The sequence below is a fragment of the Thamnophis elegans genome, chromosome 13 (assembly GCF_009769535.1).
Source record: "Thamnophis elegans isolate rThaEle1 chromosome 13, rThaEle1.pri, whole genome shotgun sequence".
Taxonomy (NCBI): domain Eukaryota; kingdom Metazoa; phylum Chordata; class Lepidosauria; order Squamata; family Colubridae; genus Thamnophis; species Thamnophis elegans.
This window is the reverse complement of record NC_045553.1, coordinates 18707291-18779379: the sequence shown is the minus strand read 5'-3', so window position 1 is coordinate 18779379 and position 72089 is coordinate 18707291. Positions and strand designations below refer to the sequence as shown.

Sequence of the window (72089 nt, the reverse complement as noted above, 5' to 3'; positions counted from 1 at the left end):
TGCAAAAAGTGCAGGTTTCTGAAAAATAGTGGACTTTGGGGTGTGAGACAAGTATACCCATTCAATAATTAATGAAAGCTAAGGGAGTGTTGTCCTGAAGACGATCCACCCAAATTTAAACAAGTGCCTCATTTACCTCTTTTAAAACTTGCTGATGTGTTTATACATTTTCTTTAGTGCCTTTGCATTTTGATGAAAATATTCATGACTTTCCCAAGGAGTTGCAAACCCAATAAAACCTTCCCTTGCGGCTTTATCTGCATTTGAATTATCTGAATACATTGTCTCTCTTTCTCCCCAAGTGTTAACAGTGCGGTGGGTTCTTTCCCACCCGCCAGCAGCGCAAACAATGGTTGTACTATTTAACATTCCTTAAGGCAAAACTTTCCATTGAAAGCGAGAAGCAGGTTTGGAATTGTTAAATTCTGGAACAGTAAAAGCAAACAGTTTGCGATCTTTTTCATGGAGTGGTATAGAAAAAAAAAAGGCATCTTTTAAATCAATGACCATGAGATCGCATTCTTGGGAAATCAAATTTGGATTGGGGAGGCTGCACTGCAGCGCTCCCATGGGCTGGAGAATTTTATTAACAGCCCTCAAATCATGCAAAAAATGCCATTTACCAGATTTCTTTTTTATAACAAACACAGGGGTGTTGTAAGGGCTGTGGGGTATCTCTTTCCTCTTCCTCTCTTCTCTCTCTGTTTCTCTCATCCTCTATCTCTTTGTTTCTGTTCACTTTCTTTTTCCCTCTTTTCCATTCTTCTGTCACTTTCTCCTTCTCTCTCCTCTTTGTCTCTTTCTGTCTCTTTGCAATAATTCACCCACTTCCCTAAATAGGCGCAATTCCCTCACCGGAGCCTTCGCTCACTCAAACACATACACACACACTCTCCCCACCTCTCCTGTTTCCCTCCAAAGAATGACTCAGGGGGAAAAGAGGGGGGGGGGAATTCACGCAGGCGATCACAAATCTTTAGATCTCTTTAGTTAACACTTTCTGGGGAATTGGGGACATATATATTCATACTACAATCATGCTTGATCTTTAAAGGAAAAAATCCTTAAGTTAACAACCAACTCAAAATGGATTAGCTCAGGGTTTAATGATAAGACATGTTTCTTTCTTGTCACAGCCAGAAAAATATTCTGCTTTTTCAACATTTCCTAGAATATTACATTTTTTGGGAGAGGGCTGGGTGTTAACTTTCTACAATCTCTCCTTTTTTCCACTCTGCATTCTCTCAACAAATTTGGAAATGATAGCACACATAAGCATACACACACATACCATTATAAAAGGAATTAAAGTACATGCATATCAACTTTTACCATTTGACATATACTTGCACTGCAATCAGACTGCTTGTGTAAATAAATTTCGCATGCAAAAATCCCATTTCATTCATTCTTCATGCAAGGCAATCATTACCATTATTTCAGCACTCATTCTTCATACAAAGCAATCATTACCATTATTTCAGGGAGCTGTACATAAGCCAATGAGCTCCATTTTCTATTATTAAAAGATCTCAACTTCCCTCCAGGTCTGAAAATGATTACACACACACATGCACACATAGCATGAAACAAAACTTTCAGGCCTGGGGGAGGTTCTGTCACTTTAAATCTTCAAATTTCTTTCCTTGGAGAACTTGTAGCTCATTCTCCAAGCAGCGGGGAAACTCAGAGCAGTTTAAATCCTAACTACTCTTCCCTTCCCCACGGCTTCAAGCCCAAGTTTATTTATTTACTTAGCTAGCTGATCAAACATCAATTCAATTCAATTCTACATGTTATTAGATGCACACCTAAGAATTTTTTTTAACAAACATTACATCAAAGTAATCAAGTCCAATTACCTAGGTCTTCCCATTCAGTCAGGCTTTACCTCATTACCTACTAAATTTCTTACTTTTGCTCGAAGTTATGCCCATTCTATCTCCTTAAGCACTAGATTGTTAATATCTGTCTCTCCCTGGGATGTTCCATTTCTATCTTGATCTCCCAGCAGCGCTGGCATAGTTTTAAAGGTCAAGATTTATAAAGACAATGTATAGAGATGTTTGTCCACATTGTTTGCATTGGCCAGGGTTAGGTCCAAACTCTTAGCTCTCCCAGCTGAACGCTGGCATAGTTTTAAAGAGCAAGATATATAGATATTTTATTAACATATCATTTGCATCTGGGTGGGGTTCGAGCTCTACTTTTCTTTTAAAAGACAACTATTAACAGCTTTTTAACATCTGAAAAACATGAAAACAAGATTCTCTCCCCCACAGAAAAGACATTGTTGGGGGATTAAGGGTAAGAGGGGAGGGTAGAAAGCTTGTAGGCAGAGTTAAAAAAGGGGTAAAATAATCAGTTACTAAACAGATCAATTGCTCTGTGAAACATCTGTGAAAAAAGATTCAGATACTCAGGCATGAAAATATCATCAAAGCAACAGAAGAGAAATCAGAAGAGTCAGTAAGAAAGGGAGTAGCAAGAACTCCTTGAGACATGAAATCACGATGAGGAAAAACTAAAAGTGGCATTATAAAGGGTAATGAAATAGAGGTAGCCGGAATCACCGGAAGAAAATAGGAAGAGCCAGGCAGATTCACTTGCCAAAAGATTGAAATAAGAAGGAAGATAAGAAGCAGTCCTTTTGTGTGGGGCTGGCTGAATGCCCCAGGCTTAGTTTCCCGACTGTGAGTCAGGTTGGAAAGCAGGCAAAAGCATCCTTTAAAGGAATGTAATGCTGAGGAGCTTCAAAGGCTGAGGGTGACAAAGGCATGCATACAAGGGAAGAGAAAGCCTTGGATTCAAAGTGTAAATTTAGTGAAAAGGTTTCCAAATCTGGCGGGGGGGTGTCTGGTCCCCCCACCATGGCTTTTAAATAAGAACCTATATCTGTCCATGTTTTAATATCCAATAACCCATATGGGGAATATGATGGACAGTTTTGCCAAATATATTTAATTTTGTGAGCTCCAACTATTTGTCTAATTTCCTTAAGGTGAGCGATCTGCTCTTTAGACAAAGGTCCAAATTCCTTAAGGCAAGCCACCTGCTCTTTAGACAAATCTGCCCTCATACTTACGAATTGGCCTGGGTAAGAGATGGGGGTTGTTGGGCACGCGATGAGCCCCGTCTGTCTCTCCGCGTCGCACCTCGACTGGTTCCTGGCGTTGTAAAATGAATCACGTCGGGGTCACCACTTGAAGAGACAACGTCTGCAGAAATGCAGAGGTCTCTCCAAACAGCGGACCAAATTCACAATTCCAATCCTAGACAGTTTTCCCAATAAGACACAAAGCAACGGTCTGGGTGAAAATGGCTGATTCTGTGTCCACAGAACGCTCTTTTTATTTAGAAAAACAAGTTAATTACAGCGTCATCAGAGAGAAGCGTATCACATGGTACAAGTAAAAAGATCACAGCATTCTACAAAATAAACCAATCATAAATCACTTCATAGCGAAAGGGTGAGCAAAAGGAGAACAAAGGATTACAAATTTTATGGCATTTAGAGGGGGGAGAGAGGAGGTTGAGGCATGTGTGTGTGGGAGAAGTTGGTTCGCATCTTGTTTGTTACACTAAGCTGCATTTATGACCATCAAGCCGTAAAGATGTTTCTTAGTGTGGAGATAAATCATTCCTGTGTATTTGTGTTCCAGATAACAGAAACTGCCTTTCACACAAAACGTCCGGAATGAATTCTAACACTTTCTTATCTTAGGAATGTTTCTTTTGCATGTCAGCTAACTGGCCTTGGTAAATTTTCACTAGGCTTTAATTCAGATTGCTTTTTTTCCTAGCTAACTCACCTAGCCAGTTATGGCGACATCTATTTCCTACAGCCGAGATGGCTAAAATATCGGCATATCTTAAAGATCACTCAAATGAGAGATATAAACGAGACTGGAAAAAATGGATTGACTATATACAAAATAAATACGGGACTAAGAAATTCCAGTTAGCCTATGCTTAAGGTTAGGAATGATTTAAATTGTTTAAAGTTAGCTTAGCAAGAAGAAGCTAAGATCAATGTAGAGATGTTATTAATTTTTTTATTTCCTTTTTTTTCTCAATATATTTTAGACTGTGTTTGTTAAAAATCTATACCGTGTACGGGTTCTGGGAAGTCGGGGGGGGGGGAGGAGGTGGGGGGTTGGGGGGGAGGGTGGGGGGAGGGAGGGATATATATTAGGTTTGACACGATGTGTTAGATTTCAATGCAATGTGACTTCACATGTATACTGTTTTTCTTTAATTTTTCTTTAAAATAGGATAAGCCAAGTACAGTAACATATAATGGAAATACACCAAGGGGAGGAGGAGTAGGAAAGAAGAAAGATGGGTAGAGAGGGATGGGAGAGAGGGTGGGCGGGAAGGCGAGAAGGAAGGGGGGGAGCGGATTTGGAGAGAGGAGTGGTAGAGGGGGAGGGGAAGTAGGGTAGAGGGGGATATTGGAGGGAAGATAGAAAATTGGAGGGTGGTGGAAGAAAGAGGTGTATGGAGAATGGAAGAGGTATTTTGGGCTTTTATTTTCTGGGGCATTGTTGACAAGAGGAATTGTTACAATTATTGTTTAATACTGTATGGTGTATACATGTGAGTGTATGAAAATGAAAATGAAAAAATAAAAACATATATAAGAATAAAAAACTCCTTGTCTCAATTGTCCTAACATCTATCCAATTTCGAAAAAGGAGCTGGTGTAGGCAATGCCCACAGGAAATGCCACTGGGCAGACTCCTTTAACAGAGAGCCTCCTGTGCTGATTTACTCATTGGCACCTCACTCCAGGTGTGTGATCCCTTGATCTGGTCAATCTCCAGTATCTGAAACAAAAGACTGCATTGAGGGGGCTAGTTCTGAGGGAAGGCAGTTCACATCGCACTGAGCAACGTGGAGGTCTGCACTGAAGCCCTGCTGTTCAGCCAGGGACTCTCCTCTCTAGAAGAAGGGAAAAACTTGGTTGGTGGAGGAATCCTTTCCCAAATCTTCCCCAATACCCCAATCCAATAAAGTAGAGTCAATCAGAGCTTTCGTCCCCAGCCCAGAAAGAAGAAATGATCATAGAAACCATCTCTTTTCAGAAACAGCAAAAGGCTAACCCTAACTCAACCTTAACTTCAAGCATGGAGAGATATACATTAGCTTACAGAGGCATTTCTTACAGAGGAGACAACTTGCTGCAAACTCTTCTCTTTGAAAACTGTAGAATCTGTTTAGAAAACAAAGTTTAGGAAGAAGCTTGTTGCCACTGCTTTGATGTACCCTTCTGTGGACCTGTCTTCTAGATATTATGAGTTCAGCTAAAACAAGGAAAAACAATCAAGTGCACACCTACAGCATAAGGGATTCCCAGGTTGGTAATCTGACTTCTAATTTCTAAATTAGAACTTATTTTTGAATGACAAGAAGTTATTTTTCTATGTTAATCTGGTTTGTACAGTCCCCATCTCAAGTAGCAGGTTCACCTCTGGGTATGATAATTTGAGGATAATCTATAGGCTAATTGGAGAAGTTTCAGGGAAAAGCAGTAAAGGGTATGCTGGGATGTCCAGTTACCATTTCCAGCCACCAAAGATGGATCCAACAGGAAATGGATATCCTATCCCACTTTTTACCTGTTTAACTTTACCTCAGTATTCCTTTGTACCACTCCAGCCCTCCATTTTCCTGATCAACCCGATTGGGTTACATAAATTCTATAAAATGAGTGAGCAGTGGGGGGGAGTGACTTTTGAAATGTTAAAGACTAGGAACCAGCTCCAGGTACAGATGGGGAAACTGGTCTGGTGGTGCTGGTTGGGATTCCTGACATGGTGTGCAGTTGGCAACCCATTCTGCGATCTCCCTGTCCATGTTAGGCCACCAGACATAACTCCTTGCCAATGTCTTCATCCTGACAATCACAGGATGCACCACGTGCAATACCTTTAACACCAGCATTCTCAAATTGGGAGGGACAACCACCTGGTCCCCCCATAGTAGACCCTTTGAGCTGATAGCTCATGCTGTTTCACAAAAAATGGTTTAAATTCTGCCCCAACCAGCCCCTTGGGCCACCCCCTCCATACCCAGTTTAAAACCTGGGCAAAGGTTCTGTCTTTGGCTGAAGTCCTTGTTATTTCGGCCGAGATAACTGGGCCGGAGTCCACGCAGTCTATTAGCAGGACTGGAGCTCTGGCAGTGGGCATGCCCCAGGGTCTTTCCAGGGTGGTGAATGAGCTGGTAGCTGTAGGCCACTAAGAATTTGGTCTATCAGGTCATTTGTGATTTACAGAAAATGGTCCCTAGCCAATAGGCCCAACAGTGGTTTATGGTCTGTGATGAGTTCAAAATCCTGACTATACAAATACTCATGAAACTGTTTGACCCCGGCCACTGCAGCCAGCGCTTCCCTGTTCAACTGGCTGTAGTTTGTCTCTGCTGCTGACAGCGTGCTGGAAGAAAATGCGACTGGGGCCTTGGTGCCGTTGGGCATTCGGTGGCTGTAAACTGCCGCTACACTGAACGGGGAGGCATAGCAAGTCAACACAATGAGCAGAGTTTCGTTGTAGTGGATCAATAGATTGTTTGTTGATAATAGTCTCTTTACTCTGGCAAAAGCAGCAGCTTCAGTTCAGTCCCAGGTCTACTTTACTTTTCCCCCCAGTAATCGGTGCAATGGTTTGGCTATCGTCTGCTGCAGAAAAATACTATAGAAATTTAGTAAACCTAGAAAGGCTTGCAGTTCAGTCTGATTGCAAAGTGTAGGGGCATCTTGGATTGCTTTGCTTTTGCTTTTAGTGGAGTGTATCCCAGAGCCATCAACCAAGTACCCCAGAAGCTCAACCTTAGGCACAGTGATTTGACATTTTCCCCTTTTTACTTGGAGGCTGCTGAGAACGACCCTCAAGTGGTTGAAGAGTTGCTTCTTCATAATTGCGGATACCAGGATATTGTCAAAATAGGACACCACCTGCGGGATGCTCTGCAATAATAATTGTAACCGGTGACATTTGAATGCACCTCTATGTGTCACAATGGTCTGGGCCTCCATGGTAGTGCCATCTACTGGCAATTGCTGGTAGGCCTGCGCCAGGTCATGTTTATCAAAGATCTTTCCCTTCCCCAGGGAGTGGAGCAAGTGCTGCACAATTGGCACTGGGAAGGCTTTGTAGGGCCTTATTTAGTGTGCACATAATTATAGTCTGCACAGTGGATAGAGCCATTGGAATTTAGGGCATTACTATTGGGGTATCCCACTTGGCATGGTCAGCTGGCTCCAGGATTCCCTGGCCAATTAGTTTATCCAATTCTTCATCAATTTTGGCCCAGACGACAAAGGGAACCCTCCGGGGTTTCATCCGAATTGGGGCAATTTTTGGTCCAAGGCTGAAGGATATGGTGTCCCCACATACTTGCCCAGGTCTCCACTGAAGACATCCCCGAACTCTCTAATAAACTTGTCTGTGGTGTCATCGATGATGGCGTTGATGGGACAGGGAGTCGAACCAGTCCAAGCTGAACAGGCTTGGCAGGACACCATGAATGTTAGTGGCCTGTCAACATTTTTGAATTGTACCCTGAAGGTTCCACACCCCAAGGCAGGGATACAGTTCCCCTGGTAGTTGCTGAGTTGTAGTCATTGGTATTTCAGGTGCTTCTTCTGGAGGCTTGGGATTGCTCTTTTTAGTGTAGCCCTGGAGACGATGGTTACTGATGACCCTGTGTCCACCTCCTTATTGCAAGGTGATCCTTCAATGTGGATGGTGACGTGCAGTTTCTTGGTCCAAGGGGTGCTGGCTTGCCCAATTTTCATCTGGTATATTTTTATTGATTCTGTTCATTTTTCTGCCAGGGCTTCCAGGGTCTCATCTGGATGAACTCTCGGGTCCCGTCTGGGCTGCTGGTTATTATGCATGATATGATGCTGGTTGGCTGGCATGGCAGACCCGTGCCAGGTGCCCCTTTCAATCGCACCTCTGGCATATTATGTTCCCCTGCAACCAGCCCGCTGGAGTTGTTGTTCCTCAGTCTTGGCATTCATTTTTTCCACTCTGAACATAGACAACACACTTCTTCCTCGCTGTCATCTGAGTCTTCGCATTTGGCGTTCTTGCGATGCACTATGACAGCTTGGTGTGAAACCAGCGGGCTGCCATTTTTTTTGAGGGCTGCCATGGACTTTTTAGATGATTCCATTGCTCTGGCCTCATCTAATGCAGTCTGCAGAATGAGGTTCAGCTTTGCTAACAACTGCCACTGTAGGTTAATGTCCCTCACTCTGCAGACAATCCTATTGAGCAATATTTTGTCCAGTTCCCTCAACTCGCAGTACGCTGCAGCCTTTCAAAGCGCAGTGACGTACTGAATGATGGTCTCCGCAGTCTTCTGGTTTTGTTGATTGAATTCATGCCGCCTCTGTCAGGCCTGCAGTTATATCCCTTTTAGGATCTTTGGCCTGCCACACTCTCTGTTATTTCATTATACTGTTTCATTAGATTAGTAGTTGGGAGGGGGAAAAGAAAGGAGTAGAATTGTAGAATGTGTTGTTGTCATTCTTTTCTAGAAGTCCAAGGTCATCTTTTGTCTCCGTACCTCTGCACCTGACCAGAAGCAGCTGGGTGGAGATGCCAGCGTGGGTGAAGAAGACTGGACCATGTGGTGGATTTATGGGTGTGGGGATAAGATCATGAACTTTCAACTGGGTGGAATCCCAGGAAGTTCAGATTTGGGATTCCACAGATGTACCAAGATGTCTGACTTATTAAATTGGAACTTTAAGGATAGTTTTGCCTTAGACTCTGATTTAATTCTGCATGATACTTGGATCACTGACAGCCTCACTATCTTGGATGGCATCAGCACGTAGTGCATTTTCAGTGTGTTTTGCAACATGGACCAGGGCACCGTCTGTACAGCTGCCAGTGCGGAAAGTGCCTTTGCTGTGTTGAACACCTCGGAACCACAATAGCTAAGGAAGAGAGCCCCCTTCCTATTGTCTGATAGACCAAGAAGGTTGTTGTCCTCCATAAAGCACTCAAAATGAGTGACACAAGAGTCCCAGTGCTCAGAGGCTGGATTGCATGTAGCTGGTGGGGTGTGAGCTGTCATTTTTGGCATGCCGAGGCAGATTAAATTTGCAGCTGAAAATGGCTGCTTGGTGCCTGACATTCATTCACTCTGACTGGGTTTGGCTGGATTTAGCTGTCAGCTCTTTTTGTCTCAGTTGTCTTCCGAACCCACCTTTGTCGCCAGTGTTAGATTGGGCGAATGAAGAGACTGGACAAGATGTTCAGCAACAAACAGCTCTTTATTTAACAACTATGTATAATCCAGCAGCCGGCTTGTCTGATAGCTTGTCCTTTTATAGTGAGCTGTCATAAAATAAAAAAAAATTGGAATGGGTTCCACCGGAATGGCGAACCTGAGTGAAGCCCACTAGCTTCACTCTGAATACTTAACATCAATGCTGAAAGCAACATGGGAGAATGTCAAGAAAGCACTAGCTAAAGCGGTGCAAATCTATAAGAAACAGGCAAACAAACACCAAGCCCTGCAATGTTGGTGGAGGTGGTATACCTCTCCACAAATACTTGAGATTAAAACTCCCCAGCAAGAAACTGGGTCCAAAGTTTATAGTAAAGATTATCAACCCAGTCAGAATGTAATTAAAATTATCCTGACTACTAGGGAAGATACACCCAGTATTCCATAATAGCCTCTTAAAACCTGTGGTTAGAGACAACTCCAATTCTTAATCAAGTGGAAGGGTTACTCCTTATCAGAGGCATCTTGGGTAAAGAGTAGTGACATCCAGGCTGACCACCTCATAGCAAAATTCCATGCAGAAAAAACCAAACAAGCCAGGGGTGGTGGTGCAGCCCTAAATTCTACACTTGTACTCAAATTGTTTTTGCTTTGCACAGATTGCCTTCAAGAAGTGAGGGGAGCCAAATGTCAACTCGTAAATCGTCCCTGGCCTGCTCTCGAGTTGCCATAGGCAAGGGGGATTGGAAACTGATGGACCAGCACTGCAGCCACAAACAGAAGGACATTCCAGGCATCTCTTTCTCAAGGCTGTCTTTCAGGTTACCCACAATGGTCTGTGGTAGTTCTGGAATGGCTACAAAGTCTTGGCTATTGTAACTTGAATGGTGCTGCTGTGAACAGCATTGCTATAAGATACCTCTGTGAAGGGGAGGAGGTCAGCCCAGTCACCTTGTTGGAAGTTAGTGTGGCATCTAAGGCAGGGGTCTGCAATCTTAAATACTCAAAGAGCTATTTATCAGTGACGTACAGTCAGGAGAGGCAGGGGAGGCAGGGCCTCACCACTGTCATCATGAAAAGAAAAAAAAATTAAAAGGAAAAAGGCTGAAGTAGTTGCTGCCAGAGTCACAGTGGATGACTCTGCTTAGTGCTTAACTGTTTAAAAAAGCCTCTTAAAAAGTGCCCTCTACAGGAGGAAGCAGGAGAACCACATGCCTCATTTAGTCTATCTTTATGACCACTCGAGCAGAGTTAAGCAAGGATTAAAAGCTGAAAAATTCCTTATGTAGATGAGGCACTTAGTTCTCTCGCCTCCTCCTGTACAGGGTGTTTTTTAGAGGCTTTTTAAACAGTTAAGCAGAGTCATCCATTGGGGAACTCTGGCAGCAGCTAACCCAGCCTCACCTCAGCAACTCTTGCCTTTTTCCTTTTACATTTTTACATTTTCATCATGGCAAACAGAGCAGAGTTGAAATCCTCTGTGAAACAGCTGGAAAAGGTATGTGGGTCAGAGGGAGGGGGAGGAATTCAAAATTAATGTAATTTGTAAATAATTATATTATTGTAAGTAATTTGTGTGTGTGTGTGTTTTATCCGCCTCTGCTGGCGTGCAGGCTGGCACTTGTTTTATGTCGGACATAGCGGCAGGGCTTTTGGACATAGCAGCAGAGCTTTTGGACATAGTGGCAGGGCTTTTGGACATAGCGGCAGGGCTTTTGGACACAGCGGCAGGGCTTTTGGACGCCCCGGCATTGTGTCCGCCATAGAGGCATCCTGCATCTATGGAGGCAAAGAAAGTCTGGGGCGCCCTGGGCTCCTGCACGCCGCACCAAAGGGAAAGCAGTGGTGGTGGCGGCGGCGCTGGGGAAGGAGGACTGGTAAGGCATGGGCTGTGGGCTGGCGTGGGCACCGGGTGGGTTGGGGGCACTGCAGCGAGGGGCTACATCCTCCTCCTGCTGCTGGCCGATCAGGGCTTCCAAGTGCTGCCAAACCCGAGCTGGGCTGGGAAGGAATTCAAGGCATCCGCTTTGTTCAGCCTGCTAGTGTGCGCGGACAAGCCTGGAGCAAAAAAAAACCCCCAACAACACAGCCAAAGCTGGAATCCCCGCACTGGCCATGGCTTTGGAGTCAAAGGGAAGGAAGGGAGGGAGCAGGGAAGGGAGGCAGGCTCTTGGGAAGAGTCTGCTGGCCTCCTCCTCCTCTGTGTTCCGCCTCTATGGCGGACACAGCACTGGGGCTTCCAAAAGCCCTGCTGCTGTGTCCAACATAGAGTCGTCTCGCCTCTATGTTGGACATAGTGCTGGGGCGGCAGGGCGGCTTTTGCCTGCTTGCCTCACCAGCCATAAACCTCACCACACGTCACTGCTATTTAGACCCTTTTCCCACAGAAAAGAAAAAACAGGGGGCCACAAAACCCGGGTGGGCATGGTAAATCCAGCATCACTTCCACCCAGTCACATGACTACCCAGGACTACCCCTCAGCCATGCCTACCCAGGTTTTATGGCTCCTGGTGTTTCTGTGGGAAATGAGTCTCTGTCTCTCTTTCTCTCTCTCTCCCTCCCTCCCTCTCCCCCCCTCAGAGTTTAAGACTATTCTTTGTAGGCGATAAGGGAGTACTCAATGGAAATATTCCAAGGAGCAATTGAAAGTTGCAACTGGCAAAACACTTTCCAATTGTCCCTTGGAATGTTTCCAGTTTTATTCAAAATAGAAGTCAGAGCTGTTTTACTTCAAAAGGGGTCTTGCAACCTTGTGCTTATATCTCCAAAAAAACTGTCAGACACTGAGCAGAGGTGGGTAGTATGGGAAAAAGAGTTATACGTGGTGCATTGGGCACTCTACACGTGGAGACATTTCTTAGAGGGTGGAACCCTTTTCAAAGTACGGACAGACCATAAGAACCTGGAAACTTTAAAACCACCCTAAAAATTGTCTCTGAAGTAATTCTGCTGGACCCAATACTTTAACTGATTCAACTTCATTCTGCAGTATCTTCCAGGGGGCAAAGTGAAGCAATGCAGCATGAAGCATTTAGATGGCAGACCTGACACCAGAGGCTTAGGATTTGCTCACAATCACTCTGAACCAGCCTTTTCTCCTTCCCATTAATGGGATTTAATGGCTTCTAGGTAAATAGTCAATCCCAATGTTGGAACCATGATCACTACCTGATCTTCAAGTCTTCCATAGATTTTCCTCATACTGCAGAAGGGCATAATCTGGATGTTGGATTCCTACTCCTCAAACTCTCCTCAGTTAGCTGCCCCTTTTCACATTTCTCCCTAGACAGCTGTATCAGCAGCTTCCTGTTACTGATCAGCCAAAGGATTACTAAAGTTCAGAGAAGTAATTCATCCATCTCCTGGCTTCAGATCAGTTTCTGGCAGCATGCTAAAGAGGAAGGAAGGGTGAGGGAAATGGTGACCTCAAGCAGATTGCTTCTTGAAATTGTTAATCTAACATTGCATACCATCCTCCAATAGCCAACAAGAGTAGAAATCAGTGAACTCTGGGTCATAGTTCTCCTAAATATCAAGGTTCAATTAATGAAACTTGGTCAGCTTGACAACTGCCAGCTGGAGATCAACAGAATCTCCTCCAGAAAATGACAGTCAGTTTCCTCTTGGAGTTTGTGAGTATACTGCCTGTTGCGGGTTAAACCTCAGGTCCCCACCCAGTCCCCACTTGGAAAGCTAACCCGAACTCTCAACTTCGATGGAAATATGCAAGAATTGTTTCTTAGGCAACAGGGCTGAAATATTTTTTAAGTTTTAAAAAACAAGATGCTATTCAAAAATGGCTCAGGCAGATGCCTCCCTGATTCATTGGGGTGGAGGTAGGGAATAAATCTGCTCCCTCATCCATTCGATGAACTTTCAGCCATTTGAAGATCTCTGTACAATTTTCTATAGGTTAAACAGCCAAGAGCCACAAACCTCTTAAGGCTTGGTTTCCAGATCTATCACCATTACAATATCCTTCCTTTGAATTCACTGTCATGGGACCAGTTAGGATCCAACTAGGAGTGAAATTCTAGCTTCTTATGGTCCCTACTCTGTGTCTTTCTGAATGTTTCCCAAATTAGTCTGTTATTTTTAGCAAAAAGCTATTTTTACCTTCAATTTGGAATATATTAGAACTCCCAGATGCTTTTCTCATATGCTACTCCTACATCATATATGTCTGCCTTTTTTCCTTTCCCTGGTACAGGACTGTCTTTCTTTTTGTAAAACTTTATCCTATTCAAGAATGTCTACAACCTTCTGAATTTACTTTCTTGTCTAAAGTGGCAGCTTTACATTAATTGTAGTCTTTCTAAGTGTTCCCATAAACTCCTCATCCAACTCCTTGATAAAAATGTTGATCTCTGTTATTCTGTATTAAAGATGTTCATATTTGGCACAGATTGTATTACTGTGTTTCCCTGAAAATAAGACAGGGTCTTGTTTTCTGTTGACCCAAGAAATAAACACTTGGCCTTATTTTTGGGGAGGTCTTATTATATTTGAGGTGCAGGAAGCAGCAAGCATGGTCACTTCATGGCTGTTGCTGTGTTGTAGTATTTTGGGGGAGGGCTTATTTTCAGGGAAACAGGGTGTCCATGATTGAGACACTGAATCCTATATAGTTCAGTAAAAAAATATTTCATTCTCTGACCTACCTGCACTGGTTTCTAGCTTCATATTTCACTATTTGTATTCTTTTTTTGTAGTAATTCTGTATCTTCTGCCCATTACTTTTTATCCTGTAATCAAATGCTTTGGAGAATAGGTTGACTCATTCTCCTCTGTAACGGCCACTCAAATACTGAAAGACTGCTAATGAGATCAGACCTAGGTCTTCTCCTTCTTAGCCTAGATATACCTAGTTGTCTCAATTGTTCATCATATGGTTTAGCCCCCAGATCCTTTATCATCTTTGTTGTTGTTCTCTGCATTCTCAACATTTTTTTGTATTATGATGACCAGAATTGGATGCAGTATTCCAAGTAAAGTATCACTAGTGCAGTAGAAAGCAGTAGTATCACATCATGTGATCTTGAAACAATCTCTCTGTTGATGTAGCCTAGGACTGCATTGGCGTTTTCAGCAATTGCAACTGTCCAGCTAGAGAGTCCAAAAAGAGAATTCCTGGAGATTGTGCTTCCCCAAAGTAAAAGTTTATTAATACACTACATTGGCCCAGAAGAAGTGAAAGCAACTCTGGTTTTCCCACACATAATCCCATATAGTTAAACTTGCTTTTTCCCTTTGGCTATACCTCATTGCGTTGTCCAATTAAATCCACTTCTTTTGTTATGGGAACAGTCCAAATCGTTCAAGCACCTGTGTTGTATGGCCTTGGAGAATTGCAGCAGGGTCTCACAATCTGCAGCCAGTTTTGGCATTTCATTCCTTCCCCGACATGCCCAGTGTCCTTCTGGATCTTGAGCCTATCTTCTATTGACTGTTGGATATTCCCTCCAACCTGGTGTTATCTGCAAATTTGATGAGTTCTCATTCTATTCCCTCATCTTGATCAATTATGAAAATGTTGAAGAGTACTAAGCCCAAGACAGAACCTTAAAGTAGCCGGCTGCACCTTTCTCTTTATGTAGATGTAGTTCCATTGAGTATTGCATATTGACTGTGATCTGGTGATTATGCTGTCTATCCCACATTGTTCTATATTACCAAGAAATAGACTGTGTACTTCTTTGTTAAATGCCTTACTGAAGTCTAAGTAAACTATGTCCTCAGCATTACACTAATTTAATCACTTTATCAAAGAATGCAATAAAGTTTGTCTGGGCATGATCTGTTTTGATGAACACATGTTGGCTTCCAATAATAGCTTTGCTTGTTTCTAAATGTTCACAGATCTATTCCTTGATTATCTTCTACAGGATCTTCCCAGGCAATGATGTCAGCAAGCTCTAGCTGACAAGCTTGTAGTTTCCTGTGTTCCATTGTAAAAGATGGGAATTTGCTGCCTGGGGCCTTCCAGGCCTCTAGGAGTTCTCAGTGATTCCTGAGCATGGCTCTTTAAATTTTTTTGTGTCCTGGAGTATAACTAATCTGGCCCAAGGACAGATCAATAACCAGCACCTTGAAGCATGTTTGGAGACCGATGGGAAGCCAGTGCAGCTCGCGGAGGATAGGTGTAACATGGGTGTATCTAGGTACACCCAGTATCGCTTGCGCAGCCGTATTCTGGACCAATTGTAGTCTCCGAACACTCTTCAGGGGCAGCCCCATGTAAAGCGCATTGCAGTAATCAAGCCTAGAGGTGATGAGAGCATGAGTGACCATTTGAAGTGCCTCCCGGTCCAGGTAGGGCCGCAACTGGTGCACCAGGCGAACCTGGGCAAAAGCCCCCCTGGTCACAGCCGACAGGTGGTATTCTAATGTCAGCTGTGAATCCAGGAGGACACCCAAGTTGCGGACCCTCTCTGAGGGGTGAAGCATTTCACCCCCCAGGCTGAGAGATGGAATATCTGGTCCGTCCTTGGGGGGCAACATCAATAGCCACTCGGTCTTGTCTGGATTGAGTGCCAACTTGTTTACTCCCATCCAGACCCTGACAGCCTCCAGGCACTGACACATCACTTCTACCGCTTCGCTGAGTTGGCACGGGGCAGACAGATACAACTGGGTATCGTCTGCATATTGGTGGTATTTGATCCCGTGCTGGCGAATGATCTCACCCAGCGGCTTCATGTAGATGTTAAATAGGAGGGGGGACAGGACCGAGCCCTGAGGCACCCCATACTTTAGGGGCCTAGGGGTCGACCTCTGTCCTCCAGCCAACACCGACTGTGACCTATCCGAGAGGTAAGAGGAGAACCACCGTAGAACAGTGCCTCCCACTCCCACCTCTTCCAATCGTTGCAGAAGGATACCATGTTTGATCGTATCGAAGGCCGCTGAGAGGTCAAGAAGCACCAGGATAGAGGAATGTCCTCTATCCCTGGCCCGCCAGAGATCATCGGTCAGCGTGACCAAAGCAGTTTCGGTGGAGTAACCAGGCCTGAAACCCGACTGAAAGGGATCTAGATAATCTGCTTCATCTTAGACAATGGGAGAGAAGGAGAACTATTTAAGAGGATTGGCCGAGCAGTGCAAGCAGACAGAGAAGATCCAAGAGAGGAATATGAGAGACAAGCTAAGAAGTGGAAAATTAAAGCTTTAAATTGGATGAGAGATGAAGGATAAACAAGGGGAATATTTCTTAAAAGTAACAGTGAGATCAGTTAAAATAGGGCTGGAAATTAGAGAAAGGAGGATTGTAATATTTTTCAGATGAATTAATAATAAGGGAATCTAGGCTTTTAATGATGAAAATTTTGAATATGTCTGAATAAAAGGGTGATGGCTATAAAAATAACAAAATATTGAATAAGCAAAAGTTTGGAGATTATAACAATATAAATATGTGTATTATTAGTATAACTATGTAAATTTGTTAACATATAACAAATGATTATCAACATTTTATGTGTAGTAAAAAGAATGATATATAGAATGATTGGCATAAAAATTGAACAAGATAATAATGAAAGATGATAATTTAACAAAATATGCAATTGTTGTTGTTATTATTATTATTATTATTATTATTATTAGAATTATATAACTTGTCAAATATAACTAAGATGAATATTGTTTTATTTGTTTTTGGGGTCAATTTCCAACAAAAAATATTTTCTCACTCAGATCACACTCCATTCACTTTCTATGCACCAGCACAGTCTTGGGTATTCAGGCTGTCTTTGGCTTCATGGCGATTATTTTTGGTTGCCCCTGCTCTTTATCTTTAGATGAGGGGCCTTTCTGAGTCAGGGAGGAGAGATGTGACTCTCCTCAACCTGCAGGGCAGTCCCCCTTTACTTCACCACTCCTCCAGAGTGCCTATGTTTCTATTTGAGCCCTCCAACAGAGAGAGCTCAGAATGGGACTGCGGGTGTCAGTCATGGTCCTTGCTTCTGAAGGCACCAGAAGTACAACCGGAAGTCCAAAAGGGGATATTTTTTAAATATAGCAGTGGCATAACTAAAAATTAGAAAGGGGAACAATGAAAGATTACAATTCAATGTAAATATGTGTATTACTTTTAGAATTATATGTCTGTTAAACATAACAAATGTGATTATTGGTATTCTATCTGTAGCAAAAGGAGTGATATCAAGAATATGGAGATTGGCATAAAATATGGAGAATATGGAGATTGACATATACCAATATATGGAATAATTAAGGAAAGATTATAATTCAACAGAATATGTGTATTACTACTAAAAGTCCATAAGATTCTTAATTGTGTTAAAGATGAAGAATATTGTTTTATTTGTACTAAAACTTTTTAAAAAGAGATTTCAGAAAGTTGGACTTAAAGTAAAGAAGGAGAAGTGCAAAATAGCAGTTGCACAGATCAATCTCCTCAGATACTTAATTGATGCATCCGGATTACACCCCCCAAAAGAGAAAATACAGGCAATTCATGAAGCGCCAACCCCTAGGAACAAGATGGAGCTCCAAGCATTCTTGGGCCTCCTTAACTTTTTACAGCTTATTTTTGCAGCATAAAGCATCCATCGCAGAACAGCTTCACCGACTGTTGGATCAGAAGGCAGTGTGGTCATGGGGGCACAAGAAGCAGTATTCAACAGAGTAAAAAAACTAATTTCCTTCGACAGTGTCCTCAATACGAGAACTTGCCACTAGTTTTAACATGCGATGCATCGCTGTTCGGGGTTGGAACAGTTCTCAGCCATCGTTTTCCTGATGGATGGAAGACAACAATAGTGTTTTTCTCAAGAACTCTACCATCAGCAGAGCGGAATTAAAGCCAACTATACAAAGAAGCATTGACTACAGTCGCCGTGGTCAAGAGGTTCCATAAATACATACATAGATGACCAATTGAATTGGTGACTGACCACAAGCCGCTATTAGGACTAATCGCCATGGACCATCAAACACCACCCAGTTCTATCTCCTTGGATGATGCAATGGACTATGTTTCTGATGTCCTATGGCTACCAGTTCACACACCGACCCAGCAAGTCGCTGAGCCATGCCGATGCTCTCAGCCGATGCCCACTCCCCATCGCTGTAGAAGACCCAGCCCGCACATCAGCAGTGCTGGTGATTGAGACCTTGTCATCCAGCCCCATTACAGCAGCTGAGGTCGCCCACCATTCAAACAAGGACAGGACACTCAAACAGGTGTGGAGGGGATGGTCCAAGGAACCAATGAGCACAGAATTCAAGCCGTTTTATACCAGGCAACATGAATTGTCCATTGCCAACTCATAAAGCATTTGCATGTCTGTTATCGAGTTGCCATTGTGAAGAAAGGGAAGATCATATTCCACACATACCTTCAGCTAGAGTCGGATCTCTGATTACTACAGCAGGCTTGTGAGGCATACACCTCATTGGAGAATGTGTTTTGTGACACACACTGAGGGGAGGGGAGAAACAGGGACAAAGTTCAGCCGTAACTTAAGTGAGGTCAAATCTGACTGCAATGGGGTATTGCCAAAATGGTGTTCCTAATAAATGACTGGATTTTTTTTGGAAACTTGACTCGAGGATCATGAATTAATTAAGGCATCTTTTGGAAACCTGACAGCCATCTAGCAGGGCTGCTTACTCTGGGGAAACTGCATAGTGATTTCCATTAAACTAAGGCAATCCATCCTGGAATCATTGCATGATGGCCATACCAGAATCATGAAAATGAAGGCGCTGGCCCGCAGCTATGTATGGTGGCCCAACATGGACAATGCTATTGCCGAATGGGTTGCGTTGTGCCAAGAGTCAAGGCCAGCACCCCCAGCAGCACCAACATCGGAATGGGAAACACCCAAGACACTGTGGTCCAGGGTGTAGTATTTAGAGTCCCGAGGCTGAAGATGAAAAGAATGTAATCCGCTCACGGATAGCTGAATCAACCAAAGTTTATTAGCATCCAGAATTAACATGAGAATCAACAGCAAAATTATTAATCATGAAACATCATTCTTATAGTGTTTTCAGTTTCTTTGAGCTCTACCTACTTTACGTGTTATATCATTATTGGCTAACAAGTCTCCAAGGCACAATAATTGGGTAGTCCTTACATCATTAGTGTTCGTGAGAACGTGCATGTTCTCACACACCGAATGAATCAAGTGTTATCAAATGAGTGAATGAAATGTTGCAGGTTATACTTTGTATCATCCCATGCCCTTGATGCCTGGGAACACTGCAAGCAAATAATAGCTGACAGGCAAATATTTTCTGCAGATTGCTGCAGTTTTTGCTTACACGTGTAACCTCAGTTCCAAGGACCATTCAAATGATTCACTGTAAAAACCCTACACCAGGGTCCATCTCTATTTTGTGGGACCATTCCATGGGTAGACCTTCCTCATAGTAGTTGATGCCTACTCAAAAAGGCTCGAGGTGACCCTGATGAAATCCACCACAATGGATTTCATCTAGGCACTCCAGAAGATATTTGCGACCCATGGACTGCCAAACATCTTGATGTTGGACAATGGGTCACAGATCACTGCAACACAGTTCGAACTGTTTTTGGCAAACCAGGGAATCCACCATGCCCTCATCACACCATTCCACCCAGCCAGCAACAGACAAGCAGAAAGGATGGTGCAAACGACAAGAGAGGCACTAGCATGAATGAGCCCAGAGGATTGGCAGGTGTGGATAAATAAATACATGCTAATACAACACATCACACCCAGCGCCACAACAAACCAAAGCCCAGCGGAGCTGCTAATGGGCAGGCGCCTATGGACCAACCTGGACAGATTGCATCAAGACTACTCAGCGGAGGTCCCCACTGACTTGGCCAGCCGAGTTTGAACATTAACTAGGGGCAAATAGGTATATGCCCGCAACTACACAGGTTGCCTATTTGGCTGCCAGCCCACGGCGTGGAGGTGACCAGACCATGTTCATCTCGCGTGGAACTAGAAGATGGCAGAGTGTGGTGCCGCCATATCAATCAGCCTCAGATCCACCATCCACAGCCAGGGACACAAGAAGGCCCAACAACCAAGTGATGCAGTAGGAGGAAAACGAGGAGGCTAGGCACCATTACCGGGTGGGATGAATCCCACGATACCAGAATCAACTGCTCCACCGCCTCAGCAAACAATTCCAGACAAAGGCCATGCCCAAATGGTTCCTGGAGAAGTCTTTGACCAACCATCTGCTTCCCACAATGGTTCCTCGCAAATGAGGAGACAACAAGAGGACTCCACCCAAGCACCTGCTGTTCCCGCCAACTCTTTAAGAATGAGAGAAACCCCAAGTCGATGCACAACTGCCGCCAACCTCCATACATGGAAGACTATGCCTGTAGCGTAAGAACTGCAGACTGACAGCTTCTGCTAGGTGGGGAGGGGTATTGTGTATGTGCATGCGTGGTTGGAAGGTTTCACTCTGGTCTGTTCTGGGCATGGGAAAATACTTTGAATCTATTGGCTAATGGCTGACAGCCCTCTTTAAAGAGCGCTGCCAGCCTTTGCCTTTGCCTTTTGCTAGTATGTTGCTGTTATAGAGTTAATAAACATAACTTATTACATCTGCCGGCTTCGACTCCATTCTTCACCCAAGATCTAGCACAGCTGTTCCCTTCTTCTTCCAAGTGCAGAATGTGACCAGCCAGGGGTCCATTTCCTTCTTGGATGAGGCAGGTGTCAGGGTTCCAAGTAATACATCCCAGTTCAATAAGAGCTCCAAGGCAAGCAAGTTCTTCAAAGAACATTTTATTAGGATATATCAAATTGGCATATTCCTGGTGGAAAACTGGTACTAAGTTGGCACCGCTTTTTCCCCCAATTAAAAGTAAAACGTTATCACTTTCCCCAGAATCTCAGTCACATGGTCCAATCAGCATACAGCCCAGTTGTTAGATGACCTTAGGCTCCAATTTTATTTTGACTACAACAACCCAGCTAATCTCTAAACCCCCACCCTGGCCCCTTCAGTCCCCTGTCCTTACTACTTTCTATAGAGGGATGATCAAGAGCATCCTGTCAGATTGCATTACTGTCTGGTTTGGAAGCATTACTGTTTCAGACAGGAAGGAGGTGCAGAGAGTGGTAAGTATGGCAGAGAAGATTATTGGCAGCTCACTTCTTCTAGCCAGGACATAGCATATAGGCAATGCTTGTGTTCTCTGCAAATGGCTCTGCCTAAGCTGTGGAAAAATATTTTAGCTGGAGGACATCCTGATTGCCTTCTCTTGGTAGATGAGGCTGTTGATCTGAAGACTTGTCCCTGGGTCTCTTGCTTTCACTAGATCCTCTGCTGTACCCACTGTACACCTGTGGAGCTTCCTTCTCTGTTGCTTCAATAATGGATTATGAAAGGGGACTTCTAGATGACCTAGACCAGGATGTTGTCTTTCAGATGCAGTACCGGCAGCTGTTCCAAATGGTGATTGTATTAGGAATGAGTGGTACCCTCCTTATTGGCTTCCAGGTCTCTGTGATCACCTATCCATCCCAGGTAAGTGACGAAGCTTTTGCAATTCAGTATCTGCAATCCCAAAGCACAATATGGCCTCAAGGGAGTTAGAAAGGGCTCCATTAGGAGACAAGGTGTTCAATTTAGGCAGCTGAATACACAAATCCTGGCGTAGACAGCTTTCTAGCCACTCTTCTTTCTTCTTGGTGTCCTTCTCCAGCTGCACCCTGCTGCCGAAGTCATTCAACTGTTGCCTCTGCTGGGCCAAAGATCACTTCTCATGTCAGCACAATATATGCCACCCATCAGTCATCAGATCAGGGAGGCCTAGAGGTGACATCACATCATGCTTCCATGCATGCTTTCACATGACTTCTACCTGGGGCAGAGGGTAGAAACTTCTTTGTTTTTTATACAATTAATATCCTCCTGTGTGGTAGAAAGTTTGAACCCCATAGAATAACAGCTGGCCAGTCACCACTCTGATGAGTCCTAGCAACTGGTGACAGGATGCCTTCTTGTGGGCCAATGGGATTGAATTGTTGCTAGAATCTTCTCTCTTCATGGGCATCCAATGAGTCAGAGATACTGAAGGATTGGTGACACAAAACCCATGACAAATGTATTCGGTAACAGAACAATAGGTTCTGAGATGAGGCAGCCATATTTCTTCCCTACAAGTAATCTACAGGTAGTCCTTTACCTACAACCATTCAGTCAGCAAATGTTAGGGTTCCCCAATCCTCCCTATCCGTCTCTACTGCACCCACTGTGGCAGGCACTTGCCTAACTGTGGCAGGTGCCTGTGGGGAATCTGACAGGAAGCTGGGAGTTTCAGCTTCCTGACAGATTCCCCACAGACTTTCATGGTAGAAAGCCAGCAGGAAGTTGCTGTGGAAAGGAGATAACAATGGCTGCTGAGACTGCAGAGACTGCTGTCATTAAGGAATGCAGTTATACTTTATTGCTAATTGCTAATTGGTTTATATACTAATTGCTTAGCAACTAAAATTCTGATCCAAATTGTTGTTTTAAGTCGAGGACTACCTGTAGTGACAACAATATATTTGTGACTCTTATAGCCAGGAAATATAATAAAGCAAGTGTTGATGGAGTTTGGAATTCTCTTTATGGAGATGATATTTTACCTTAGTTATGTGTGCACTTTTTCCACTTTGTTAGATAGTAGCAACTGTTATAATGGTTTCCACCAAGGTCCTCTGTTCCGGTGGGAACAGAGATTCAATCTCATTGGTCAAAGAGTCTGACAGCTCCCTATAAAAGGGCTGCTGTCAGACTGATCCTTCATACTTGTTCTGTTACAATAAAGAGCTGTTGTTGCCTAAGCCTGAGTGTGCCTTTCCATTACCTGATCTAACACTGGCAACAAAGGTGGGATTGGAAGGCAACTAGGTGAACCAAAAAGAGCGTAGCAATCCATCAAGTAAATCCAGCCCAGAACTCAGTGCAGCTTCGAGCAACCATTTTTGAGTGGCAAACTCAAAACGCCCTCAGAACACAAAATGGCCATGTACACCCCACTGACTCTATACCACCCAGTCGGCGAGCACTGGGAATCACATATGCTGAGGTTCGACTGCTTCCTCGAACCCAACAACCTCATGGGCCTTTCTGAAGGCTGCAAGAAGAACATGTTCCTGGGTTACTGTGGACGGGAAGTGTTTGAAACATCCAAAGATCTATCTGAGCCAACGCCACTCCAATTAGTCGCTTGGTCAGTGCTCCAACAGATGCTGAGGACACATTACGCTCCCAAGCCGTCTAAGCACGTCCGCCGGCACGAATTTAATATTCACAATCAGAAGGAAGGTGAATCGATCAACAAGTATGTTGTGGTATTAAGAAAGGCTGCAGAGTACTGCGAGTTCAGAGACCTAGACGAACTCATAGTAGACAATCATATGCGGTGTGTGGGACATTAATTTACAGAGGAGATTACTTGCCAAATCTAATCTCACTCTACAAATTGCTTTGGACGAGGCCAGGGCATCCGAATCTGCCATTAAGTCTACAGAAACTTTGCAGCGCCAAAACTCTCCACAAGATGCACGAAAGAGTGCACATGTACATCATGAGGATACAGAGGCCGAGGGCTCAGAAAGTGAAGATGACAGCTTCTGCATGCGTAGTAGCTGCACCAAGCCAGCACGCAAATTCGAACAGCATTTCCTGCCTTGCGCAAGCTGTGGAGGAGACCATGCCAGATCATTTTGCCATTTCCGTGATGCCAGCATTGTGAGAGAAAGGGGCACATCGCCAAGGTTTGCAGAAGCGAGCATCCCACAATGACCTGGAAGCCCAAAAGCTGACCTAACCACCAGCAGAGGCCCAATCAAGGGGCATGGCAGCCACCACCAAGGCGCTCAGAGGGCGACACCAGAGTCACCTACCACACCTCAATCTACACAAGGCGGCCAAAAAAGCTGAAGGTCACAGTCCTCATTGAGGGCTCTCCATGCGAGATGGAGATTGACACAGGGTCATCACTGACTACACTCAAGCAGGCTATCCCTAGCCTGAAGAAGCAGCATCTACACGCCCCTGACATCCACCTTCGCGATTACCAGGGGAACCGAGTCTCCATCATGGGCCAGGGCACCTTCTGGGTGCAATTCAAAAACTTCAGCAGCCAGCTTCCAGTGTCAGTGGTCAGCTGTGACCTGCAGAGCCTCCTGGGGCTTGACTGGTTCAAAGCCCTGGGCCTAGAAGTGACCAGTATCAATGCCTTGAAAGACGAGAGCACCGAAGAATTCTTTAAGGAGTTCTAGGATGTCTTCGGCACCAGTCTAGGTAAGTATGTGGGGACCCCAATCTCTTTTAATTTGGACCCCAACATACCCCCATCAGTCTAAAACCCAGGAGAGTACCTTTTGCTCTCCACCCTAAAATTGATCTGGAAATTGACACGCTCATAGGCCAGGGAATCCTAGAGCTGGTTGATCACGCACACTGGGAGACCCCTATAGTGACACCTGTCAAATCTGACGGGTCTGTCCGCATCTGCGCAGACTACAAGCGCACAACCAATAAAGCGTTACAACATTGTAAGCACCCATTGTACAGTATTTATTACATTCCTTAGGCCGCGGCAAAGTATTCGCTAAATTAGACATGGCACAGGCATACCAACAATTGCCTGTAGATGGCGCTACAGCAGAGGCCCAAACCATTGTGATGCACAAGGGTTCATTCAAATGTAACTGCTTGCAATTTGGAGTTAGTATCAACCCTGGACTGTTCCAAAGTATCATGGAACGGCTTTTGCAGGGGATTCCAGGAGTCGTCCCCTATTTTGACAACATCTTGGTATCGGCTGCAAATGAGGCGCAACTTTTCAAATGTTTAAGAACTATTTTGACCAGAATTAGAGACAAAGGCCTCCGTCTCAAAAATGAAAAATGCCAACTTAACGTGCCAAGGGTTGAATTCTTAGGGTACCTCATCGTCGACTCTTGGACTCACCCGACCACTAAAAAAATTAAAGCAATCCAGGACACCCCTACACCTCACAATCAGACCGAGCTGCAGGCATTCCTCGGGCTCCTTAATTTCTGCAGCATCTTTCTTAGACAGAAAGCCGCTGTTGCTGAGCCCTTACATTGTCTACTGGCAAAGAACACAAAGTGGTCCTGGGGCAGAGCCGAAGCCACCATATTTGCTGCAGTAAAGAGACTATTGTCAGCAGACATGTTCCTGGTTCAGTACAGCCAGACCCTGCCACTTGTTTTAACTTGTGACGCTTCCCTGTTTGGCGTCAGAGCCGTCCTCAGCCACTGCATGCTCAATGGATCTGAGGCACCCATAGCTTATTACTCAAGGACCTTGTCCGCTGCTGAGCGGAACTACAGCCAGTTGGCCATGAGGCATTGGTTGCAGTGGCCGGTGTAAAAAGGTTCCATGAGTACCTTTACGGCCGTGATTTTGAACTCATCATGGACTACAAACCGCTACTGGGCTTGTTGGTTGAGGACCGACCTACTGTGTCATTATCGCCGCAAATGACTAGATGGACTATTTTCCTCATGGCCTACATCTATCTCCTTGTCCATCGACCTGGCTCAACCTTGGGGCATGCCTACACTTTGAGTAGCTGCCCTCTGTCAGAACTACTTACAGACCCTACCCCTGAGATGCCAGTCCTTCTTATTGACTGCTTACAGACTGGTCCTGTCTGGTCTAATGATGTTGCCCACCACTCTGCAAGAGATTCCACGATCAATCATGTTTTCAATTGGGTGTAGAGGGGGTGGCCCAAGGGGCCTGTTGGGTCTGATTTAAAAATGTATTATTGTAAAAAAGATGAATTGTCTGTTATTAATGACTGTTTGCTGTGGGAGAACCGGGTCGTTGTTCCACCCAAACTGTGCATTGCAGTATTAGAGGCTTTACATGTAGGGCATCCTGGAATTGTCAGGATGCTAGGAGTTACGTGTGGTGGCCTAACATGGACAGGGAGATTGAAGAATGGGTGGCTACCTGCACACCGTGCCAGGAGTCCAGACCAGGTCTCCCAGAGGCAACCGCTAAGGAGTGGGAGCGACCTCAAGCACCATGGTCTAGGGTGCACATAGACTTTGCTGGCCCAGTTAATGGCCAGACATTCTTAGTAGTTGTGGACGCCTACTGGAAATGGCTAGAGGTAGTCCTCATGACCTCCACTACGGCAGAGGCGGTCATCAAGGTACTATGGAGACTTTTCTCCACACACGGCCTGACAGATGTCCTGATCTCTGACAACGAGCCCCAATTCATGGCCATGCAATTCAAGACCTACTTAGCAGCGCAGGGAATCAGACATGCCCTGGTCGCACCATTCCATCTGGCCTCCAATGATCAGGTAGAGAGAATGGTGAGATCTACAAAAGAGGCCCTATCCAGGATGGGCCCGGGAGATTGGCAAACGGGTTGATCATTATCTTCTAATTCAACACATCATGCCAAGTGCTACCATGGGGAGAAGCCCTTCTGAGCTTCTCATGGGTCGCCGGCTAAGGTTCCACTTAGACCGGCTACACCCAAACTATTCTGCCGCATCACCCCCAGATTGAACAGGCAAAATTTGGAATTTTAGCATAGGGGATTCAATTTACGCCCACAGGAACTCTGTGGATTCCTTCCACAGTTGATAGGCATCACCGGGCCTCATTCTTATCTTGTAGAGCTTGAGGTCGGTCGGAATTGGAGAAGGCACATTGACCAACTCCATGGCCTCCTCTCCAATTCCACTTTTAGGCAGCCAGAGGTAACTCCTGCATGAGTTAGCCAAAGTCCTACCCAAAAGGAGCACAAAGTCACTCCTTCCACAGCCTACTCAAACCCGAAAACACCAGGATACTCATCTACTTGTGTTGCAGGTCTGCAGCGAGCTCCGAGCGAACCGGCTCTAGAAGCTCCAGCTCCAGCCTGTGAAGTTTCCAGGAGCTTCCACCAGGCGAAGCTGCAGAGCCAACAGGTCCATCCGACCTGTCCGAAGAACATCCTCCGACTGAATTGTGCAGGTGTGGCAGAGCTACCAAAAAGCCCGCCTATCTGCGTGACTATGTCACAAAGTTGATTCCATCTAAGAGCGGAGGGGCGTTAGATATTAGCAACTGTTATAATGGTTTCTACCAAGGTCCTCTGTTCCGGCGGGAACAGAGATTCAATCTCATTGGTCGAAAGGTCTGACAGCTCCCTATAAAAGGGCTGCTGTCAGACTGAACCTTCACTGGATTGTACATACTTGTTCTGTTACAATAAAGAATTAAATTTCCCCTACCCTTCAAGGTTCCTGTAACTTCAACACTTTTTATCATTTCATCTCTGTTAGTGAGAATTAGTCCAATATGGCTGACCCCTTAGATCTCTTCTCTACTTTTTGGAAGACAAAGTTGTCTGTTAGGTTTGTCAGGAATCTGTTTGCTCTTCCACTTGTTGCAGAGTTTGTCTCCCAGTTGATGTCACGATAGTTAAAGTCTGTGAATACTATTGTGATGTGTTTCCTACATACCTTAGTTAACTGACTAACAAAAAGTGAATCTCTTTCCTCTGTTTGGTTGGGTGGTCTATAGTATACAGTTTGGGTGGCCAATGGTAGTGTCATGTCCCCCCCCCTTTTTTTCCCAAATAGCCCAAATACATTCAAGATGGTTTTCATCATTGTTCTGCTCCATTTCTGTAGTTATGAGTTGTTATAAGAGATGTAGTTATTTCTAATATAATGTATAGTACAATGATGGCTAACATTTTTGCCATCATGTGCCAAAAGCGTGGGGAATGGGGGGGGTGAGCCGAGGTGGCGCAGTGGTTAAATGCAGCACTGCAGGCTACTGCTAGATCAGCAGTTCAGCGGTTCAAATCTCACCGGCTCAGGGTTGACTCAGCCTTCCATCCTTCCGAGGTGGGTAAAATGAGGACCTGGATTGTTGGGGGCAATATGCTGACTCTCTGTAAACCGCTTAGAGAGGGCTGAAAGCCCTATGAAGCGGTATATAAGTCTACTGCTATTGCTATTGCTATTCACATGCGTGCCCACAACCATAATTCTATGTGCCCTCCCCCCACACACATGCACACATGACCCCCCCTGCTCCAGAAAGTCAGAAACGGCCCATTTTCCAACTTCTGGTTTGCACATTGGGCTGTTTTTCACCCTCTGGAGACTTCAAGGAAGCCTCCTGAGGCCTCCGGAGGTTGAAGAATGGCCCAACATGCAAACTGGAAGTTTGGGAACAGACTTCAGGTTTGCCCATTGGGCCATTTTTTGCCCTCTGTAGGCTTCAGGGAAGCCATCTGAAGCCTCCAGAGGGCGAAAAATGGCCCAACACTCAAACCAGAAGTCAATTCCTGAACTTCTGGTTTGCATGTTAGGTGGTTTTTCACCTTCCAGAGGCTTCAGGAGGCTTCCCCGAAATCTCCGGAGGGTGGAAAAATGGCCGAAAATCATGGCCAAAATTAGCTGGCCAGTGCACAGCAAGCTGACAAGACAATGCCTTGCATGCCCCCAGAAATTGCTCCGCATGCCACCTGTGGCACACATGCTATAGGTTCGCCATCATGGGTATAGTGCAACTCTACCTCCTTTTTTACTTGGTCAATTTCTTTTAAATAATTTAAATCCCTCTAGCTGCATATTCAATTCATGGGTTTCATACCACCTTAATGGCAACAATATCATATCTGCTCTCATTTAGTTGAATTTTTAGTTCACACTGTTTATTCCTCATACTTTGTGTGTTGGTGTATAGACATGTATAGTATGCTCAGGGACAATTTGGTCGAAGGCACTTGTCGTGTAGAATACAGAATAACAGAGTTGGAAGGGACCTTGAAGTCTAGTTCAATTCATATAATGTAAAAAACTGATTCAGATTGTGTTATGCTCCAAGATTTGCAATCAGACTGGTAGTTGTACACACTCTTGCTTTTCGTAGGATATCAAGAGTTTCATCAATGAGACGTGGCTGCAGCGACATGGTGTGTCTCTCCCGCCAGACAGGCTGGCTGTACTGTGGTCCTTCATCATCTCCATCTACTGCCTGGGGGGTCTTCTGGGCTGTTTATGGAGTGGATCCCTGGCTGTGAGATATGGAAAGTATGGCTTTTCCTCAAGATGAAGTTTTCTTTTTTAAAAAAATAAAGTTTTTTATTTTTTTAATACAAATAACAAAGCTATGAACAAAGTGTTGTTCAGTTTTTTTTCCTTTTACATCCTCTTTTGTACATAATCCATTTTACATCATAATTCTATTTCCAATTTCAGCTCTATTATTCTCTTTCCATAGTTTCCATCTTAAACTTATTTTCTTATTACATAAACAATATCACTAATTGCCCCTTCAAAGTTATACCAAATTATCATTTCATGATTCTTTTTTTCATCTATTTTACCCTAGTGAAACCATCTAGCTATTTTTTTTATTTTTAGTTCCTTTTTCTTATATTTTGTTCTTCAATTAAGCCCTATTTTACTCTCTCTTCTCCATATAAATTTCTAGCTTATCCTTGCCCATCAAAGTTTCACACACATTTTTAACATCTCAAATAGTTCATTATATATCCATGCTACCAATTTAACAAATTAACATTTTTTTATCATTGTTCTGTTTCCATTTCTAACCCAATTTATTATCTTTCCATTTTTTCATCTTAAACTTATTTTCTTCTTAGTATAACAATATCCCGAATTTCCATTTCAAAATTAAACAAAATTAAACCAAATATCCTTTCTTCTTTCATCTGTTAGTCTATTTTACTACAAGCAACATACATCATCATTTCAATTTTCACACAGAGATCATTTAACTTAACCATTACTAATGTTATAAAATTCCCTTATATTTTAATTACCTACATATGATTAGCAGTATTGATACAATTCCCTTTAATCTACTGATATATCCCTTTTCTCTGGGTCTTTCACAGATTCTATCACATTTCCCCAAAAATTATTTTGACCTCTGAAATAAGCGGTTGGCCTTATTTTCAGAGAGGTCTTATTATTTTTGAAGTGCAGGAGGCAGTGAGCATGGTCACCTCATGGCTGATGCTGTGTTGCAATATTTTTGGGAAGGGCTTATTTTCCAGGGAGGGCTTATTTTAGTGCATGTGCTCAAAAGCCCAATTCTTATTTTCGGGAAAACAGGGTATTTCTTTTTAATTTTCTTCTTTGCTCCCATTCTCCTACCTTCTTTTTTTTCTTTTTCTTATTTTTATAATTCTTATTTCTTTTCTTCCAAATCCTTTCTCTCCTTTGTGCTTTTATTGTTCTAGTAATTTTCCCCAGGGGTTTTCCACACCTATTCCCACTTTTCTCTTCTTTGCTATTCGATTGTTTCTTTGGGGGTGCGGGGAGGCATTCCCCTTTGTTTATTTATTTTTTGTATCACTGTAAATCCCAGTAAAATCATCTAACTGTTTTTAATTTCAGTTCCCACATCGTCTTCTTGCTCTTCATTTAAGCCCTTTTACCCCCTGTTTTCCTGTTTGCTGCCTTGTGTCCTGGTCTGAGTACTCTATCTGCATTTCTGAGTTTTTTACAGTTTCAAACACATTTTTTAACATCTCAAATAGTTCATTATACATCCAGAGCTCCATAATGCCAGTAACTAATTTAACTAATTTAAGATTTATTTTTTTAAAAAATGTACCACATTTAATTAAAATTTAAAGTCCATGCAGTCCTTTTTTTCTTTCCCTTTAAAGTCCAGAGTCCAATTTTAATGTTAGTCCAGTCCAAATTGAGAGGTTTTTTTCTTCCACAACCCTAAACAGTGAAAACCAAACACTGCTGCAAAAACAAGCACTCCTTAAAAGTTCTCACTGCTTCAGTGTATCTTTCCCTGTAGCCAAGGTCAATTTCTCTAGCTGTTACTTTCTCTTTCATCTGTCTCTAAGTATTGTAATGATTTCTTCTCACCAGCAGGTGACCTATTTCCATGGTACACTCTAATGCATTAATTGTCAATAACTGTCAAAAACCACTTTTATTTTTTTTAAAGCAAAAAATAAGAACTTTCATTTTGTCAATTTTAGTATTTTCCAATCCAGATAAAACATAGATCTTCTGAGGCTTTAAGTGCTTTAGCCTCCGCTTCAACTTTCTTCCTCCATGAAATTTCCCAAATGCCAAATAGCTGCTAATTCCACTCCGGGATCCCTTTAAATCCAAATTTAAATTTTCTTTTTACCTCTGAGTTAGCCAATCACTCACTTGGTTTCAACACTTTGTTCCAACCTTGCTCCAGCTCAAAAATCTTAGTCCGGTTGCCCCAGCTTGAAAGTGGTCATTTGGGTATGGCTGCCACCCCCACTGTCGATTCGAAGAGTTTTCCTCTGACCTACCAAGGAACTTGCTGGTTCCTCTTGGTCATCTGAGAAACCTGTTCTTTCCCCCTGTCTCTTCAAGATGGTTCTGGTCTGCAGACCCCCCCTGACAGCAGTTTGTCTGTTTGGATTTTGCGATGCCCCCTTGCATCTGGCTAATTTCTAGTTTCCTCAAGATGAAGTTTTCATGATGGCCCCTTGTCTTATAGCTGTGAGATTTTCTCAGATATGTTGATGTCCGTGACTATATAATTGGGAGAGTTGTCATTTCCCCCCCCCACCTTTTTATCTTAAATTAGAACTGAAAGCCTTGAAATTAGTTTGAGTCACAGAGTAATCACTCAACAGTGGGAAATACTCAGTGGTTGGAGTCTCTAACACTTGATTGTGATTTATTTCAGAAAGAAAACTTTAATTTGCAGCAATTTTATTATAATTGTGGGAGCTCTTCTTATTGGTTCCAGTAAGATGGCCAGGTCTTTTGAAATTATTCTGATGGGCCGTTTTCTTTATGGCATCAGTGCAGGTATGATGGGGAGGAGGGCCCGACCTCTGACCAAATGCATCCCCTAAATCAGAATAGGTGTGTGGGGGAGACCTTTTGATTTTGGTGATTCTTCTCTTGAAGGACTCTGCCTGAATATTCATGGACCCTATCTCAGCGAAATTTCCCCCAAGAAGTTCCGAGGCTTCGCCACCACCACGGCAGCCATATTTTTTTCCCTCGGAAAAGCCCTGGGGCAAATCTTGGGCTTAAGGTGAGTCCACCACCCATGAGCCTATCCAGCCAGACAAGCTCTTGCCCTCCCAACCTCCATTCCCATTGAAGACCAATTAGTTTGGCTGTCCTCAGCTGCAGTTCTCCCACCTGCTCTGCCAAGGAAAGAGATGGTCTTCTTGTTTCCTTTAGACAGATATGAAAACTCCCTCTGAGGAATAAACTGCTCTCCCTTTTTGGGTTCCCCTCAGTTCAGGCTGTGATGGTGGGAAGGGCACTTGGCTTTCTTTGGTCAAAGAGATGGTGCCCGCTTCACCCCCCCCTAACTTTGGCTCCCTCTGGTCATCCAACCCCTTCAGAAGGAACAATAGTGTTTCTTTCTCCCCCATCCCTCAGAGACCTTTTAGGCACCAAGACCCTGTGGCCCCTCCTGCTGGCACTGTGTGGTTTCCCAGCCCTGCTGCAGTTGCTGCTGCTGCCGTTCTTCCCAGAGTCGCCCCCGTACCTCCTGATACAAAGGAAGGATGCTGATGCCTGCCGAAAAGGTGACACATTTTTTTCTGTGGGAAAACCTGCTTTGTGCTTAGCTAAAGGTGGCCGTTTAACCACTATGCCACCCAGAGTCACTTTCCATGAAAAGGGCAGCCATACAAATGTGACAAATAAATAAATACATAAATAAGAATGATGTGAGTAAGGAAGAAATAAATAAAGCCAGAAAAGAGATACTTAAAAAACAACTATTGCCACATTCATGAACCAGTTCAGCCAGGCCAATAACAGTGGAGACCTGTCAGCAGCCGCAGGTTATGGGCTAAGTGGTGGCGGGCAGCCCTGCTTTGATGGCTTTCTTCTCACTTGAACTGCTTATTACTGTACTGTCGATATATTGTCTTGAACTTGAATCATGGAAATCAAGTCGAGTAAAACCAATAGGTTTCATTGAGATAACAAAGATCAGATACACAGACTTTGGGCATATCTGGCTTGGTAATAATGTCAATAAAAATATTGTGGAATACAATTAACAGTTGTTGATTAAAATTATTAGGAATCATCACTGTGATCATGCTGTAAAAAAGGCAAATAGAATTCTGTAGGTTGCATCCAAAGAGTTTTGAAGAAAAAAAATAACCGTTCCATTTTATTCTGCACTGCTGACACCATGGCTTCTGCCTTCGGTTTTGGCGCAAGAAGGACTCAGAGAAACAGGAATTGCTTTAAAGAAACACAAAAGGGACAAAGGGACTAAGTACCATGAAGAGAGAGAGAAGGATTGGGTTGTTGATGATGCTGAGGCCGAAAATAATGGCAATTAGAAAAATTTCTAACTTGCTTTTCCTGTGGGGAAAACTGCAGTTTATGAGCAGCATCTCTCTTAATTTTTTTCTTTATAATTTTTTTTAATTTTTTTTTGTTATATAGACAACACATACCCACAACAATGAAAAAAAAAACAAAAACAAAAAAACAAAACAGAAAAAAACCCCATCATCACATATAGCATGTCGTTTGGTTACAAGTGTTTTAACATTTATCATTCTTATACATTTAATAAGTTATAATATACAGTTTGGGTTGCTTTGTTTACCATCCCTTCCTCCTGTTATAACACCACCTTATTTTCCCTTTCTTTTCTCCCTTCCTCCCTTCTCTACTTTCTTCCTTCCTGCTCTCCCTTCCCTTCCTTCTTCCTGTACCTTCCTTCCACTCCTGTTCTTCCTCATCCCCTTCCTACCCTCTCTCCTCCTCTTTCTCTCCTTTCCATCCTCCTCTCCTTACCTCTTTCTTTTCACCCTCTCTCCCTTCTCTACTTCCTTCCTTCCTCCTTTCCTTCCCCTTCCTTCTTCCCTTACCTCTCCTTTGCTCCTACTCTTCATCTTTCCCTTCCTACCCTCTCTCCTTCCTTTTCTCTCCCTTCCATCTTCCTTTCCTTTCCCTTTCCTTTCTCCCTCCCTCCCTTCTCTACTTTCCTCCTTCCTCCTCTCCTTCCCCTTCCTTCCTCCGGTGCCTTTCTCCTACTCCTACTCTTCCTCTTCCCCTTTCTACCCTCTCTCCTCCTCTTTCTCTCCTTTCCATCCTCCTCTCCTTACCTCTTTCTTCTTTCCCCCATCTTCCTTTCATTCTCTCCTCCTTTCTCCCTTTCTTTTTCTACTATTATTGGTGTGTCTATTTTAAATCTCAGTTTATGTTTCCTTGGGATGGTACTTCTGCCAACCCAAATATAATTTAGTATCATTTCTTATTCCCTTACCTTTGCTAATCTATCCTAACTATATTTCCCCCCACAGACACACTTTGTATCTCTCTATTTTATATATACTTATATATTTGATAAAAAAACACAAAAAACACAACATACATATGTTATAAAAAAGTACATCAGCTGGTTACAAAAAGTTTTTGTGCATCTCTTCCATTAATTCATATTAATTCGAATGTCTTAACTCAAATATTTACTATATTAACATCATCATACCTCCACTTTTAGTTGACTACAGTTATTTAAACATCCTTCATCCTTAACTATACCAAAAATTCAATCCATAACCACATGCTGGCATTTCATTTACTTATTTATAAAATCCTCCATTAACATTAAGTCCTCATATCCTGTTTTAGCTAAACATCCATAATATTTAATACCAAAGATTTCTAATTTCTAATCCTCCATGTATATAATTTATTATCATTCTCCTTTCTTTATTTAATTATATCCTATATCATAGCATTTTCCCCCTATTAGTTAAGATTTAACTGTATATAGTTTTATTTTATTTTTTTATAATAATAATTATTGTAATTAATAATCTTTATATATAGTCCAAAGATATTTCTAACCTTCCCTTCTCATATCCAATTATTACTTATCATAGCAACTAAACATTGTATACATTACTATCATTATCAATTGTTATTCAACTATACCTATTACAAATGGATTTAACTAAGTTTAGCTAATTTTGAATTATACTCTTCCATCTATCAACCTGTATCTCTCCAATAACAGAACAGTCTTATATCTGCTGCCATTCGTGGGTCCAGTTCTCCAAACATCTTTATGAACAAGTCCATATGAAGAAATCTTTGCACCTTTTTGTCTGTAGTGCCTCTCATATAATGTTGCTGCCCTCTTTTTATTTCCTTTATCAGCTTGTCTTTAATTCTCAGTAGTGGTATCAAATGTTTTGCAGATGGTATTTAATAAACTATGAATTCTTTAATGCTTCCAACTCCTCCTGCGCCCTGTCTTTTGAAGTAAATTTTCTGTGCGTTTACCTCCTCTTCAAACATTCCATTCTTTCCTCCCTCAGAAGTAAACCAATTGTCCCAAATACCAACAAATTCAGATTCTTTATCTCCGACATCCTTATTTTGTATTTGGAGAACATTCTCAGTTTTTTCCTCGTACTTTGTTGCCAAAAACACCAAATAATCCAATTTTCTCTGAATTCTATCTTGTGTGTCAGACAGCTTCTGTAGTGCTGAAAAAATCACTTGAATAGACACTTGAATAGACGCCATGTTTATATGCAGTTAGTATTTTTTCTTGAGAGCTCTGAAGTATTTGCAAGTAAAAGCAGACTGAAAGCTGTACAATCTTATTAGATCTTAAGCCAATACAGCCAAGCAATAAAAGTGCCAAGATGTAAACAGCCAAATTATAGTGAATTGGTTTACAGCCCGTTTGCAGAAGATCAGAGGAGATGTTGGAGTAATCTATCCATTATCCGTGTGAATAACATTTAGGATAACCACCGTCCAAAACCATTAAAAAGATCAAAATCGCTGCTAGATTCTTCTGTTCTTTAATTTAAATTAGTTTGAATTTTTAGGCGGTCCATTTCTCTCTAAATAATAAAATATTCTTACCAGCTGGAAACACTTTCTCTTTCTTTAGGGCTGTCTGTAGTTTCAATTAGCCTTGTGGCTAATCCGGAAGTCACTGGCAAAGAAGGTTTTTCCTAGGTCCCCAGAGACTTTGCGAACGTCTCTGGGACTACTGGGTCTCCCCTACCTTTCACTGTCTCTTCGGGACAGCTTGGGTCCAAAAAGGAACCGTCTAGATGCTTCGGAATAGAAAGAGATTCAGGAACAGCTTGAAAGTCCGTCTTCTCACTGCTAAGCCCCGCCTTCTTCCAGCATCTCTCTTAATTTTATTCTCAAACTTGAGTATGTTTTGAAGGAGGAAAGTTGAAAGTGTTTGTCAGGAATGCTTTTCAGGAAAGAGAAAAATCCCCAATGGGGCTGCAAAGCAATTCCTGTTTGCCCCTCTTACCCCCTGGCTAAAATATAAAGTATGAAAGTATTGTATTTTTGTAGCAGTTTTAGTATTGAAAATGCCCCGATGTTTGGAGCAACAGGGCTCTGCAAATGAAAATGGAGACCTGGGTTAAGTGTCTGTGGGTACCTCAACAGAGTAAGAACTGCAGCCCAGAAAGTCAAATTAAGAGACTGAATCATCCCACCCTCCGGGGGGGGGGGTAGGGGTATGGTTAGTTTTCTCTACTCCTTTTGAAAATTGAGGTGATATTTGTTCTTCTCTAGTCTTTTGGGCCTCTCCATCCAGAGCTTGCCAAATTCTTAAGATAAGCAATTGAATCTGCTGGAAACCATGAATAGCCTAAAGCCCATTTTGGCACAGTATCAAATATTGGGCTCTACTTACCAGATGATGTGTAGTTACAAAAAAGTACAAGGATATTTTCTTTAAAATATTATCATGGTTTTGATGATTTTTTTAAAAACATCTGATTAATACTGTAGGTATTCAGAATCTCCACAAATATAAAGTATGCTTTTAAAAAGTCCAAATGATCTAATATGATGCTATTTCAAAAGTCAATTGCAATTCTGACTATAAACATCAGGCACAGGAAACCAGAAACAAAAATTGGGTTCAAAGCACTAAGCATTATTCAGCTTCCTATAGACAAAAATCTGATCTACTATGTGTCAAGGCTGCTTCACTTAATAACAAAGAAAGAAACCACTCAACTCCATTTTGCAGAGTTAAGAGTACTTTTACTAGTTATAAGTAGATAGTAGCTAAGCAAAGCTGGATCTGAGATAAAAGCGCACGCAAACATAGATATCAATGTATGACCCATTCCCCTCCCCTTGGTAACCCCAACCCATAGTCCAATCCAATAACTCCACAGGTGTCATGTGGGAGACATCTTCAAAAATCATCATCAGGTTGGTATGCCGGACAGTTGGCCTTGGCGGGAAACTCCTCTCCCTGCCAAATGTGCAGTAGATGGCAAGAACAACTCCCTCCTCACAGTCTTTCCTGTACAGAATATTTCCCACACCCAAATACCATGCCTCCCCTCCCCATTTCAATGGCAGCCGAAAAGCAAGCAGCAAAACAGAGGCTGACACTAAGGGTCAAGCCAAATTGGTGCTAGATAAGGATCAATTAAATTCACAGTGAGCTGAACTTGTGGCTGCACAGTGATTTCAAATGGATGATGCATTTAACCCTCCAGAAATTTCTCTTGTTGAATCAGCTGAATGTGATTTTTTTGGGGGTGAGGGATGAATATTTGAATTGTTTTTCTCTCCCTTTCCCCATAGTAATGAAAGACCTCTGGGGTGAAAGACATCAGCAAACGGAAATCGAGGAGGCATTGAAAGAGATGGCCATTGCAGGCTCCAAGAACTTGAGTATCTGGGAAGTGGTGAGACAGCCCAGCTTGCGATGTCCGTTGCTTATCGCCATTCTGTTGGTCACAAGTTTGCAGCTCTGTGGCCTGAGTGCAGTTGAGTAGAATACTATTTGGAAACAATTAAGAAAATGACCTTTCATTCCCTTTTTTGATGTTGCTACTTGCAGACAAGGCTAACAGGATTGTGCCTTCCTCTTTGCGCTCCATTCATAGGCAGTGGTGTTAAGATGAAAGAAGAGAGGAATTATGCGATTTGGTCCAGACCTTCTAGCCTTCTTTTTTTTAACCCCAAGGCATTCAACAGGACCAGGGACAATTACTAATATTTTGTATTTCCATTTCTTCCCAAGGACCCCCAAAACCTATTTCAGATCAACATATTTTCACATCTTTTCAGTTTAGTTTTAACCTAACTTTTTAAATAATGGTATTTAATCGCCCCCAGACAATGACCTAAAGATGCAGGGTTGCCTAGTTCTTCAGTAAAGATGATAACAAGATCAGGTCTTGGCCTTCTTTAAGAACTAGTGCTATATTTGCATCTGTCCAACTTTCTGGTATCCTTCCTCCATCCAGAATAGAATTTGCCATCTTTTTAAATAGGTTGTAATAGTTAATCTTCAAAATATTTATAATAGGAGGCTGGCAATTCTTCTGGGCCAGCTTTCCCTATTTTAGCCTTTTCTCATAGATTTCTGTTATTATTATAGGTCTATTACTCAGCTGTTTATTCATTCACTTTGGCAAATTTTATTTCTTTAAATATTTATTTTTGCCAGAGGAATTTATTCTCCTTCGTAAAGTTTTGTATAATACTGATGGAACATTTTTTGCATATTTAAAGGTAAAGGTTTCCCCTGTCCAATTGTTTCCAACTCTAGAGAAAGGTGGTCATCTCTGTTTCTTAGGGAGTCAGCATTGTCTGAAGACTCTTCTGTAAGGTGACCAGATTTTCAGATTGGTAAAGAGGGACACCATTGACCGGGGAGGGGGGGGGGCGGACTAGATTAAAAATTTTATATTTTGTCAAAAGCTCACAAAAGGCTATTAATGACCCCAGGACACTGAAACCATCATAAATACGAATATGTTCCCAAACAAAATTTTGATCACGTGACCATGAGGATGCTGCAACGGTCGCTAAGTGTGAAAAATGGTCATCAGTCACTTTTTTCAATGCCATTGTAACTTTGGTCACTAAATGTTTTCCCCCTCCTTGAGACACCTCACTTCTTCCTTCCTTCATTCCTCTTCTTATCTACCTTCACCTTATCCGTCTTCTGCTCTTTCCCTCTCTTCCATCCTTTCTCCTTCCATCCTCTCTTCTTTCCTCACTCACTCCCTTCCTCCTTTTCTCTTCCTTCCCCCTTCCATTCTTTCAGCTTCCTTTCTTTTGCCTATCTACCTTCTCTGTCTTTCTGCTCTTTCCATTTCTCTCTTCCCCTTCACTTCTGGTCCTTCCTCCTTCCATCCTTTCACCTTCCTTCCTTCCTATTTCTTCCTTCTTCCTTCTTTCTGCCTATCTATCTTCACCTTCTCTGTCTTTCTGCTCTTTCCCTGTCTTCCCCTTTCCTCCCTCCCTTCTTTCCTTACTAGTTCCATCTTTTCTTCTTTCCTCTCTCCCTCCCTTTTTCTTTCTTCCTTCCTTCCTCCTTCCTCTTGCCTATCAACTTCATTCTCTTTGTCTTTCTGCTCTTTCCCTCTCTTCCCCTTCTCTTCCTACCTCCTTCCCTCTTTTCTCCCTCCCTCCCTTCTTCTTTTTCTTCCTTCCTTTCTTCTTCCATCTTCCTCCTTCTCCTTCCTCCTTCTTCCTTCTATTCTTTCTCCTTCCTTCCATCTTTTCTCCTTCCATCTTCTCCCCCCCTCCGTTCTTCTTTTCCTTCCCTCCTCCCTCGTTCCTTCCTCTCCTTCCCACTCTCTCCTTGGGAGGGGACAAAACCCAAGGGCTAACAGGTTGGGGGTGGGGGGGCAGCAGAGACCAAATAAAGTCAGAAGATCTTATTATCTTATCTTAGCACATTTGTTGGATCGCATTGCTGCGAACTTATAAACCAAATCAGGGGAACATTTTGCAACCGAGGGTGCTGCAAGGAAAGGGGGGAGGGAGGCGGCCCTGCCGTTTCCCCAGTTTTGCAAGGAATGAGAAACGGTGCTTTAATCCAAAGCAAAGGATGACTGCAATCGGAACCGCAGACAGGGAAAGAAAGAAAGAAAGAAAGATCCTTGTAGCACAAAACCCACCTTTGCATGGTTGTGAGAACATAGGTAAAACAAAATTAAAAAGCACAGCGTCCCTCCGCCCTCTGAATGGGACTCAGCGTGACTCCGATTTGAATAGAAGGACACGGAGCCGGGCGCGGAGATAACCACCTTCATTTGCATTCTCTGCGACCATGATGCTTTGCGAGGAACACTCCCAGGAGCTCCCCATGACTTTTTGCAGATTTTTCCCTTTGTGCTTAAAAAAAAAACGGGACATTTTTAAAACGCCACAGAATGAGCTGTCAGCCTGACAAAATGCAACCCCTTCCTTCCTCCTCCTCCTCCTCCTCCTCCTCCTCCTCCATCACTAACAGCTGGGTGCTCAGAAATTGGAGTGAAAATCCAGTCCTCCATCTCTTCCTGGATTCACTCTGAAGTTTTTTACACCCCCTTCTGTGCATAAACACTCCTTCAGCCTCTCTCCCCCCTCTCTCTGTCTTTCACTTTGCCTCTATCTCCCTCCCTCCATCTCTCTCTCTGTCGTTCTCTCTGTGTGTCTGCCTCTCTGTCTCTCTCTCTCTCTGTGTCTCTCCTCCCTCCCTCTGTGTATGTTTGTGTTTGTGTGTGTGAGTGTGTTTCTCACTCTGTGTGTGTCTCTCTGTGTCTGTCTGTAAGCTGCTGTCGCACCTGTCATCCTGGATCAGGCTGAGCTGCCTGTCCTTTTTCAATACCTCCCAGGGGTGCACATCCATCGTAAAATCCATTGGGTCATCCAAAGTAGCAGGGCTCAGCAGGACCTTGGCTGAATGCGTGCAAACGCTCAAGTCCACTGCTCGCCGCTCCTCAGCTAGTTGCAAAGTTCTCTCCAGAGATTCTGGCAGGCGGAGGCAGCGCTTGTTTAAAGTTTAAAGTTTAATAACATTTGTATGCCGCCCAATCCCGTAGGACTCCAGGCGGCTAACAATACAAATAAATCAAAAAGAAGAAAAGAAAAGATAGATTTAAAAACACACCATGCACTCTGTTCTAAGTGGTGCTGGACCGTATTTTGGGGTCAACAGCCCCAGGCCTGCCGGAACAGCCAGGTTTTAGTGGCTTTAGGAAGGCCGAGAGAGTGGGAAGGGTCCAGATCTCTGCGGGAACATCATTCCACAGGGCTGGGGCAGCTACAGAGAAAGACCTCCCCCGAGTAGTCGCCAACCAGCATTGCCCGGTCGATGGTACCCGAAGGAGGTCCAATCTGTGAGATCTTATAGGTCGTTGGGAGGTATGTGGCAGGAGGTGGTCCCATAGGTATCCAGGTCCCAAGCCATGTAAGGCTTTAAAGGTAATAACCAGCACCTTGAATCACGTTCAGAGACCAATGGGAAGCCAGTGCAGCTCGCAAAGGATAGGTGTGACATGGGTGTACCTAGGTATTCCCGATATCACTCGCGTGGCCGCATTCTGTACCAATTGTAGTCTCCGAACACTCTTCAGGGGCAGCCTCAAGTAAAGCGCATTACAGTAATCAAGCCTAGAGGTGACGAGAGCATGAGTGACCATTTGAAGTGCCTCCCGGTCCAGGTAGGGCTACAACTGGTGCACCAGGCGAACCTGGCAAAAGCCCCCTGGTCACAGCCGACAGGTGGTATTCTAATGTCAGCTGAGGATCAGCTTGCCTCTCGAGCTTCGGTGAAAGGGATTTTTTCGGTGGGACGGAGCCTGGGTGGCAGGGAATTTCCCCGCCGAAGTAGAAGGTGAGGCTTTCAAACTAGTTTGATCCTGCTTGAAAAGGTTGCTGTGGTGGAGTAAAGGGTGCCCTGGCTGAGGATTCCCTCTTTCAGTCAGTCTCTGGAATTCCCCCCCCTTTTTTTCTACAGAAGGAAAAGGTTTTTTGACTGGACAGCTCGACATGATTAAGGCCGTTCTGCTCCTCCTTTGCGCTGCCCTCCTCTCTCTGATAGCCACCTGGTTAAAAAGGAGGAGGAGCCCATCGAGGAAGATGAGGAACATGAGGGAGATCCCTGCCCCTGCAGATGGGCTTCAGACTAGTAGACCCTCCTCTTCCTCCTTTTTAACCAGGCGATCTTTTTAACCAGTCGATCTTCGGCTGCTGCATAAGCCCACGGACACGCGCTCTTCTCTCTGATAGCCGCCTGGTTAAAAAGGAGGAGGAGGCTCCGCTGGTCCGGAGCCCATCTGCAGGGGAAGGGATCCCCCTTGCATTCCTCGTCTTCCTGGATGGGCTCCGGACCAGCGGAGTCGCCTCCTCCTTTTTAACCAGGCGGCTATCAGAGAGAAGAGGGTAGGCCGTGCCCGTGGCCTTGTGCAGCACCTGAATTCTCGCCTCGTGTTCTTCGGCTGTTGCACAATCCCAAGGGCATGCACTATCCGGTTTGCTGAATCCGGCGCAGCTTCAGAGAAAGAAGGTGTGTGAGAAAGCCCCCCCCAATCCCCGCTGCCTGAACGTTTGAATGAAGGAGGCTGCAGGCTCCTTTGTCCTCGGCTATGCGATTTTCTTTCGTTCTCTGCTGCCCGAACGAGTGAATGAGGCAGAGGGAGAATGAAAGGAGATTGCATCCCTTCTGTCTCCCCATTGCTCAGAAAAGCAACTCTGGGAAGGTCCTTTGGTGGCGGCAGGCATCCTAGAACCTGCCTTCTAGCAAAGGACCTTCCCGAATGGGGAGACAGAAGGGACAAAATACCGGCCGGCCAGGACGGTTATACAGGGCTGGGGGCAGGTCAGGCTTACTTCCGGGTCTGGTCACAAAAATCGGGACTTTTTAAGAACGCCCTGGGATGCGGGACAAATTGTGCAAAATCGTGACTGTCCTGCCAAAATTGGGACGTCTGGTCACCTTACTCTTCTGGGGTCATGGGGCCAGCATGACTATGCACTGAGGGCAGGGCTAGGTTCCAGCAGAGACTACTGCTGGTTCGCTCAGGGATGCACCATGCAAGTGCATGTTTGATGCACACTGTGTGCGCAAGCACAGTACAACTAAAATTGCTCTATGCATGCGCAGAAGCAAAAAACAAGCTGTAGGTGCCTCCAGGAGAATCAATTCAGGAGTGTGGCAGGCCTGGATTGTTTCCGGTTCCAGTGACCCAGGCCGCCAAGCTACTACCAGTTCAGCTGAACTGGTCCCAACTGGTAGGAACCCACCACTGACTGAGAGGCACGGAATGCTGTTTCGTTCCCACTGAAGTGGTACCGATATATTGACTCACATTTGCATCCTTTCAAGTACTAGATGGGCAGTAGCTAGGGCAAGACCACCACCCCCGCCATGGGGTGCTCAGGTTTCGAATCTGGGTTTTCAGCTTTCTAGGAACTCAGCATCTTTAACTGCTGAGCTGCCGAGCCCCTCTTTTGCATATTTACATTATCAATTACCATAGCATTTCCATTTTGTAATTTTAATATTTTCTTTTCACTTCTTTTTCATTTATAAATTAGGTATTTTCCCAGCTTATTTGCTAGCTCAAAATTATTCCGTGTAGCAAATTTCACTTTTATTTCTATTTCATTAATTGTTAACATGGAAAATTTGTGAAAATTTAATTTTTTTGTGAGATATTTTTTTCTTTCTGGACGCCTCTTCCAATCCTCTTTTATTTTTATTCCCTTTAAATTCCTTCTTTGGTCTTTATCTTTTTAATTTACCATTTTGCAGTACAAATTGTCCATTCCTAAACTTACTTGTATCTCACAAAGTCCTTATTTCCATGCCTTTATTTAAATTAATCTCAAAATATTATTTCAGCTTCTTTTTAGTCCTTAATTATTAATTCCATTTTTAGCCTCCATCTATAAATTCTACTCTGCCTCTTCCATATCAAAGTCACTGGGTTATGATCTGAAAAATGTTTTTGTAATATCTGCATTTTATTTTGTACCCATAGTGAGGTTCTTAGAAATCCAAAGTAGATTTAATCTTAGAATAACTATTGTCACTTTGAATGTAACTAATCAGCATACATTAAAATGAATATTTTTTTGCATACAGCTCTCAAAGTATATCTATTATTGAGAAAGTTCTGTCAATTTCAGAAAAGTACCTATATTCTTTGGAGTTACCATTTTTGTGTCTCCATATCAAAATTGATAAAGGCACCATTGATGCTGCTGGATTAGGGTAAAAGTTAGGGAGTAATAACCCAGACTTTGCCTACCATCCAATAGTGCTTATAATAAGAGATGGGCTTGTTGATTGTTTTAGTGGGCTGTAATAGTCCAACAGCCTGGTCTCAGTTGCCTGGCAATTCCGCTAAGTGTCTCTTAATCAAGATGCCACAGACCAAAAGGCTTCAAGAGGTTAGAAAAGCAGGAAAAACAGCTCTGGGGAGATCATTCATCACTTAAGTGATGGAGACAAAAATAGATACCTAATTAAGATGGGGGCAGACAGAGAGGACAATTTGGATTTCTCGGGGTACAAGTTGATTTTCTAGAGCTCTGAGAGGGAAGCTTGTAGGCTGTGAGTGGCTAACTTCTGAGTTCAGGCATGTTCAAGTTTTATATTGTAATGAAGAGTTTGGCAAAAGGAAAAGGAAAACCAGCCTTGAGGAACAGCTTTGCCATTCAGCAACATGAGATAACTGCAACCCTAAATGGAAGACTTGATGATGACAATGACAATGGCTAGCATCTTGTTGCACAGACAATTTATAAATAACACATTACAAAATAAGCTAAAAACAAGCACAAAGTGCAACAATGGAGCTTGAAAGTCTGTCTCTCTTGTCCACTTCATATACAAAACCCTTCATCTTGAAAACCTGCAGTCCATGATCCCACCCCCCCTTGCTGTGTCTTTCAGATATACTTCTATGCTTTTGAAGTTTTCCGCACTGCCAGGCTTGAAGAGCTGGTCATCCCTTATGTCACTTTGGGCATCGGTCTCTGCGAATTTGCCTCCGTGATCCTGTGCGTAAGTACAAATGTATTGCTTGTTCATTTTGTACAATTAGCTGCAAAGAGAAAGGGTCAAGGAAGCAGCGTCCCAAGAGAAAAGTCGGGTGGCAGTAGCTGGATCAAGGCCTTGGTGGGTTGGAATCCGCTCCTCCAGACAGATGTCTTTCAGTCAGAAGTCAAGGCAGGAGGTGGCAACAAAGTCAGGCCAGGCTGACTCACCTACTGCTGTGCATGAGGCAAAGTTCCTTGGATAAGCTTCTGTTTGGAGTGACCATCTCTTTTACCCTAGAGCTCCATCATTGACCGCGTGGGCCGGAGAGTTCTGCTGTGGGGCGGATTTGGGATGATGGCTTTCACATTGGCCCTCCTCGTCATCACTCTGTCTCTCCAGGTAAGCAAGTCCCACCTGACTAATTCCTGGCTTTCTGTATCAACACCTTTTGGACAATTCTTTCTTTTTAATTCACCTTTCTCTAACCGCAGTATTATCTTATTAAAAGGCTTCTGTTTATTGTCCCACTTGCCACAAACTGTCACAAAAGTTTTTACTTTACTAGTAAAAACGTCCATTGACAATTTAAAAGATGAGGTTAAAAAAAAGCTTGTGCTTTTCACCAAAGGTTTCACCAAAATTCAAATTCAGAATAGAGCTGGAAAGGACTTTGGAGGTCTTCTAGTCCAAACCCCTGCTCAAGCAGGAGAGCCTATACTATTTAAGACGTGACTATCCAGTCTCTTCTTAAAAGCCTCCAGTGCAGAGGTGTACGCACATACTGGGAAAGTGGCTGTCTGTTTGCGTACCCATAGCGCAGTGGCATGGCCACGCCCCTGTACTGGTACTCTCTCCTGGCCTGCCCCTGTTTGCAAGGTGCTTCTCAAAGAGAAGGAAGGAAGTGTGGGGCTTCTTCAGAGGATCTGGGGCAAGAGCAGCACTGAAGCCCTTTCTGAAGCATCTGGAAAAGGTACACAGAGGTCTGAGGGGCGGGGGAGAAGGAATTCAAACTTCATGCTTGTTTGGGCAAGGCAACGGGGGAATGGGGGGTGGGTGGCAGAGAAGCTGCTATCAAGCCACTGGGAGAGATATCCAATCCAACTTCTATGTGCATGCAAGTGTGCGTGCATGTGTGTGTGTGTGTGGGTGTCTGTGTGTGGGTGTTTGTGTGTGTGAGAGAGAGATGGAAGGGGGTGGGAGAGAGATATCCAATTCCACTTCTCTCTCTGTGTGTGCATGTGTGTGTGTGTGTTTGAGAGAGGGGGGGAAGGGGGTAGGAGAGGTATCCAATCCAACTTCTCTGTGTGTGCGCACATGTGTGTTTGAGAGAGAGAGAGGGAGGGAGGAAGGGAAGGGAGAAAGAAAGAGAAAGAAAAAGAAAAAGAAAGAAGGAAGGGAACTTACTTTTTAGCAAAGGAGAAAAATGCTGTTGCTTTAAATTGGAACTGAGCATGCCTGGATGTGGAATTTTAAGAGTTGAAGTCCACAAGTCTTAATGCTGCAAACTTTAAATTAAAGCTTTAAATTGAAAAGCTGCTCGGAACAACAAACTGGTTAGATTATGTTATATGGGACTATGTTTTTGAAGTTTTGGGGTTTGTGCAATATGGGCTTTATGTTTCTAAAAGGGTTTGGATCATTCCCTGCTTGTGAATGGAGCCAAACTTTCTATAGGCTCATTATCTCATTATCTCTATCTGGCAGGAATGCGGAATGAGTCTCAGGCAGGTTTTTTTGTTAGCAAAAAGAAAGAAAAACAGCATAGCAATTTAGGACTAGAAGTCTACTCGGAGGTCATCTAGTCCAACCCCCTGCTGCAGCTGGAAATCTTACATTGTATGGATTATTTTGGTCACTCTAACAGAGAGGAAAATTGCCAGAAAGGAGAAGGAGTTTACTAGGACAAGGCTGTCATGCAGAGGAAGGCAGAAATAGTCCTTGACTTATGATTACAATTGAGCCCAAAATTTTGGTTGCTAAGCAAGAGCGTTGTTAAGTGAGTTTCCCCATATTTTACCCAATCCATGGCATCTCCTGTTGAGTGACATCAGTTGGCCACACCCATCCAGTCACATGACTGCCAAGCCACACCCACAAAATAGGCCACACCAGTGACGTGCGGTGAGGTTTATGGTGAGGCACTGACGTCATCGCAATCTTTTTATTAAAATGCCTTCGTAATACAGGGCGTTTTAATAAAAGGATCTGCGCCATTTCGTCCCATCCTTGCGCATTTTGAAGGGTTGGCGGGCAAGAGGGTATCACCGAGGACCATATGAGGTGACCCCCAGTGGCCAACAACAACAAAAAAAGAGATTGGGGGGAAGCAAGGAGCTGAGGAGTTCCTTGTTGTGTTTTCCACAAGGGACAATAGTCCCTACGAGTGGGGAGGGGGAGGAGAGAGAGAGAGAAAGATGATGATAATGATGATGACAATTAAGTATTTTCAGTTGGACAATATAATACGTTATCTAAAATTATAAATAATCTTATTTTCCGATGCATTTTTTGTACCTTCTGGCAAACTGCAATTTTCTTGGCAAGAGATCTAGCTTACCATTGCTTTCATCATAGGTCTGAGAAAGTTTCTTCCTTCCTTCCTTCCTTCCTTCCTTCCTTCCTTCCTTCCTTCCTTCCTTCCTTCCTTTCTTTCTTTCTTTCTTTTCTCTTCCTTTCTTTCCTCCTGATTTGTTTCATTCTCTTTTCTCTCTCTTCCATCCTCTCCCTTCAGCTCTCTTTCATTTCTTTCTCCCTCTCCCCCTTTTCTCTCTAATTTGTTTCCCTCTCTTTTCCCTCTCTCCCATTCTCTCCTTCCAGCTCTCTTTCATTTCTCTCTTTCTCTCTCTCTCTCTCTCTTTCTCCCCTCTCTGACGCTGAGGAGAGCCACACTGTGCAGGAGACTCCTCAGTGTCACACTCAGCGCCAGCTGCGGTTCCCTCCATGTTGGCTTTGTGTTCCCTCCCTGCATCCAACCAGCTGCTGCTGCTGCTCCCCATTCCCCTCCTTCCTAAGCCAACATTATTATTATTATTATTATTGTACAATTGTATCACAGCGGCCAGTTGTTTCGCTGGATTTGGCATTGGTTACTAGTCGGGCCCCACCCAGGGGCCTAGGACGTCGTAACGTATTTTCGTAATATGCGTGCAGATCCAAGCAGTGCGGCTTTTTGCATTTGACTGATGGTGATTTTGTCAATTTTTAACTGTTTTAAATGTAATTCCAGTGCTTTTGGAATAGCACCCAGTGTGCCAATTACCACTGGAATTACCACTGCTGGTTTGTGCCATAGTCGTTGAATTTCGATTTTTAAGTCCTGGTATCTTGCGATTTTTTCATGTTCCTTCTCGGCGACCCTGCTATCACCTGGTATTGCGATGTCTATGATTGTGACCTTATTTTTCTCAACCAGTGTGATGTCTGGTGTATTATGCGCCAGTATTTTGTCAGTTTGTATACGGAAATCCCACAAGATCTTGACCATCTGATTTTCGGTGACTTTTTCAGGCTGATGTTCCCACCAGTTTGTTGCTGTTTTAATATTATAATTTTTGCACAAATTCCAATGGATCATTTGTGCTACTGAATTGTGCCGCAATTTATAATCAGTCTGCGCGATTTTTTTACAGCAGCTGAGTATGTGATCAACAGTTTCATCAGCTTCTTTGCAAAGTCTGCATTTGGCATCATCAGAGGATTTTTCGATTTTGGCCTTAATGGCATTTGTGCGGATAGCTTGTTCTTGCGCAGCCAGGAGTAGTGACTCTGTTTCTTTCTTTAATGTACCTGTTGTTAACCATAACCAAGTTTGTTCACTGTCCACTTTATCTTTTATTTTTTCCAGAAATTGACCATGCAGTGCTTTGTTCTGCCAACTCTCCATTCTTGATTTTATCACATCTTTTCTGTATTCTTGTTTTGTCTGTTGGGCCTTCAGTAGATTTTTGTTCTTTACTTCGATTAATAGATGTTCTTGACTTTCTTTTAAATAATCAGCCAGTGCATGTTTTTCTTCTTCAACTGTTTGCTTCACTTGTAATAATCCTCTGCCACCTGATTTTCGGGGCAGGTACAGTCTATCAGTATCACCACGTGGATGTAAACTGTAGTGCATTGTCATTAGTTTCCTGGTTTTTCGGTCCAAAAGGTCCAAATCAGCTTGTGTCCAGTTAACTATGCCAGCTGTGTATCTTATAACTGGTATTGCCCAGGTATTTATGGCCTTGATTGTATTTCCACCATTCAATTTAGATTTCAAAATTTTCCTAACTCTGTTGGTGTACTCTCGCCTGACAATAGTTTTTACTTCTCCATGCTTGATGTTATCCAACTGCAGAATGCCTAAGTATTTGTAGGCTTCATTTTCTTTGCATTTAATTAGTTGGCCATTGGGCATTTCAATTCCCTCAGATGCAGTGATTTTGCCTCTTTTTATGGATACAGTGGCGCATTTTTCCATGCCAAACTGCATTGAAATATCGGTGCTGAATACTCGGACTGTATTTGTCAATGATTGGATTTCTATTTCTGACTTGCCATAGAGTTTCAAATCATCCATATATAGTAAATGCGAAATTTTTTCAGCTTTTTTGGCTGTTTGGTAGCCTAATTTCATTTTTTTTAAGATTACTGATAGTGGGATCATTGCGATGATGAAGAGAAGAGGTGAAAGTGAATCACCCTGGAAAATTCCTCGCTTGATATTAACCATTCCGTAGCTCTCATTCCCTACTGCCAACTCAGTTCTCCATTGTTTCATTGCCTTTTCAGTAAAGGATGTAATATTTTTGCTAATGCCAGTTGTTTCTAAGCATTTTATGATCCAACTATGTGGCAGTGAGTCAAATGCCTTTTTGTAATCAATCCAGACCATATTCAAGTTCGTTTTTCTGTTCTTACAATTTTCTAATATCATTTTATCAATTAGAAGCTGATCTTTTGTGCCCCTGCTCCTTCTTTTGTTGCCTTTTTGCTCTACTGGCAAGATGTTGTTTGTTTCCAAATAATCCATCATGTTATCTGCAATAATGCCTGTGAGTAATTTGAAGGTTATTATTATTATTATTATTATTATTATTATTATTATTATTATTATTAATTAAAATTTATATGCCGCCCAATCCCAAAGGACTCCGGGTGGCTTACAAAAAAGAAGAAGAGGAAGAAAAAAAATAAGAAAAGACAGATTTAAAATCACAACACATGCATTCGTTCTAATCGGGGCTGGACCTCAGCAATGAGGTCAACAGCCCCAGGCCTGCCGGAATAGCCAGGTTTTAACAGCTTTCCTGAAGGCCATGAGAGTGGGTAACGTCTGGATCTCAGGAGGTAGCTCATTCCAAAGGGTCGGAGCAGCCACAGAGAAGGCTCTCCTCCGGGGGCCCGCCAGCTGACATTGTCTGGCTGAGGGCATCTGAAGGAGGCAGCGGCTCACGCTGATCTGAGTCTAGCGCTGAGGAGTCTCCTGTACAGCGTGGCTCTGTGAGATAAGCACAAGAAAAGAACTGGAGCTCTTCTCCTTTGACACCCGTAGTGCCCAGCAATAAAAGCCGCCCCGATCCTCCCTCCCTTCCTCTCCACAACCTTCCCCCAAAAGCTTTTCCCCAAATAATACCAGCAGCCATTTCATCTCTACCAAAGTAGATATATACATACACACACACACACCAAACAATAAAATAAAATAAAATAAAAAATGGCAGAAATGGAGAAAGAGGTGAGCCCTCCAGAAAATAAAAGAAGCTGGAAGCTGGCTCATCCTGTAAAAAGGGAAATCAATGAAGAGATAAAGGTACATCTCTGCACTCCCCCTTTATTGTCACTGTATTGCAAGCGAGAAGGGAAGAAAAAAGGAAACGAATCACAGGAAGAACTATGAGGCAGGAGAACTGCGTGCCTCACCTACCTCTGTACTTTTTAGGCTTTTAAGCCTCGCTTAATTCTGCTTGAGCGATCATAAAATGCCTAAAAAGTCAGACTAGATGAGGTATGCAGTTTTCCTGTCTCATAGTAGAGGGTGCTTTTTTAGAGGCTTTTTAAAACAGTTAAACAGAGTCATCCACGGTGAGGCAGCAGTCTCACCTCAGATTTCGCCTTTTTCCTTTTACATTTTTTTCTTTTCATGATGAGAGCGATGAGGCTGTGCCTCACTTGCCTCACCTGACTGCATGTCACTGGGCCACACCCACAAAATAGGCCACACCCACAGAATAGGTACCATGTTTCCTCGAAAAAATGATGTCCCCTCTGACCAGGCAGAGCGCCACTCACCAACCTAGCAGTATCCTGAAGGCGCCAAGCCATGGGAACTGGGGGGTGGGGCAAAGGAGCTCGCGTTGCTTGGCACTTTCAGGATACTGCTAGGTTGGTGACTGGTGCTGTGCCCAGCTGGAGAGGAGGGTTGCTGGGCATCTGGTCTCTTATGAGCAGGCTCCTGAAGAGCTGGGCACACCCTCAGGGGGAACAGCTGTGTTGCGCTGTCTCAGCAGCACAACACAGCAGCCATGAGGTGACCATGCTCATGAGCAGCTATCCAACAAACCACCTTTCCAGCCTGACACAGTGCCATTCACTGACTAGGGGTATCCTGAAGAAACCAAGCCACATGAGCGCCTGTTCCCCACTCCCCGGCTCCTGTGGCTTGACACCTTCGGAATACCCTTAGGTCAGTGAATGGCACTCTGCACAGCTGGAGAAGGGATTGTGCAAGCGAATGTTCCACACCCTGCTCGTGAGACTCCCAGCCTCACCATGCCCTGGCCCATACAGCTAGATCTAGAATGATAGAGATTAGATAGATAGATAGATAGATAGATAGATAGATAGATAGATAGATAGATAGATAAAGACAGCACTATAAAGAACTAAGAAGAGAGCATTGCATAGTAACTGATATATTCACAAACAGATTTTTTATAGAAGCCAGGAAGAACAACAACAGAGAGTAACGGAAGAACAGGGAGAAGGTAGCAGGGAGGAGGAAGAACAACAGAGAGAGGAGGAAGTGAGACCAAAAACAAGGAGCCAAAAAAGAAACTAGAGTTAATAAAAAACAAAGACAGGTAGAGAATTAGGAGGATGGAAGAAGAAATTCAATTATTGTCAGTAAATATTAACGGTTTAAATTTGCCAACAAAAAGAAAGTGTATCTGGGCAAAATTAACAAAACAAAAGGCAGATATAATATGCTTACAGGAAACACACATTGAAAAACAAGATATAAAATCACTGGAATGTCCTAAATTAGGAAAATTATATGCAGCCTCAGCAGAAGAAAAGAGAAAATAGCAATAGCAATAGCAGTAGACTTATATACCGCTTCATAGGCCTTTCAGGCCTCTCTAAGCGGTTTACAGGGAGTCAGCATATTGCCCCCAACAATCTGGGTCCTCATTTTACCCACCTCGGAAGGATGGAAGGCTGAGTCAACCCTGAGCCGGTGAGATTTGAACCGCTGACCTGCTGATCTAGCAGTAGCCTGCAGTGCTGCATTTAACCACTGCGCCACCTTGGCTCTAGGGATAGCTATATATGTTAAAGATGGGATAAAGACAAATTTAATTTATGCAGACCCAAAGGGAAGAATATTAATGATAGAGATATGGATAAATCAAAAATCAATACTACTGGTAGCAATATACGCCCCAAACGAAAATCAGAAGGACTTTTATAAAAAATTACATGAAAAAATTAGAGAAATTGGAGTGAGGAATATCTGCATAATAGGAGATTATAATGCTACTATGGTAGACAGTAAAAAATACATAAGTGACAAAAAAACTAAAAAGAAAAAAAAAGTATTACCAACAACCTGTTTTGAGATGAGGAGATGATGGAGGAGCTAAACTTGATAGATATTTGGAGAAAAATGGAACTAGAAAAAAAAACAATTTACTTTTTATTCCAACCCACACCAATCTTGGTCATGGATTGATATGGCATGGATGAATGGGGAAATTGGGGCAGAAATACATACAATTGAAATATTACCAAATACATGGGCAGATCACAACCCCATTAAAATAATCTGGAAAGGGGGGAAAACTAGGTGAAGATGGACGTTAAAACTGCAAATATTAAAAGAAAAAGAATTTATTCAAAAATGTAGAAATGAATTGGAATTATTCCTTAAAGAAAACACAAAAGAACAGACATCTATACAAAATCTATGGGACATCATGAAAACTTATTCATGTGGAATTATTATAGCGTATTCAGCAAAAAGAAACAAAGAAAAATGGGCACAACAGAAGATATTAGAGGAGGAAATTTAAAATTTAGAAATAGAATTACATAATAAGCCACAAAGTGACAAAATTAGAAAGGATTGGATGTTAGCAAAACATTAATTAAATATATTAGACCAGGGAGAAATGATAAGGGGCCTAAAACTAAGAAAACAAAACTTCTTTGAGCAAGCAAATAAACCAGGGAAGTGGCAGTCATATAGATTGAGATAAGAAAGAGAAAAAAGATTAATATATCAACTTCAAGAGGAAACTGGTGAACTACAACATACAATAGACGGGAAGCAAAAGATTGCATACAAGTACTTTGAGAATCTGTATAAAGGGGAACAAGTAGATGGAAAACAAATAAAAGAATATCTAAATGGAGAAGAAACTACTACCATTGGACAGTGCTCAAAAGAAAGTATGTTGGGTGGCGAGAAATCAAGCTCTACACTGAGTCTGCAGAACATGCAGTTGACCCTCATTATGATTCAAGAAACGATGATGAAAACGCAGGAGTCAATAACAAAAAAATCACGTGGAAATAAAGAGCGAGATGGGAGAGGTAAAAGGAGATATACACAAACTAAAAAGTTAGACTAAGTCGTAAGAAAAGGGATGGAAATGGAATGCCATGAAAGAGAAGGTGTGAGAACAGGAGCACAGAGAGAGAGACAAGGGCAAAGAGTGGACTGAGACTTACATATAAATGATAAGATGGAAGAAGAAATTAATATGTTATCAATTACCATTAATGGAATGAACTCCACAGCCAAAAGAAAAGAAATATTCACAAAACTTCAAAAACAGAATATGGATATTATTTGTTTAAAAGAGATACCCAAAAAGAAACAATATGGTAATATTTTAGAATTTCCTAAAATTTGGAAACTTCATCTGGCTCTGGCACAGTAAAAGAACAGGGGTATAGCAAAAGAGTGGCTGACACTGAAAAAGATCTATGCTGATGAAGAGGGAAGAACACTATTGATTGAAATAATAACAAATCCAAAAAAATGTAACTTGCAGTAATTTATGCACTGAATAATAATCAGAAGGAATTTTACTATAAATTGCATCAGAAAATAATAGTTAGGTCATGAAAACATATGCCTAATAGGAGATTTCAATGCAGTGGTAGATACTAAGAAAGATTATATAAGTAATAAAAACAACAAGAAGAAGAGAAGAACACTGCCGAATACATTTTTTGAAATGACGCAAGATACGTGGAGAGAGTTAACCCCAAAAAAGAGTCAATATACCTTTTTCTCAAACTCCCATAACTCTTGGTCAAGAATCGACATGGGATGGATGAATTCAGAACTGAGAAGGGACATAGAAGAAATAGATATAATCCCTTTAAAGTGAGATGAAAGGGACCAAAAAAAGATAAGGAGGTGGACCATTTTATTTATCTTATCATTAGAAGTACTACTGACACATATTAGTGTTCTGTCCCAAGCTTCTAAATTATACTGATGCCTGCTTGGCTGTCTGCCATGACTATTCCAGTCGGGATTTAGGCCTGGCTACAGCACGGAAACCGCTTTGGTCGCATTGATCGATGATCTCTGGAGAGCCAGGGATGGAGGTTATGCCTCCGTCCTAGTGCTCCTTGACCTCTCAGCGGCCTTCGATACCATCGACCATGGTATCCTTCTGCGACGACTGCGGGAGGTGGGGGTGGGAGGCACTGTCCTACGGTGGTTCTCCTCTTACCTCTCGGACAGGTCGCAGTCGGTGTTGGTCGGAGGGCAGAGATCGACCCCTAGGCCCCTGAATTATGGGGTGCCGCAGGGTTCGGTCCTGTCCCCCCTCCTGTTTAATATCTACATGAAGCCACTGGGTGAGATCATTCGACGGCCAGGACCGTCATTGCGCCTCAAGCCGCATTTCTTCCTGCAAAGCCCTTCGGGCATTAGGTGGAGCTCTCGGGTTGCCCGAAGGGCTTTGCAGGAAGAAACGTGGCTTGAGGTGCAATGACGGTCCTGGCTGTGGGGCGCACGCCCGTTAAACGCCTCTCTTGGTTCCCTCCTTCTCCTTCCACAGCCTGCGCGATGTTGCTGCCGTAGGCCGAGAGCTGCCGCCGAAGCTGCTGCACAGCTGAGAGAGGGAGAGCGCGAAGGCAGAGGCAGGGCGCCAAGCTTTGGTTAAGGCAGGCAAGGGAAACCACGAGCTGAAAGGAAGTCTTGCTGGGAAGGCGCGGCAGCAGGGCTTTAAAGGGCTCCCCCCTCCCCAGCCAGCCAGCCCACCCAGCCCATTCCTCCCCCACCACTACTGTGTCCAACAGGCCAAGTTGCTGGGAGGAGAAAGTTTGGGCTGCAGAGCAGAGTTTGAACTGCCGAGTGACGTGCAGTGAGCTTCATGGCCGGGGACCGCTCTATGGTGGACACGGCGCCGGGGCTTTGGCGGGGCTTTCATGCTTGCCTCACTGGCCATGAAGCTCACCGCACGTCACTGACTATAGGAGTTATTAAGATTTTCTGTGTTAGAACCACTGTTCCCTCTAAGGTGCGCGGCTGCGCGGCCGCGTACGTGGAAAGAAACCCCCACGCAGCAGTTTCTAACTGCCGCGCAGAGATTTCTGAAAAGCAAACGTGGGGAAGTCCTTTGCAGGCGGCTACAACTAGCCGCCTGCAAAGGACCTCCCCAGACTTGTTTTGAAGAGCACGGCTCTTCAAAGGGGGATTCCTTCCTGAGAGACCCCGTCCAGAAAATGCGGGGAGCGGCAGCGGAGACCCGGGGCTGCTTCTGCTGTGTCCACTGGACTGTGGGGCTGGGAAGGGGGTGGGAAGAGTGGCGGGGCTGGCGGTGGCCGGCGGTGGCAGGCTGGTTCACCTCCTCCTCCAACAGCACTGCCGGATTTCCGCCCAACACTGCGGGGGCGCCAGCAGGAGCTTTGGTGGCTTCACCTCAGCCGCAGCACTGGGCAGCAAATGTGTTGGTGCTGTTGGAGGAGGAGGAGGAGGCGGCAGCAATAGCACCTGAGGACAGGACAAGAAGCAATGGAAACTTGTCAGAAGGAGACTCAAGCTGGAAATAAGGAGAAATCTGACAGTAAGAACAATTAAAATCAATGGAATCTTAATTCATTTGCTACAGGTTTTCAAAAGACTGGACAGCCATTTGTCAGATGATATAAAGACTCCTGCCTTGGACAAGGGGCTGGACTAGAAGACCTCCAGTATCCCTTCTAATTCTATGATTTTAAAAACCACAAGCTTTTTACAGCTCGCTTGCAACTTTACCAAATTTAATTCAGCCATTTCCTTTTGTTATTAAATGGGTATTGCTAGTTCAATGCACATGCGTTCCACTTTTAAGATGCTGAAAAAATCCCCATGACCTGCAACAAAATTCATTCTTCCACTCTTATCTTGCCCTAACTTCTGATAGGTTCCTGAAATATAGATCTATAAAATTTAGTGAAAATCTATTTTAATACAGACTCGTAAAACAGATTGTGACAAATGACATTAGTGCTTTGGGATAATAGCAGGTTTACTCTATTTGGATTTTCAGATAAAAGGTATCTTTTGTGCTAAGTTCTAACAATGTAGTTCTCTAATGTAACTATGAAACAGTCCAAATATACAATTCCCCTCAGGGAGGAATTCTGAGAGTTGAAGTCCACAAGTCTTAAAGCTGTCACGTTTGAAGACCCCTGGGGTTTTTTTCCCCTAAAGGGTTAGGGTCTTGTAAGGGTCTTGTAACAACAGCTTTAAGACTTGCGTGCTTCAAATGCCAGACTTTCTGAGCCAACATTTTGGTTGCTAAGCAGGAGCGTTGTTAAGTGATACTGATATTATATAACACTTTTAATTAAGCGGGTACCTTGAATAAACATAACTTTGAGTTTCAAATAATACTGATTTTGTTGTTGTCTTAGGTGACATCTGTGAAAAAAATTCAGGTGCTCAGGCATGAAAATATGCCGCTCAAACACTATACTTTTCTGCTCACACTGAAAAAAAATTAGAGGGAACATTGGTTAGAACCACTATCACAGAAGCAGCTTCTGTGATAGAAGCTGCTAAATCATTTGTAAGCTGAATAAGAAAAGGAAAATAAGGTGGTGTTACAATAGGAGAAAGATATGGTAAATAAAGCAACCCAAACTGTATATTATAATCCATTAAATGAAATAATAAATGTGTAAGAATAACAAATGTAAAGAAAAATTATGTGAATGTATACTTAAAATGGTATGTAAGAGAACAATTTTTTTTAAAAAAATCTGGGGAAAAAAAGATTTACTGTTGCTAGGACCACTATCACAGAAGCAGCTAAATCAATTGTAAGCTGAATAATTTGGGTTTCCTATTTCCATAATATCCTCCACACACAGGATGCAAAAGATATCATGCAGGAGGGGACAATGTCTGGTCTAAACTTTGGTTTGCTCTCAGTGGATCCTCCTTTTAATCCCACCGGCTCTTATTCCTCCCTTTTAGGATCAATCTCCCTGGATTTCCTATAGCAGCATTGCCTTCATCTTCTTCTTCATAATTTTCTATGGAAGTGGTCCGTGTGAGTACAGTGAAATCAGATATGGACCTTCCTTCATTGTCTATACACTTTATTTATTTGTTTGTTTATTTAAAAATATTAGCTTTATATATTAATTTTATTCTAACCTTATCATATGCTGCCAGAGTTGCTTTTTAGTGAAATGGGTGGCCATATAAATTTAACAAATAAATTGTTTAAGTCACACAACTGGTTTCACGTCTAAATCAGAAGTAGAACTCATGGTTTCCCACTCGTTCTAGTCTGATGTCTTACTCACCACAATCTTTTACTTCTTCAATCAAGTAAAAATGTTTCTCCAACAATTTTTTGAGGAAAAACATATCATCTGGGGGGGCAAATGGTTCTTCATTCACTTCTTGAAAACCTCCAGTGATAGAGAACCCACAATTTCTTCCACCAATTACATTTTGTCCTACCCTGGAGCTTTAGAGAATAGGTTGACTCTGTCTTCTCTGTAACAGCCCCACAAGTAATGAAATACTGCTCTCATTAGCCCTATGTCTTCTCTGTTGATTTAGCCTCCAGACCCTTCATCATCTTTGTTGCTCTTCTCTACACCCTTTCTAGGGTTTCAACATTTTGTTTGTATTGTGGTGACCAGAATTTGGTGTAGTATTCAAAATGTGATCTCACAAAACTGTACTATCATTTCACATGATCTTGAAACAATCTCTCTGTTGATTCAGAGTACTGCATTAGTTTTTGGGGGGAGCTGCAGTATACTACTGGCTCATACTTCAGTGGTACTCTACTAGGAGACCTAGATCCATCTCACAGTTAAATCTATTCTACATCTGTGCAATTGGTTTTTCTTGCCTATGTGTAGGACTTTACTTTTCACTGAAATTTACCTTGTTGGATAGGACTCAGTGTTCAAATCTCTTAAGGTCCTGGATCTTTAGCCTTCCAAACTGTTAGCAATCCCCCCCCCCCCCCAGCTTGGTGTCATCTGCAGATTTTATGAGTTCCCCTTCTATCTTCTCATCTATCGCATTTATGAAGATATTGAAGAACACTGGGCTTAAGACAGAACCTTGGGGTACCTGACCATATTTCCCTCCATTGAGGATGACTTGCTGAGTACATTTGGTCAGTCAATTGAGAATCCATCTGGTGGTGGTTACTGTCTATCCCATATTGTTCTATCTTTCCCAGAATATAACCTGTGTGTCAACCTCTAAAGTGTTGCCATGACTATTATCAGGTTGGCATTCGAGGGAGGATTCCATGCATATCTTCGGCCAGAGTTGGATCTCATATTTCTACAACCTAGTTCGTGAATATGAGGTATGGCACATGACAGAAGGGAGGAGATAGAGGAGTAAAGCGCAATTAAGTGAAAGCCAGTTTTGGCTCCACAGAAAATCAAGCCAAGATGTTGATCCTAATAAATGAATGTTTTTTGTTTGAATTTTGTCTTGAGGCTCGTAAATTAACTAGGCCATCTCTTGGGAACTTCACAAAGAGCCTAAATTGACTTTTAAAAATCTATCAAGATTTCCGGGTTTCCTGAATCCTGAGCTCTCTGAGCACTCCCCCCAATATTTGGGGTGTTTGGAGGGAAAATCAGGCAGCCATGGCACAAGGTGGATTATCAGGAGAAAGTCTGAATTCAACTGGAGGAAGTCAGCCAGCCCCCACCCCCATCAGAGTTCCACACTTCCATGCTGTGATATCTTCCCCAGCAGCAGAAGCAAGAAAGCATGAGTACTTTTGGAAATTAACCTCTAAGGCAGCTGAAGTAGAGTTCCCTTATTCCAATTCCCAGATAAAGGGATGGTATAAAGCAAGCTGGCAAGGGTGGACTGGAGGTGGGACTTGAAACAAGTCAGGCTCCCAAAGCCCCAGATGGAATCCCTAGGGAGTGCAAAAGAGCAATTGAGGGAGGATTTTGACCGGGCCACCCATCATGCCGTCTAAAAGAGAGGGGAGAGACATCTGATCCTGTTGAAGGGAGGAGATGCAGACTGGAGCGCAACCCCTCCCCCTCCCAATAGAAGGAGAAGGAGCCCAAAATGGCAACCAGTGCCTCTCCCACGCACCAGGCAGGCTGCCAAGAGCAGGCAACCTCCATCCTCTTTCTGAATTAGGGGTGAAGAAGATGACCAGCCATATCAGGCGCAAGCATAGAGACGGAAAAGCAAGGGAATGGCTAGCAGCCCTCCATAAGAGGAGAGCCCCCCAACTGCAAGACATAGATGACTTCCTGCAACTGCTAGAGGCCAGATTTGAGGAGGTGGAGGAGGACCCATATGCGGAAGAGGAACTCAGCAACCTAAAGCAGAGGGGCCACCCCATCAAAGAGCACATCTGTGAATTTAGGAGGGTCAAAGGAAGGCTACCCCCTTTACCAGAGCGACTGCTGGTGCATTTCTTCAGAACAAGCCTGGACAAGCAAATGGCCCAGGTAACTGCATTCCGTGACATCCCAAATCAACTCTCTGAGTCATTCCGAATAGCAACAAAAGTCGACAGCAGGCTGCACGCCAACGATATGAGAAAGCAACCAGATACATAAGAGAGGTCAACCTGACCTGAAACCACCCAGCTGGTGGGGAACCACAGCACCACAGCCGGCCCTGAGACCAGCCCTCCCTCAAAGTCTGCTGAAATGCTACAGATGTGGGGGGATGGGCCACATGTCATCCGCATGCCCAACCCCAGCCCCAAAACCAAGGCCAGATCCACCACACAGGGCACGACCAGAACAAGGGCCCAAATGGACCACCAGCATGTCCAGGAAAGCTCTCCAGACTGCAGAGGCCTCTTCCCCCGCAGGCGAAAGTGGTAGAACCCCAGGCAACGACAACCAGTCACCAGAATCATATGACAGCAAGGACGAGGGAGAAAATGACCCAATGGTGAGTGAATCAATTCACTCCTTTTTCCAATGTGCCTCACAGCCCCAAAAACAGGAAACCAGGGGGATTTTCAAGCCCTAATAGACTCAGGCTGCACAAGGTGCTTGAGCAACCTAACCACAGTTCTGAAACTGGGGATCAGAGCAAAAAGACTGGCCCACCCAATCTGGTTCGAGCAGGTCAATGGGTCCTTAATGGGAGGAGCCTATGCCATCCACCTAACTGAACCAGTGAGGCTAGAACTAGCGGATCACTGGGAAGTAATCCGATTCATAATAGCCACCAAAATGACAGACACGGTCATACTGGGACTTTCAGGAGCTTGCAGAAGTATTCAGCGAGGCTGAGTGTGATGTTCTACCTCCCCACCGGGAGAAAGACTACGCCATCAAAATCATCCCCGGGGCAAAACTACCTAAGCCCAAACTGTACATCATGACACCCCAGTAAATGCAAGAGATGCGCAAATACATAGACAAAAAGCTAGCAAGGGGGTTCATTGAGCCAGCCAAGCCACGGGTCATGGCACCAGTCCTCTTCAAAGAAAAAAAAATAGGACTATGAGATTGTATGTGGACTTTCGAGGGATAAATGGGGTGTGCGTATACAACCTATACCTGCTCCCCCTCCTAAAGGACATGCTATCTCATCTGACCAAGGGAAAAGTCTTCACCAAACTAGACCTCAGAGAAGCATACTACTGAGTACATATCAGAGAGGGAGATGAGTGGAAAATAGCATTCAGCTTCCCTTAGGGAGTTTTCAATTCAAAGTGATGCCTTTCAGACTGCAGGGGCCCTCAGCAGTATTCATGCAGTTAATAAACAAGGTGCTGCACGAGCACCTCTACAAGGGGGTCCTCGTCTACCTAGATGACATCCTTATCTACACTGAGACCATGGATGACCACGTACCCCTGGTCCGCAAAGTACTGAAAAACTTCTGGCAGCCAACCTGTACATCAAAGTATCAAAATGTGAATTCCACCATGCATGGTTAGACTACCTGGGTTACTGAGTGTCAAATGAGGGAATAGAGATGGACCCAGCCAAAGTACAAGCCGTCCTAATCTGGCAGCCCCCTTGCACCCGTAGACAGCTACAAAGCTTCCGAGGTTTCACAAACTTCTACAGGCAATTCATTCCCTCTTTTGCAAAGATTGCCAAGCCCCTGACAGACCTCAAGATAGGGAGCCCAGGAACGAAACCTCATCTGGGACAGCCCCTAGAGTGGGACTTCACCTGCCAAGAGGCATTCAAAACACTAAAAAAATGTTTGTAAAGGAGCCAGTGCTGAAGCATCCTGACCCTGAACAACCCTTCATGATCCAAGCCAGCCAGCGACATGGCAGTGGGAGCAGTGCTACTCCAAAGAAGCAACCAAGGAAACTTACAACCCTGCGCCTACACCTCCCGCAAGCTCACAGACACAGAGAGATGATGAGCCACATGGGAAAAGGAGGCTTTCACAGTGAGATGGGCACTGCTAACCTGGAGATACCTGTTGGAAGGGAGCCAGAAACCGTTTGAAGTCTGGAATGACCACAAAAATCTGGAGGCGCTTACGACCCCATGGAAACTCTCACCCAAACAAGTCCGATGAGCTCAATACTTCAACCGTTTTAATTTTGTCTTAAAGCACATTCCAGGCGGGAGGAACTTTCTAGCTGACGCCTCTCCCACATGCCTCAGTACAAATGCGAATGGGAGCATGTAGTAGATGCCATCTTTCCCTCTACTCAAATAGCTACCCAAGTAACCACCAACACCATGACCAGCAAAACCAACCCACAAGCGACCTAACCACGAGACTCAAAACTGAACTGCTAGCAGACCCCTGGTTCCAAAACAACCAACACATCTTGACAAAAAGAGATGCCCTTGCATTGAAGGAGACAAAACTCTACATTCCAGAATCCCTACGTACCCTAGTTCTCCAGAAGACTCACATTGCCAAACCGGCAGGCCACTTTGGGTTCCTAAAGACTTTACACTTAGCCCGGATGCCATTCTGGTGACCTGGCATAAAGAAAGATGTGGATAGTTACATGAAAAGTTGCACCATCTGTGCCACAATGAAGAGACAATGGACCCCCCCCCCCGGACTTGCTGCAAACAGTAGCAGAGCCAATGAGGCCGTGGGAGGAGATCGCAATGGACTTTATAGTAGAGTTGCCAAAAGTGGGGGAAACACGGTGATTTGGACTGTAATAGATCTGTTCTCCAAACAGGCGCACTTCATACCCTGTAGCGGACTACCCTTGGCTCACAAGCTGGCTAAACTGTTTGTGAAGCATATCTACCAACTTCATGGAGTACCTCGAAGAATTATCTCATACAGAGGGGTCCAGTTCACGGCTAAGTTCTGGAGGGAGTTCCTGCGGTCCATTGGGTCATCTCAGGGTCTTAGTTCAGCTTTTCACCTGAGTACCAATGGGGCAGCAGAGAGACTGATGGTAGAGCAGTACCTGAGGTTTTACGTGAACTGTCAGCAGTCCAATTGGGCAGACCTTTTATCCTTTGCTGAGGTCGTGTACTGCTGTTCACAATAGCACAGTAGCACAGGACTCACACTCAAAGTAGTGAGCAGCATGGACTTTGTCCCAATGCCTCAGTATCCAAGGGACACCCCCCCCCCTCAGCTTGACTAATTGGATGTTGATGCTGAAAGCAACTTGGGAAAATGTAAAAAAAGCACTGGCTAAAGCAGCACAAACCTATAAGAAACAGGCAGATAAACCTTTGCCCAAGTTCATCTGGTGCACCAATTGTGGCCCTATTTGGACTGGGAGGTGCTTCTAATGGTCACTCATGCCCTTGTCACTGCAAGGCTGGATTATTGTAACGCGCTCTACATGGGGCTACCCTTGAAAAGCATTTGGAGACTGCAGTTAGTTCAGAATGCGGCCGCGCGGGCGATATTGGGTGTGCCGAGGTACACCCACATTACACCTGTCCTCTGTGAGCTGCACTGGCTACCAATTGGTCTCCGGACTCAATTCAAGGTGTTGGTTATTACCTTTAAAGCCTTACATGGCTTAGGGCCAGGATACCTTCGAGACCGCCTGCTGCCACATATCTCCCAGCGGCCAGTAAGATCCCACAGATTGGGCCTCCTTCAGATGCCATCAGCCAAACAGTGTCAGCTGGCGGGCCCTTGGAGGAGAGCCTTCTCTGTGGCTGCTCCGACTCTCTGGAACCAGCTCCCCCCGGAAATCCGGACCATACCCACTCTCATGGCCTTCAGGAAAGCTGTAAAAACTTGGCTGCTCCGGCAGGCCTGGGGCTGTTGACCTCACTGTTGAGGTCCAGCCCCGACTAGAATAAATGTATGAGGGTGTTTGTTGTTTTTAAATTGTTTTCTTTTATTATGTTTTTTTTCTTATATTTTTTGTAAGTCGCCTGGAGTTTTTCGGGATTGGGCAGCATATAAATATATTTAATAAATAATAAATAAATAAACACTGAGCTCCACAATGGCTATTCCAGGTGGGAGAGAAGGCTTACCTCTCCACAAAATATTTGAGATTAAAACTGCCTAGCAAGAAACTGGGGTCAAAGTTTATGGGACCATTCCCCATAGTAAAGATCATCAACCCAGTCACAGTGTAATTGAAACTGCCTCGATTGTTGGGAAAGATACATCTGGCATTTCATAGTAGTCTCTTAAAACCTGTGATCGGATCCACTCTGCGATCACTACCCCAGGAGCCCACAGTCCTTATGGTCATTGGGGGCCAAACCCATTATGAAGTTCAATGAGTCCTTGATTCGAGGTGGCACAGGAGACAACTCCAATACTTAATCAAGTGGAAGGGCTACCCCTTATCAGCGGCATCTTGGGTAAAAAGTAGGAATATCCAGGCTGATTGCCTTATAGCAAAATTCCATGCAGAAAATCCAGGCAAGCCTGGGGAAGGAACGCATCCCTAAATTATATACCTATACTCAAATTGTCTTTGTGTCACACAGATCACTTTCGGGAAGTTAGGGTAGCGGATGTCAACTTCTAAAGTGTTGCCATGGCTATTATCAGGTTGGCATTCGAGGGAGGATTCCATGCATATCTTCGGCCAGAGCTGGATTTCATATTTCTACAACCTAGTATGATGCATGACAGAAGGAAGGAGATAAGGAGTACAGTTCAAACGCAATTAAGCGAAAGCCAGTTTAGGCTCCACAGAAGATCAAGCCAAGATGTTGATCCTAATAAATGAATGTTTTTTGTTTGAACTTTGTCTCGAGGCTCGTAAATTAATTAGGTCATTTCTTGGGAACTTTACACTGTGGTCTACTTTGTCAAATGCTTACTGAAGTTCAAATATACTAACTCCACAACATTTTGTTAAAGAATGCAATAAGATTCATTTGGTATGATCTGTTTTTAACAACCATGTTGGCTTCTAGCAATAACTTGCTCTATTAATAACTTGCTTGTTTCTAGGTGGTTGCAGATCTGTTGCTTGATTATCTTTTCCAGGATCTTCTTAGGTATTGATGTCAGACTGACTGGTCTGTATTTTCAAGGAACATTTGAACCACTTCTGCTGTTTCCAGTCCTCTGGCAGTCCTTTTACGCTCTGGGATCTTTGAAAGATTTCGGTCAGTGGTTTCAAGATCACATCTGCCAACTACTTCAGATATCTGGGATGTCATCCATCTAGTCCTGATGATATGAACTCACCTAGGGTGGAAAGGTGTCGCCTTATCTTTTTCTTGCCTGTTTTGACTTGCTTTCCTTTTCTGTCTTTTACAGCACTGTTTTTGATAGGCTGGACTGTTTTTTTCCCTTTTGTGCAAAGAGAGATGCAAAGAATGAAGTAAACCATTATGTTTTCTCTCTTCTGCTCATCACCTCCTTACTATCTTCTTCTGCTAGGTGACCAATCATTTCCTTGACTTTTTTGTTTCTTACATGTTAAAAGAAACTTTATTTTGCAAATGGCAAATGGGCACTACTCAATACCTGAATAAAGGGAAGGCCTCCATCTTCTTTAGCAAGGGTTCTCAACTGCCTCACCTCAAATACTTTTTTCCTGACATTCAACCAGAACCTACTTTTATGTAAATTGTACTTTTGTTCTGAGATCCTTTCAATATTTGAAGGGCCTGGTCACACACCCTTTCAATCTTGCCTTCTCAGGATAAATACAGCTGCTTCCTCTCATCTCTCTTTATCAGGGCTGAATTTCTAGTTCTCCAATCATATTTGATGTCTTTATCTGAATCTATTCCAGTTTGTCTGGAACTTGAAAATTTGGAAGCAAGAAGAAAACAGAGTTAAACAAAATTGAACTATTCATGCCCATGATTTTATGTCCTGAATTTGCCTCTTCTTCAATATCCAAGATTCTTTTTCATTGCCAAGTGACATATTTTTCATTCAATGTCTGTGCATTTCAGCAACAACAACTTTGCTCCTTATTCTAATAAATATGATTGGAGTTTTTTCCAGTCCTTTTCTGTAACAGGTGATTCTACTTGATGTTAGATACTGATGTAGATGACAACTGCACTTAAAGAGAGTCCAGATGCAATTTCTCCCTGGAATCCATGCCTCTACCACACAGGCTTTGTCCTGGCTTCTACAGCTATTTATGCCTCCTCACCAATCTTGAAAAAGCAGCTTTGCTCCCAGAAAGTGCATTTTGTGCAGCAGATTATTATTATCTCATATTGTGGCATGGGGGTGATGTGTCTTTCACTCTCCCGGCCACCTTGGGGGCAGAGGTGGAATACTATGTGTAAGATGTTCATACAGAAGTGTGGGGACCAGAATCTGGACTATGAACTATAAATTTAAATTAAGTGAACAACATACAGAGATTAGAGGGTGCCGGGAGCAATCTCAGCAAGCTGTTTCATGCACTGAAGGCATGGCCACACCCAGGGCTGCTCAGGAGCATGGAACATGAATCCTGCAAGGAGAGAAACTCTTGACATTCTACAGCTGTCTCTTCTTTCAGCTGGTGCCATCTTCTCTGTCATGGTGGAGATTTTCCGTCCTGATGCACGACCATCTGCCCTTGCCGTGGCCGGCTCGTTCAGCTGGTTGGGTCTCTTCATCACCGGCTTAGCCTTTCCCTTTGTGGTGGTAAGTAGGAATGAAGGCCATGAGCCCAAAGGGAAGGAGAAATTAATTAAAATAATAACATGAATCATGTATGTAATGACAATCTTGGTGATTGATTTTTAAAGCTGATTTCCAATGCACCATTTCAAAACATTCATATTATTCTTAATTTCAGAGAAATGTGTTCACTTTAAAGAATATTATTTGGATTTACTTCTGCTGTCCTTCAAGAGTCTTAAAATAGCTCAATATAGCATTTTTTTTCTGTTTCTTTCAATTATTTCCAAAGAGGGTTCCCATTCCACCCCTCTTCTTTGCCCCAATGAAGACTCTTGTTTTCCCTTCCTTCTCTCCCATTTTGACTTTCGAGCTCCAAGGCACTATAGGGAGCATCATTCAAAAGGGACCTTTTGCCAAAGGGGCCTAAAGGAAGTAGAGAAAGGAGGGAAGAAGGAAGGGAAAGGAGAGGAGGATGGAAGGGAGAGAAAGAGAAGGAGAGATAGTAGGAAAGGAAGAGGAAGAGTGGAGGAGAGATAAGGGAAGAAGAAAGAGATAAGGAAAGGTGGGTGGAAGGGAGAAAAAGAGAAAGAGAGGGTAGGAAGGGGAAGAGAGAGGGTAAGAGTAGGGGAGAGGTAAGAGAAGAAAGAAGGGGAAGGAGAGGAGGAAGGAAGGAAGTAGAGAAGCAAGGGAGAGAGAAAAGAAAAGAAAGAGAAAATAAGGTGGTGTCATAATGGACGCTAGGGATGGTAAACAATACAATCCAAACTGTACCCTATAATCTCTTAAATGGAATAACAATAGTATAAGATTGGCTAAGAAAAAGAATAACCATGTGAATGTATACCTAGAATTGTATGTAAGAGAATAAATGATAATAAGAATATATAGCACATTATAGATAAACAATATTTGGTTATAAATAGCTAAGTATAAATAAATATAGAATTGTACATAAAAATGGATAATGAATAAAAAGACCATGAATGTAAGATAGAAAGGTATAGAAAGGGAAAACACTAACTGCAAAGAAACTGATACGGAACTGCTGTATGATATATGATGGAACTTCTTGTTCCTATGTTGTCTTACGTCACGTGTTTGTTTTTGTTGATGTGTTTATGTGTGTAAAATAAAAACTTTAAAAAAAGGGACCTAACTGACCAGCACTTGAGCCACTCCCCTGGATTAAAGAATTGACAGCCAAAAATCACCAGAAGAGCTTAACTTTCTCCCTCTGCCTCTCTCCTCTGCCTACTTCTCTGTTCTGCTTTGTTGCTCGGAGGAAGGTTGAAAATGTCTTCAATGCTTCCTTCAGCCACCATAATTTTCTACCAGTCCTTTAGGTTCCTGCCTCCAGAAAGGACCTGTGCTGCCCCCAACTTTCAGCTACACATCCACCCATGTCCAGGCCTTCCTGAGCTCTTTTAAATTTGTCCAACCTCTTTTTAGTTTGAGCCACTGAGCACATTGTCCACTCCTTCTTGGAGACTATATGATGGGTAAAAAGGACTTTCTTGTTGTCCAACTCACCAGTTGTCCATCAGATTCACTCAGTGGCTTGGATTTAATTAGGTTTTCAGTTCTCCAGTGCTACAGTACCCCCTACAGCCCCAAAGAACTATGCAGGGGAGAATGTGGTTCTGGGAAGGGAGAAGAAAACCAGAAAGTGTCCTGATTTCATTCAGAAAGTCCAGAATGAACTGAGGATAAACAGAATCATCTTTACCCATGGGAAATTCTTACCCTTCCTAGAGTCTGACAAGGCCTCAATTGCACCTCAGGTGCAATGACAATAAAGTAAACTAACTAAACCTCTGCCAAAAATACTCATCCTGACCTCTGATTTTCTTAGGAGGCCCTTGGCCACTACTGCTTCCTTGTTTTCTTTGGTGTGCTCATCGGAATGGGACTTTTCACCTACCTCTTCATTCCAGAGACAAAAGGGAAGTCCATCCTAGACATCACAGAAGACCTCAACAGGATCCATCTGGGGAAGAGGCGTACATTACCTGCTCTGGAAAGCAGCTCTGCCCCCAGGAGCCACAGCCTTTGCACCAAATTATGACCATAGCACGGCAAATTCTGCAAAGACAGGCTTTGATGCCTAAGCCAAACAGAATCATCAGGGTGAACGAGGAGAGGAGCAGGGAAGGTTCTCCTGATGGATCAGGGCAGCCGGGGAGAAGACCTCAGACACTTCCCTCCTTCCATTGGATCTGGAAAACCAAGATGCTTCATCAGACATGACAGGCACAACTATGAAGCTTCTGGGATCTACCACAAAAGCCTTAACTTTAAAAAACCCTAATAACACAATGTGTGTATCCTAAAATTATATATAATATAAAATATTATTATCATTTGATTATATTTATAGACCAGAGGGGATGCAATAGACCAGAGTGGATGAGATAGATGAATTCTGAGCAAGCTTTGGCAGGATGAAGGCACTTAGTTGCTGATTCTTTACTTACAGCAGAGGTGGGTTCCACCAGTACAAGCGTACTAGGAGCAGAAATTGGTGTACATTTGCATACCCATAGAGTACCCCAGGGGCCACACCCCTGTATCGGTATGCTCCCTTGGCCTGCCCACATTTGCAAAGTGCTTCTCAAAGAGAAGGAAGTGAGGGCGGGGCTTCTTCAGAGGACCTGAGGCAAGAGCAGCATTGAAGCTCTCTCTGAAGCAGCTGGAAAAGATACACATAGGTCAGACGGTGGGGGGGAGAAATTTAAACTTCATCCTCCTGGTGCAGAGTGGGGCTTTGGGCAAAGGCTGGAGGGAAGGGTCCTGGCTTGCTCGATGGGGGCCTGGGGAGGAAGTCATTTCCCCTCCCTGATAGCTGGATAAAGCTGTGCAAAAAGCCAGCCCAGCTTCACTGACTGCAGGTTTAAAAAGGCAACATGGCTTTCTACAATCAAACTAGACTGGGGAGGGGGAGCATGAGCAAGCACTGGGGAGACCACAGCAGGAAGGAACAAACACTTTCCCTCAGCCCCATTCTTTCGGAAGACTCTGATCGGCTCCCCTCTGGCTTCTCTGCCTCTCCACTCATCCCAGCCTGCCAGCAGGAGGTGAGTGGGTGGGATTTATTGCATTCCAGGCATTTCCCACCTGAACAGCATGCTGCATTTGCAATGGGGGAGGTGTTTGGGCAAGGCAATGAGGAATGGAGGTGGCAAAGAAGCTGCTTTCAAGTCATTGGGGGAGATATCCAATCCAACTTCTGTGTGTGTGTGTGTGTGTGTGTTTTAGAGAGAGAGGGAGGAAGGGAAGGAGGAAGGGAAGGGAGAAAGAAAGAGAAACAAAAAGAAAAAAGCCCTCTTTGAAGCAGCTAGAAAACGAACGCGTGGGTTGGAGGAGGAGGAAGGAACTCAAATTTCATCATTCTGGTGCGGTGCGGGGCTTTGGGCAAAGGCTGGAGGGAAGAGTCCTGGCTCGCTCACGCTCTCTCCTTCCCTAGTGTAGTTTGATGCAGATTGCAGTCAGTGAAGCTGGGCACCGGTGAGGGCTGGCTTTTTGCATAGCTTTATCTAGCTGTGTGTGTGTCTATGCAGGGAGAAATGTACAGGGGCCTGGGGAGGAAGTCATTCTCCCACCCAACATCTGGATAAAGCTATGCAAAAAGCCAGCCCAGCTTCACTGACTGCAGGTTTAAAAAAGCAACATGGCTTCCCAGCAGGAAGGAAGCCAAGCAAAGGAGCATGCTGTAGCACACACACTTTCCCTCAGCCCCATTCATTCGGAAGATTCTGATCGGCTCCCCTCTGGCTTCTCTGCCTCTCCTCTCACCCCAGCCTGCCAGTAGGAGGTGAGTGTGTGGGCTTTATTGCGTTCCAGGCATTTCCGACCTGAACAGCATGACACATTTGCAATGGGGGAGAGGTTTGGGTAAGGCAACAGGGAAATGGGGGAGGGTAGCAGAGGAGCTGCTTTTAAGTCATTGGGAGAGATATCCAATCCAACTTCTCTGTGTGTCCATATGTGTTTGAGAGGGGGTAGGGGGTAGGAGAGAGGGAGGGTAGGGGTGGGTGGGAGTGAGATATCCAATCCAACTTCTGTGTGTGTGTGTGTGTGTGTGTGTGTGTGTGTGTGTGTGTTTGAGAGAGAGAGGGGGGAGGGAGGGAGAGGGAGGGAGGGAGAGAGAAAGAAAGAAAAATAAAAGAAAGAAAGAAGGAAACTTACTTTTTAGCAAAGGAGAAAAACAAATGCTGTCGCTTTTAAATCCTAAGGACTAAATCACTTCTGGTTTGCTCGTAGGGTCATTTTTAGCCTCCGGAGCCTTCAGGGAAACATCCTGAAGGTCCCTGAAGCCTCCGGAGGGCTAAACTGACCCTACGAGCAAACCGGAAATCCATTCCTGAACTTCCAGTTTGCCCATGGGGCCGTTTTTTTTGTGCTCTGGAGGCTTCAGGGAAGCTCCTGAAGCCTCTGGAGGGCCTCCCAGGGGCAGGGAAGCTGTTTATGACCTCCCCAGGCTCCTGTAAAGTCTCTGGAGCCTGGGGAGGGTGAGAAATGGCTTTAAAAAGGCTGAACTGAGCTGGCCAGTGCACACATGTGTGGTGGCCAGCTGACAGGGCAACACCTCGTGTACCATCCCGGTGTTATATGGTTCTATGTTTTTGAAGTTTTGGGGTTTGTGCAATATGGACTTTATGTTTCTAAAAGGGTTTGGATCATTCCCTGCTTGTGAATGGAGCCAAAATTTCTATAGGTTCATTATCTCATTACCTCTATCTGGCAGGAATGTGAAATGAGCCTCAGGAAGGTTTCTTTGTTAGCAGAAAGAAAGAAAAACAGCATAGCAATTTAGGACTAGAAGTCTACTCGGAGGTCATCTAGTCTAACCCCCTGCTGCAGCAGCAAACCTTACACTGTATGGATTATTTTGGTCACTCTAACAGAGAGGAAAATTGCCAGAAAGGAGAAGGAGTTTACTAGGACAAGGCTGCCATGCAGAGAAAGGCAGAGATAGTCCTTGACTTATGACTACAATTGAGCTCAAAATGTTGGTTGCTAAGCAAAAGTGTTGTTAAGTGAGTTTCACCCCATTTTACAAGTTGGCCATGCCCACCTGTTCACATGACCACCAAGCCATGCCGACAAAAAAGGCCACACCCACAGAATAGGTAGTAAAAAAAGTTGAAACCCACCCCTGAACAACACACACACATACCCAGCCTCCAATGGTGAATTAAGAAGGGATAAAAACTGTTGGGGGGCAGACTATAGTTTGAAAAAAACATGAACAAATTTCTATGAACACTGCACATATCTTCATTTGTAGTGCAAAAAAACCTATGAAATAATACAATATTTAAAATGAAGAACAATAAATATACTACTAATTCAGTGAAAAGTG

General features: G+C 43.7%; 1 protein-coding gene across 6 annotated transcripts; it reads left to right on the top strand.

Moving 5' to 3' along the window:
• Window positions 1-12809: 12809 nt before the first annotated feature.
• Window positions 12810-69081, top strand: LOC116517087 (solute carrier family 2, facilitated glucose transporter member 11-like). Of its 6 annotated transcripts, none has more exons than XM_032229858.1 (12): window positions 12810-12885; window positions 21662-21760; window positions 29152-29312; window positions 31945-32069; window positions 32172-32301; window positions 32658-32806; window positions 37842-38026; window positions 44941-45051; window positions 45325-45426; window positions 57716-57791; window positions 66621-66748; window positions 68580-69081. In XM_032229858.1, the coding sequence occupies exons 1-12, from the start codon at window positions 12859-12861 to the stop codon at window positions 68790-68792; spliced, it is 1506 nt and encodes a 501-aa protein (XP_032085749.1). In that variant the 5' UTR covers window positions 12810-12858; the 3' UTR covers window positions 68793-69081. The 6 variants fall into 6 exon arrangements, with proteins under 6 accessions (XP_032085749.1, XP_032085750.1, XP_032085748.1 ...); XM_032229859.1 differs by having other exon boundaries at window positions 12823-12885; window positions 21647-21760; window positions 37842-37945; XM_032229857.1 differs by having other exon boundaries at window positions 12823-12885; window positions 21647-21760.
• Window positions 69082-72089: the final 3008 nt, after the last annotated feature.

Excerpts from the sequence above, each read along its gene's own strand:
- LOC116517087 (XM_032229857.1), top strand. The coding sequence starts at position 12,859 with ATGACAGTCAGTTTCCTCTTGGAGTTT. Across the intron at positions 29,313-31,944 it reads CTGGCTGTGAGATATGGAAA|AAAGAAAACTTTAATTTGCA; the intron begins GTATGGCTTTTC and ends GATTTATTTCAG. Across the intron at positions 45,427-57,715 it reads TCATCACTCTGTCTCTCCAG|GATCAATCTCCCTGGATTTC; the intron begins GTAAGCAAGTCC and ends CCTCCCTTTTAG.